Genomic DNA, 72,089 nt, shown 5'->3' with positions numbered 1-72,089 from the left:
TGCTTACTTACAAGCCCAATGTAATATCCATGTACGCTGGGTGTGAGTGTGTGTGGACGTGTTGTGTGTGTGTGCATGTGTTGTAGGGATGCAAATTTCGGTAATTTTTTATGCCGACTAACTGACCCTCGTTAACTGGTCAACAAACGGTTGCATTTTTTCTAAACAGTAAAATGACTTAACCAACAGAAAATACTATCAGAGATCTGTATATAGTGACGTGAAGCTTATGTTTCGGCCGGTATATAGTGACGAGATGCTTATGTGTCCACCCTAACAATGGGAGTCGTCACAAGGCGGGAAGGCAGGCGAAAGCTTAGTCCCAAAATAAGGCCATAGAAACACATTGGACTTATTTTGGACAGATTTTGGCGAGAGTGAAACCTTTCCTTCTAAATGCGTAGCCGGCCGCGACCGGCAGACCATGGGGCGGCGCACAATTGGCCCAGCGTCGTCCAGGGTAGGGGAGGGAATGGCCGGCAGGGATGTAGCTCAGTTGGTAGAGCATGGCGTTTGCAACGCCAGGGTTGTGGGTTCGATTCCCACGGGGGCCAGTATGAGAAAAAAAATTATGTATGCACTCACTAACTGTAAGTCGCTCTGGATAAGAGCGTCTGCTAAATGACTAAAATGTAAATGTATACAGAAGAAAACCCTATTTGGTAAAAGACCAAGTCCATATTATGGCAAGAAAAGTTCACATGAGCAAAGAGAAATGACAGTCCATCATTACTTTAGGACATGGAGGTAAGTCAATACAGAACATTTCAAGAACTTTGAAAGTTTCTTCAAGCGCAGTCGCAAATAATCTTTTGAGGATCTGAGGAACCATAGATTTGGCATGGGTCCTCAGATCCTCAAAAAATTCTACAGCTGCACCATCGAGAGCATCCTGACTGGTTGCATCACCGCCTGGTATGGCAACTGCTTGGCCTCCGACCGCAAGGCACTACAGAGGGTAGTGCGTACGGCCCAGTACATCACTGGGGCCAAGCTTCCTGCCATCCAGGACCTCTATACCAGGCGGTGTCAGAGGAAGGCCCTCAAAATTGTCAAAGACTCCAGCCACCCTAGTCATAGACTGTTCTCTCTGCTACCGCACGGCAAGCGGTACCGGAGTGCCAAGTCTAGGTCCAAAAGACTTCTCAACAGCTTCTACCCCCAAGCCATAAGACTCCTGAAGAGCTAATCATGGCTACCCGGACTATTTGCACTGCCCCCCCACCCCATCCTTTTACGCTGCTGCTACTCTGTTAATTATTTATGCATAGTCACTTTAACTCTACCTACATGTACATATTACTTCAACTACCTCAACTAGCCGGTGCCCCCACACATTGACTCTGCACCGGTACCCCCCTGTATATAGCCTCCCTACTGTTATTTTATTTTACTTCTGCTCTTTTTTTCTCAACACTTTTTTTGTTGTTGTTTTATTTTAACTTTTTTTGTTAAAAATAAATGCACTGTTGGTTAAGGGCTGTAAGTAAGCATTTCACTGTAATGTCTGCACCTGTTGTACTCAGCGCATGTGGCCAATACAATTTGATTTGATTTGATTTGAAAAAACATCAAGCGCTATGATGAAACTGGCTCTCATGATGACCGACACAGGAATGGAAGACCCAGAGTTACCTCTGCTGCAGAGGATAAGTTCATTAGAGTTACCAGCCTCAGAATTTGCAGCCCAAATAAATGCTTCACAGAGTTCAAGTAACAGACACATCTCAACATCAACTGTTCAGAGGAGACTGTGTGAATCAGGCCTTCATGGTCGAATTGCTGCAAAGAAACCACTACTAAAGGATACCAATAACAAGAAGAGACTTGTTTGGGCCAAGAAACACGAGCAATGGTCATTAGACCGGTGGAAATGTGTCCTTTGGTCTGGAGTCCAAATTTGAGATTTTTGGTTCCAACTGCCGTGGCTTTGTGAGATGCGGGTAGCTTAACTGCCGTGGCTTAGGGGCAGCAGGTAGCTTATTGGTTAAGAGCGTTGTGCCAGTAACCGAAAGGTCGCTGGTTCTAATCCCCGAGCTGACTAGGTGAAAAATCTGTCGATGTGCCCTTGAGCAAGGCACTTAACCCTAATTGCTCCTGTAAGTCGCTCTGGATAAGAGCGTCTGCTAAATGACTAAAACGTAATGCGGTGTGGATTAATGGATGATCTCCGCATATGCAGTTCCCACTGTAAAGCATGGAGGAGGAGGTGTTATGGTGTGGGGGTGCTTTGCTGGTGACACTGTCTGTGGTTTATTTAGAATTCAAGGCACATTTAACCAGCATGGCTACCACAGCATTCTGCAGCGATACGCCATCCCATCTGGTTTGGGCTTAGTGGGACTATCATTTGTTTTTCAACAGGACAATGACTCAACACACCTCCAGGCTGTGTAAGGGCTATTTTACCAAGAAGGAGAGTGATGGAGTGCTGCATCAGATGACCTGGCCTCCACAATCCCCTGACCTCATCCCAATTGAGATGGTTTGGGATGAGTCGAACCGCAGGGTGAAGGAAAAGCAGCCAACAAGTGCTCAGCTTATGTGGGAACTCCTTCAAGACTGTTGGAAAAGCATTCCAGGTGAAGCTGGTTGAGAGAATGCCAAGAGTGTGCAAAACTGTCATTAAGGCAAAGGGTGGCTATTTGAAAAATATAAAATATAAAATATTTTGATTTGTTTAACACTTTTTTGGTTACTACATGATTCCATATGTGTTATGTCATAGTTGTCACGGTTTCGGCCAAGGCTGCTCCTCCTCCTTGTTCGGGCAGGTTTCGGCGGTCGTCGTCCCCGGAGTACTAGCTGCCACCGATCTATGTTTCATGTCCGTTTGGTTTTGTCTTGATGTTGTACACCTGTGTCTAGTTAGTCCTCATTAGTGTCCTATTTAGTTCTCGTTGTGTGTGTATGGTGTTGTGTGTGATTGCTCTTCTGTTTGGTGTTCTGAGCTACGTACTTCCCTCCGTTGTTTGGAGAGGTTTTCGCACATGTTAGTGCGCCTTTTGTTTGACGCCTGTGTGCGCCTTTACCTCCGAGCCGAGCCCTATGGAGCTCGGGGGTGCCGGCGCTAGAGAAAGGAGGAGGAGGAGCCCGAGGGGGCCTGTCCCCTGCACCAAGTGCGGTCGTGGAGGGCACACTGCGGCCAGGTGCTGGGGAGGGGTCCCCGAGGGAGGAGACAACAGGCCACGCACTGGGGAGCCTTCCCAGGTGAGTAGACGCCCCACTTACCCAGAGCTCTCTGTTGCGCACTTTTGTATACCTGTTTGTTTTCCACAGGTTGCCCCTCATTCCCAGCATAAGGCGCTAGTAGATTCAGGCGCAGCTGGGAATTTTGTTGATCGGAAGTTTTGTTTAGATTTAGGGATCCCTCTCCTGCCTGTTGAAAAGCCTTTTCCCGTTCATGCTTTAGATAGCCGCCCGTTGGGGTCGGGGTTGATTAGGGAAGTCACAGCGCCACTTAGGATGTGTGCGCAGGGGGGTCATGAGGAAACTATACAGTTGTATCTGATCGACTCTCCTGCGTACCCGGTGGTGCTGGGAATTCCCTGGTTAAGCACCCATAACCCTGCTATTTCGTGGCAACAGAGGGCTCTCAATGGGTGGTCTGCTCAGTGTGAGGGGCGATGTCTGGGTGTTTCCGTAGGGGCGACTTCGGTGGAAAGTCCAAACCAAGTGCCCGCACTGCACATTCCGCCTGAATATGGGGATTTAGCTCTCGTGTTTAGTAAAGCTAGGGTGATGCAGTTGCCTCCTCATAGACAGGGGGATTGTGCGATTGATCTCCAGTCAGGAGCAGCGCTCCCACGGAGCCACGTGTATCCTTTGTCTCAAGAGGAGAGAAAAGCTATGGAAACTTACATAGCCGAATCTTTGAGACAGGGATACATGCGGCCCTCCACTTCTCCCGCCTCCTCGAGCTTCTTTTTTGTGAAGAAAAAAGATGGAGGGTTGCGCCCGTGCATCGATTACCGTGGTCTCAATCAGATTACTGTGAAATACAGTTATCCACTCCCTCTGATTGCGACCATGACGGAGTCATTGCATGGAGCGCGGTTTTTCACAAAACTGGATCACAGGAGCGCGTATAACTTATAATAATAATATAATAATACGCCATTTAGCAGACGCTTTTATCCAAAGCGACTTACAGTCATGCGTGCATACATTTTTGTGTATGGGTGGTCCCGGGGATCGAACCCACTACCTTGGCGTTACAAGCGCCGTGCTCTACCAGATGAGCTACAGCTACAGAGGAGCACTTGGTGCGCATTAGGGAGGGCGACGAATGGAAAACAGCGTTTAGTACCACGTCAGGTCATTTCGAGTATCTCGTCATGCCATATGGGTTGATGAATGCTCCATCAGTCTTCCAATCCTTCGTAGATGAGATTTTCCGGGATATGCAGGGGCAAGGGGTGGTCGTGTACATTGATGACATTCTAGTGTACTCGTCTACCCGAGCCGAGCATATAGCCCTGGTGCGTCGTGTATTGAGGAGGCTGTTGGAGCACGACCTATATGTCAAGGCAGAGAAATGTCTGTTTTTCCAGGAGTCGGTCTCCTTTTTGGGTTATCGGTTGTCCGCGTCAGGGGTGAGAATGGAGGTGGATCGTGTGTCAGCTGTGCGTAATTGGCAAACCCCAACCACTGTCAAAGAGGTGCAGCAGTTCTTGGGCTTTGCGAATTACTACCGGAGGTTTATCCGGGGTTTTGGACAGGTGGCAGCTCCCATCACGTCCCTTCTGAAAGGTGGTCCGGTGCGCCTGCAGTGGTCAGCTGATGCGGACAGGGCCTTTAGGAGACTGAAGGACCTGTTTACGTCGGCTCCGGTGCTGGCGCATCCGGACCCCGCATTACCCTTTCAGGTCGAGGTGGACGCGTCTGAGGCCGGTATAGGGGCTGTACTCTCTCAACGGTCCGGCACGCCACCTAAACTCCGCCCCTGTGCTCTTTACTCTAAAAAGCTCAGCCCGGCGGAGCGAAATTATGACGTCGGGGACAGGGAGCTGTTAGCTGTAGTTCAGGCCCTTAAGGTGTGGAGGCATTGGCTTGAGGGGGCTCAACACCCTTTCCTCATTTTGACTGACCATCGGAACCTGGAGTACATCCGGGCAGCGAGGAGACTGAACCCTCGCCAGGCTCGATGGAGTATGTTTCTCGCCAGGTTCGTATTTAAAATCACGTACATCCCTGGGTCCCAGAATGGTAAGGCAGATGCGCTGTCCCGGCGGTATGACACGGAGGAGAGGTCCGTTGAGCCTACTCCCATACTACCGGAGTCTTGTCTTGTGGCACCGGTGGTGTGGGAGGTCGATGCTGAAATCGAGCGAGTGTTGCGTACCGACCCCAGCCCTCCACAGTGTCCTGTGGGTCGGAAGTACGTTCCGCTCGAGATTCGGGATCGACTCATTTACTGGGCTCACACGTCACCCTCCTCTGGACATCCGGGTATTGGCCGGACAGTGCATTGTCTTAGCACTAAATACTGGTGGCCCACGTTAGCCAGGGATGTGAGGGTTTATGTCTCCTCCTGCTCGGTGTGCGCCCAGTGTAAGGCGCCCAGACACCTGCCCAGGGGTAAGTTACAACCCCTGCCCGTTCCACAACGACCATGGTCCCACCTCTCGGTGGATTTTGTGACAGACCTTCCCCTCTCTCAGGGGAATACCACCATCCTGGTCGTTGTGGACCGGTTCTCTAAGGCCTGTCGTCTTCTCCCTATGTCGGGTCTTCCTACTGCCCTACAAACCGCAGAGGCACTATTTACCCACGTCTTCCGGCATTACGGGGTACCCGAGGATATAGTGTCTGATCGAGGCCCCCAGTTCACCTCCCGAGTATGGAGAGCGTTCATGGAGCGTTTGGGGGTCTCGGTGAGCCTTACCTCAGGGTACCACCCGGAGAGTAACGGGCAGGTAGAACGAGTCAACCAGGATGTGGGTAGGTTTCTGAGGTCGTATTGCCAGGACCGGCCTGAGGAGTGGGCTCGGTACATTCCCTGGGCCGAGATGGCCCAGAACTCTCTCCGCCACTCCTCCACCAACCTAACCCCCTTCCAATGTGTGTTAGGTTAACAGCCGGTTCTGGCACCTTGGCAGCAGAGCCAGATCGAGGCCCCTGCGGTGGATGATTGGATGAGGCGCTCGGAGGAGACGTGGAACGCTGCACACGTCCACCTGCAGCGGGCCATCCGTCGTCACAAGGCGAGCGCCGATCTCCACCGCAGTGAGGGGCCGGTGTACGCACCCGGAGATCGAGTCTGGCTCTCTACCAGAAACCTACCCCTCCGCCTGCCCTGCCGGAAGCTGGGTCGGCGGTTTGTGGGGCCTTTTAAAGTCCTGAGAAGATTGAACGAGGTGGGTTATAGGTTACATCTGCCTGTTGAATATAAGAATATTAACCCCTCATTCCATGTGTCTCTTCTCAGGTCGGTGGTAGCTGGTCCACTCCAGGAAGGTGAGATAGGAGAGACTCCTCCGCCACCACTGGACATCGAGGGGGCTCCGGCGTACACCGTTCGGTCCATCTTGGACTCAAGACGCCGGATGGGGGGTCTCCAGTATCTCGTGGAGTGGGAGGGGTACGGCCCGGAGGAGCGGTGCTGGGTGCCGCGGAGGGACATCCTAGACCCATCTCTCCTGTCGGAGTTCCACCGGGACCATCCCGCGCGCCCTGCTCCGCGCCCTCCTGGTCGTCCCCGAGGCCGGGGTCGGCGCACGGCTGGAGCCGCGCGTCAAGGGGGGGGTACTGTCACGGTTTCGGCCGAGGCTGCTCCTCCTCCTTGTTCGGGCAGGTTTCGGCGGTCGTCGTCCCCGGAGTACTAGCTGCCACCGATCTATGTTTCATGTTCGTTTGGTTTTGTCTTGATGTTGTACACCTGTGTCTAGTTAGTCCTCATTAGTGTCCTATTTAGTTCTCGTTGTGTGTGTATGGTGTTGTGTGTGATTGCTCTTCTGTTTGGTGTTCTGAGCTACGTACTTCCCTCCGTTGTTTGGAGAGGTTTTTGCACATGTTAGTGCGCCTTTTGTTTGACGCCTGTGTGCGCCTTTATTTCGCCTCCGGGCTTATTGTGCTCGTGTACTACGTGAATAATTCACTAAAGTCTTTTGGACTTAGCTTCTGCGTCCTGCGCTTGATTCCTGCACCACACCCACCTTCAGCACCCCTGACAATAGTTTTGATGTCTTAACTATTATTCTACAATGTAGAAAATAGTAAAAATAAAGAAAAACCATTGAATGAGTAGGTTTGTCCAAACATATTAACCCCTCCTACAGAATATGCTTTGGCAAGATTTTGAGTGATTAAATAAATATGAAAATATTATATAAACAACTATTTTGAGTGGCAAAGACTTCATTGGTCATACATAACTCATCAATTCACCAAACATCTATATTATTCTATGTTTCATTATTCCTCGTAGATACTACTGGTTATAATTGCAGACAGAGCCCAGAGAATGGGATGGTGCAATATTGAATTAGTTATATTTTGATGCATGGGGATGTCCACGTCACCCAGAGATATGCCCATGCTGTAGAGATACACCTAGCGGACTGAAACTTAACTGTTGTAGGCATAATACAGCTAGTGCTATCTAGACTTGCGCTGGCAAACAAATCCATTACATTAGCTACCTAAATGCGAAGTAAACTCAACTGAGGAGTAATAGAGAATGGAGACTTTTAACATGAAAACATGCAGGATACCTCTTTCTGGTTTCCCTGACCGTTTTTTAAAATACTATGTTATGCTTGTTAGCGTAGCACTCATGACAGGCCGATTGGTGTATGTTTTTTTTGTTGGTGATACCTGAAAGGTATTATTGTACGTCAGAATTGCAACACAAGATTTGTTCAAGCCTAAAATGTTGGTCCGTAATCGTAACATGGTGTTTGTATGTTCACAGATGAAATGTCACGTGTACGTTTCATGTTTCATGCATCTGTTCTTACGATCATAACAATTTACGTATGGATTGTCTTACGATCCTAACGGTATGTACGTTCAACCTTTTGACAGGTATCTCCCTCCATACTATAGCCTATGCATCGAATGGCGAATGGGAGGTGCGCTTTACGAGTTGAGATGAACATGGGTGTCACATTATCAAATAAACTGACTTGACAAGGTGTTAGGCAAGCAAAGAGAGCAATCGCTAATGGTATATCTAACCACCCTGATACGAAAAGTCTGCCATAGCAGCACAGAGGTGTGAGCTAGGCTATCCAGCCACATTGCACACATTTACATAAGGCACTTCATAGCTTTTTCTTTCAAGCCTTCCCTCCAAAGCTCTCTACATTAGCAGGAAAGGAAGGATAACAACAGGGAGAAATGATGCCTTTGTAAATATTTGCAGCATACATAAATCAGAGAAGGCTTACAGCATCATTAGCCAGGCCAAAGAGCAGGAGAGAGAGGCAGCACACTGCTCCAGTCCTTATTTGAACACAACTAGCAACAAAAACAGCACTAAAGCCACACTGGCTCATTATCTAATGCAGGGACACTGAGCTCTTTGCAAACACTTCTTAGAATGTGTGGTTTTGACCAATTAGTCTGATAATAGTGTCATAGTCAGTGGTGTTTTCAGTGGGTCTTTTCAACTAGGAGTGAATGTTGTGTTGTTGTGTGTGGTTTTATCCTTGAATGTGTGTTTCTCCAGAATTTTGGCAGTCCTCTGTACAATGGCACACCATTTCACACAGTGAATAACATTGAATTGTTAGACACTGAAAACAAAAGACGATTCAAATCATGCAACAGCAATAAAACATTTAAGATGTATGTTTTCTGTAAATTAAGTTTCATATTACAAGAAGAACTACATTTAGTTATGTGAAAAGCAAGCAAGCCACAACCTAACAATGTCAGAATATTATATCCTTATAATATTATATCCATCCTGCAAGTGACACATAATTGAGAGAGTGTGGTTATTGTTTTTCCATATGGAAAATGACAATAACATTACTTGCATTGTTATTGGATCCAATTAACCACTGATCAACCTCCCACACATTCACAAACAAACAGTACCCATAGACACGCCTGTGATGTCGCTGATGCAGAAATACTGTAGTCGAAGAAGGGAGGGGAAGTTAACTTGAAAGAGCTCAAACCTTCTAGGGAATCAGGTCAGATCTTCACCTCCTCCTCCTCCTCCTCCTCCTCCTCCTCCTCAGGTTCCTCTGTGAGGAAGGCCCAGTCACCCTGGGGTAGGGAACTCTTTAGAGCAGCGATAGGGCACTCCAAGGGGGCGATGGGACACTCCAAGGGAATGACAGGGGCAGTACACTCAGCCCCAAAGAGAGCGCTGGCCTCTTGCTCAAGTCCAAGCTGTGAGACGATGCCTGCCATTCTAATGGAGGGGGGTTGCATGAAGGCCTCAGACTGGGAGATTTGGGTCTCTTTCTCCACCACTGTGGAATACACTGTGGAGGTTACTGTGGAGGTGACTACCTGGGAAGTCACCTCCAGTGGCATCTCAGATTTGAAGGTTGCCATTGCTGGTATTTATTGAGTGATGTGCTCCACCACCGTCTGCTGATGGTACTCTGTGAGGTCTGTAAAGTCCTCTGTGACTGGGGGTGGAGGGGTGGGAAGGTCTGGCTCAGGGGACTCATCTTTGGGCAATGTGATGGAGGCCTCAACCTCCTTTATGGCTTCTGTGGTTGTAACTTGTTCACTCTCAGCTTCAATGGTTTCTGTGATTGTAACTGGTTCACTCTCGGCTTCAACGGCAACTGCAGCTGTGATAGGTCTAGGCTCAGAGGCCTCAGAGTCAGAAGAAGCCTCATACGAAAAGGCCTCAGGCTTCTCATGAGTGGATGGTTCATCCACAACTTCTTTGGGCTCTTCAAGTATTTTAATATCAGCATCATATTCTTCTGCAGGAACTTCAGGGACATCCTTGACAAGCGCCGCCTCCGTGGCAGCAGCTTCCTCAACAACCACCACCTCAGTGGCAGTCAACTTCTCAACAACATCTTCCACCTCTTCGGCAGACGCTTCATCAGACTCTTCATCAGACACTTCAGCTTCAGCGGATGGTTTGAGCTCTTCTTCCAACTCTTCAACAGTTGCGGCGGTCTCAAGGACCTCCTCCTTAATGGCCTCAACCACTTCAACCACCTCAGGCTTTGCTGGGGCCTCTTCAGTCACTTCCTTTATCTCCTCCACAGCTGGCTTTGGCTCCTCCTGTTCCCACACATCTGGGATTACCTCCTCCTCTTCTGGCTCGGCCTCTTCAACAGGCATGGGGGCCTCAACTGCCACCTCCTTTACCACTTCCTCCACTTCTGGGGCTGGGGCTAGTTTCACTGTAGGGATGAAGGCTGGCTCAATAGAAGTAGGGACTGGGACCACAGGCACAAATGGTTTCACATCTCTAGCTGGGGCAGGGGATCTGACGACCCTAGCCTCCGGGGGAAGATAAGCGGGGCCACGTGGAGCAAAGCCTCTCCTCTCGTCAGGCACACGCTGTTCCTCTCTGTGGAAACCTTGGCCTCTTCTGAAGAAGGTCTGGGTTTCAGCTCCAGGCTCCTCTCCGGCTCCGCAGCCCTGGTAGGAGCCCCTGAACCTCATGGCGGGCCGCTCACCTGAGGCCTCCTCCTCGCCATGGGGTACCCTCTTGTGGCGGTAGCCCTGGCGGTCCATCATGCCCTCCTGGCTCTCCTGTCTGACCCTAGGTTTGGGGACATAGGAGGTGGGGCTCTTCACAGTCTGGACCCCTCCATGGGCGGACCGGCGCATCACGTCAACGGTTGATGCGGTGCGACGCATGCGCTGCAGGGAGGAGGGCATGATCTCAGGTGGCAGACGCAGGTAGTCGCGCAGGTACACAATGCCCTCGTTGGTGAGGTACCAGTAGGAATGCTTCCATGCAAAGGTCTCCCGCACAAAGCCTTTGGACTTAAGGGACCCCATGGCTCTGATCACTTTCAGGTTGGCCACCCCCTGGATCTCTGGGTGCATGCACTGGGGACGCTTGTCCTTCTTGGCCACCATGACTCCACCCCGAAAGAGGAGCTCATAAATGGTCCTCAGATCCACCAGAGGCATTACCATGCCAGCCACCATTTTCACTTTTGGGGTTTTCTTTTAGTGCCTAGCTAAATGTAAAAAATCTATATGCAGAGCAAACAAAATGGGGGGGGGGGGGGGGGTCTTCCAGTCTTGCTGCTGTCCTTGTGTATTTCCTTCTTTCTTCTGTTGTGTTGTAAATCTATATATTTCCAGAACACACCAAATAGTCCCACAAAACACAGGCAATGTTCCTTCTGAATCAGTTTTCCTTGGAAGTAAGTAGGCACTGATCTAGCGAAGTGCCTGAGTCAGTGTGGTGCAAAAAGCAATCCCACAACCCCTCCTACCTTGTCTGGCTGGGGTGAGTAGAGAAGAAAGGGGGAGAAGCGAAGGGGGTGTGCGCACACGCAGAATGCAGGGAGAAAAGGAAGGAAGCTAAGCAGGCGAGCTAGCTAGCAAGAGAGCCAGGAGTGACACACCTCTGCAGCACCATAGCACATGTGTTTGTTCACTGTGTGCCTAAAGGGGACACCCCAACCAGAGCTCTAGTAGTCCCCCTTAGGCTGCTGGAAGCAGAGAACGAGGCAGAGTGAGCTGGGCTCCAACGCATGAACAAAAGTACACATAGGAGACACCCTGTCCTGTACAGCCTGCAACAGCCAGACATTCTCTCATCCTAGTGCAAACTTCTACAGACAATCCAGAGCATATCTCTTGCACTCAGTGACATTTAGGTTTAGCTTTACTTTACACTCCCACCCCTGTAAGTAATACCCAAGTCAAACCCCTATCATTGGGGCATATGGGGTGTTACACCATGTTACTCCTGTTGTCACTTATATTTCTGAAGCTTATTCACACTCACATTTGAACATCCAAAGACACGAGGGGGGGGAACTACTGTTTAAAGAGCTAGAGAGATAAAAACATATACTGTCCAAACTCCAGTAAGTGTTTCACAAAACTGATCAAACATATTGCACATACATGGAGCATGTGTCTGCGTGTGTACATGTGAGTCCAATAGGAGAACAGTATGACTTTCAGACCACTTTAAGAAGGAGGAATTCTTATTGGGTCTTTGCTCCAGCAGTCTCTTATGAATTTTCAACACTGCATTCCTAGAAAAACTGCTACCTCTTTAAAACTCCTTAATCTTTAACTTATTTATCTTGTGTATAAAACACCCTGATTGCAATTAGTGGTTAGTTTCTCATTACTAGCCTAACTGCCGTTTTTAGAATGTTTTTGTCAGCCATTATCGTAGTCTCTCTATAAGGTAAAATATGATTAAAACCCTTAGACTACTAGTGATGTAACATTAGGAAACTGTGCTGTGCTAACTGTGCTGTGCTAACTGTGCTGTACTAACTGTGCTGTGCTCGTAGAAATAGAGTGAATATAACTCATTCTAGTTCTGTAGCTTTGCTGCACACTAACTTGATGAAATAGTACAACTAGTGAAATCAAACTGCTTACAAAGTACAAACCTTGTATAAACTGCTGTACTGAACAAGAAGACCCTGACTTTCCCCATTTGAGCATTTGAGTCAGCAGCCAGGACATGCAATTGAATATTACATGTCAACTTGAACATGTATTTGTCTATGCATGTGCACATGTGCAGTGCACTTTGTGGTTGCAGGGTATGTGTGAGAGCTGGAGAGTGTCTGAGAGTTGCTCGTTAAACCGGTCGGAATGGGGCCTAAGAATGTGACACATGCTTGCGATAACAAATTAAATGGACTAAGTCAGTGTTCCAAATGGCACCCTATTCCCTACATACTGCACTTCTTTGGACTGACTAGAGCTGGGCAATATGGAAAAAAATCCATCTTGTGATAAATTGCCTGAATTGATGCGATAATGATAAATAGAATGATAAGTTTATAACATTCATGTGCACCATCCATTTTATTTTCAGAATTTAAACTACTACTAGTTTGATGGTTGTAGCAATCAATGGTCCCATTAACGTCCCATTAACCCATATTAGCAAACTTATTTCATTTCAATATTCACATTTCTCTAGTATAGGCTACTTATCGCAATATCAGCAAAATGCTGATTGGTGTCGATATTTTCAGTTTATCCATTTTTACTATACATACCACAGTACCTACATTTTAGTCATTTAGCAGACGCTCTTATCCAGAGCCACTTACAGTTAAGTGAGTGCGTACATTTTCATACTAGCCCCCTGTGGGAAACGAACCCGCAACCCTGGCGTTGCAAGCGCCATGCTCTACCAACTGAGCTACAGGGGACTACACCTTCAACAATGCATTGTCTCGCACAACACACCAATCCCAGGACTATGTCATAGTGGCTGCATCCCAAATGGCACCTACATAGGGCACTACTTTTGACCAGAGCCCTGTCAAAAGCTGGTCAAAAACAGTGCACTACTTAGGGAATAGGGTGCCATTTCGGGCCCACGTAGCCCAGTGACGCACATTCCTGTTGTTAATGAACAACCACCAGGGACAGCGCTGCTGGCCAGAGGGAGGATTTCACGCACTGATTGTAAACATGGAGACTTACAACCTATCGCAGTGGATCTCTTCATCGTGTTCATGATGCCTGGCTACTGCCAGAATGGCATGCAGGAGAGCTGTTAGAACGATCAACGAACCATCGTCTGCCAAGGTTTTCCTCTCTCAGGACGGGATGGAGACAGAGAGACATGACACCCTATTCAGCCTAGACCTGGACTTGCACACAGCTTCAGTAAGCATGCATTGGTCAGGTGTACTTAATTTGATCACTTTTCATCAAAATGGTAGAACATACTGCATAGCCCTACAGCAGGCACTAGACCAATGCGCTTTGAAAAAGCATCTGAGAATAGACGAAGAGCTATGACTTTCTTCTTTGCGGTCCACTAATACTTTCGCTAAAATGTAGGCCTGGTTTATATGTCACCATGTCGCAGCTGTCGAGGAAACAGCAGGGAGTGCAAATCCTGGTCATAGGGGCCATTGTACTGTATGATGGCACACAAAGGCCTAATGGATCCCCCGAGCAATGCCTGGGCACACCCTTTCAGTCCTGTTGCAACAGTAGTCAGAATAGCCATGTCAGCGGGGATGAGGGGCACTTGGCAGTCGTACTCACGTAGGAGTACGGATGAAGTCGGATGAAGTCCACTGACTAACCCGTGCTGCTACTCTGAAAGTGATACACACAAAATGCATGTGAATTCCTTGAGGTCGCCATTGCTAGGCGGTTATGTGAAGTATATGACGACTTACCGTGAGTGCCACAAGGAAGATGAACAAAAAAATAACGTAACCAAAACTTAACCAGAAATGGACCAACAGCATCAAGGAAAGGTCACATAACATACCTCTGTAAGTTTCCATAAGTTACCCATTGAGGAAAGGTCACAGAGACCTTATGGTGGCAAAGATCTGCACTCTCACCCAGTGTGCCATCACTCAAACAGTAACCACATGTAGTCACAGTTCATATAGATCTATATAACATTTGAAATAGGCCTACATCCTAAAAAAATTCACGAATTCTGAACCAATTCAGAGCCCGTATTCAAAAAGCGCCTCAGAGTTGGAGTGCTGATCTAGGATCAGGTATCCCCTTGTTTATGTAATATTACTCATTATGATCTAAAAGGCACTCAGACGTTGTATGAGTACGAGTCCCATACACTGGTGAGTCATAAGTAAAGCTGGCACTGTGGATACCCCCGCTGAAGGAAAAGCTAAACAATGCAGAGGAAACACGTTTGGAGAGGAGAGCGTTCAGCAGCCCAAACATGGTCTAATGAATCACAATAGGACTGAAATAAACCACAGCCTAATGCTTATTGACACATCTTGTGAAGAAAACAATACTGTTGTTGGCAACAGGTGAATATTTGGAGGTGGACCAATTGAATGCCCTCCTGCCCTAATAGTTCAAAGCTTTTTAAGGAAAATGAAATGTTGCATGCTTTTATTTGTTCATTCAAACAAGCTCATTTGAATGAGGATGCATCATTTGTTGCCCCAGAGTAAAAATGCAAAATGCTGACAAAGCAGCAATGTTTCTCTATAGCTACGTTAAGAAAAAGAAAGGTGGTAGAAACCCACTCTGGACTCTACCCACACACTCACACATACTACACTGACACTCCAACACACACACACACACACACACAAACACACACATACATACACACACACACACTCGTCACATACGCTGCTGCTGCTACTCTGTTTATTATCTATCCTGATTGCCTATTCACTTTTACCCCTATCTACACTGAACAAAAATATAAACACAACCTGTAAAGTGTTGGTCCCATGTTTCGTGAGCTGAAATAAAAGATCCCAGATATGTTCCATACACACAAAAAGCTTATTTCTCTCAAATTGTGTGCACACATTTGTTTACATCCCTGTTAGTGAGCGTTTCTCCTTTGCCAAGATAATCCATTCACCTGACAGGTGTGGCATATCAAGAAGCTGATTAAACAGCATGATCATTACACAGCTGCACCTTGTGCTGGGGACAATATAAGCCCACACTAAAATGTGCAGTTTTGTCACACAACACAATGCCACAGATGTCTCCAGTGGAGGGAGTGCGCAATTGGCATGCTGACTAGAGGACCTGTTGCCAGAGAATTCAATGTTCATTCTCTATCATAAGCCGCCTCCAACGTCATTTTAGAGAATTTGGCAGTACAGTGGGGGGAAAAAAGTATTTAGTCAGCTACCAATTGTGCAAGTTCTCCCACTTAAAAAGATGAGAGAGGCCTGTAATTTTCATCATAGCTACACGTCAACTATGACAGACAAATTGAGGGAAAAAAATCCAGAAAATCACATTGTAGGATTTGCAATGAATTTATTTGCAAATTATGGTGGAAAATAAGTATTTGGTCACCTACAAACAAGCAAGATTTCTGGCTCTCACAGACCTGTAACTTCTTCTTTAAGAGGCTCCTCTGTCCTCCACTCGTTACCTGTACTAATGGCACCTGTTTGAACTTGTTATCAGTATAAAAGACACCTGTCCACAACCTCAAACAGTCACACTCCAAACTCCACTATGGCCAAGACCAAAGAGCTGTCAAAGGACACCAGAAACAAAATTGTAGACCTGCACCAGGCTGGGAAGACTGAATCTGCAATAGGTAAGCAGCTTGGTTTGAAGAAATCAACTGTGGGAGCAATTATTAGGAAATGGAAGACATACAAGACCAATGATAATCTCCCTCGATCTGGGGCTCCACGCAAGATCTCACCCCATGGGGTCAAAATGATCACAAGAACGGTGAACAAAAATCCCAGAACCACACAGGGGGACCTAGTGAATGACCTGCAGAGAGCTGGGACCAAAGTAACAAAGCCTACCATCAGTAACACACTACGCCGCCAGGGACTCAAATCCTGCAGTGCCAGACGTGTCCCCCTGCTTAAGCCAGTACATGTCCAGGCCCATCTGAAGTTTGCTAGAGTGCATTTTGATGATCCAGAAGAGGATTGGGAGAATGTCATATGGTCAGATGAAACCAAAATATAACTTTTTGGTAAAAACTCAACTAGTCGTGTTTGGAGGACAAAGAATGCTGAGTTGCATCCAAAGAACACCATACCTACTGTGAAGCATGGGGGTGGAAACATCATGCTTTGGGGCTGTTTTTCTGCAAAGGGACCAGGACGACTGATCCGTGTAAAGGAAAGAATGAATGGGGCCATGTATCGTGAGATTTTGAGTGAAAACCTCCTTCCATCAGCAAGGGCATTGAAGATGAAACGTGGCTGGGTCTTTCAGCATGACAATGATCCCAAACACACCGCCCGGGCAACGAAGGAGTGGCTTCGTAAGAAGCATTTCAAGGTCCTGGAGTGGCCTAGCCAGTCTCCAGATCTCAACCCCATAGAAAATCTTTGGAGGGAGTTGAAAGTCCGTGTTGCCCAGCGACAGCCCCAAAACATCACTGCTCTAGAGGAGATCTGCATGGAGGAATGGGCCAAAATACCAGCAACATTGTGTGAAAACCTTGTGAAGACTTACAGAAAACGTTTGACCTGTGTCATTGCCAACAAAGGGTATATAACAAAGTATTGAGAAACTTTTGTTATTGACCAAATACTTATTTTCCACCATAATTTGCAAATAAATTCATTAAAAATCCTACAATGTGATTTTCTGGATTTATTTTCTCATTTTGTCTGTCATAGTTGACGTGTACCTATGATGAAAATTACAGGCCTCTCTCATCTTTTTAAGTGGGAGAACTTGCACAATTGGTGGCTGACTAAATACTTTTTTTTATTGGCAATCTATTTGAATTAGCTCTTCAATTCAAATCATAACAGTTCAAATATTATACATTATCATATTTGACAATTGGTTATAACCATTATAAAAATCCAATCATGGCTTTATTAATCAGAATAAGATCTGTGCCTTTAATAAAATGCTTAGATGTTTCTTTGCTGCAAGACTGTATTTCTGACATATTTCATGACATCCAAATGCAATCATATACTGAACTAAAATATACACGCAACATGTAAAGTGTTGGTCCCATGTTTCATAAGTAAAAGATCCCAGAAATTGTCCATATGCACAAAAAGCATATTTCTCTTAAATGTTAAGCACACATTTGTTTACATCCCTGTTAGTGAGCATTTCTCCTTTGCCAAGATAATCCATCCAACTGACAGGTGTGGCATGTCAAGAAGCTGATTAAACAGCATGATCATTACACAGGTGCATCTTGTACTGGGAACAATAAAAGGCCACTCTAAAATGTGCAGTTTTGTCAAACAACACAATGCCACAGATGTCTCAAGTTTTGAGGGAACGTGCAATTGGCATGCTGACTGCAGGGATATCCACCAGAGCTGTTGCCAGATAATTCAATGATCATTTCTCTACCATAAGCCGCCTCTAACGTCGTTTTAGAGAATTTGGCAGTACGTCCAACTGGCTTCACAACCGCAGACCATGTGTCACTACGCCAGCCCAGGACCTCCACATCCGGCTTCTTCACCTGCGGGATCATCTGAGACCAGCCACCCAGACAGCTGATGAAACTGAGGAGTATTTCTGTCTGTAATAAAGCCCTTTTGAAAGGAAAAACTCATTCTGATTGGCTGGGCCTGGCTCCCCAGTGGGTGCGCCCCTACCCAGTCATGTGAAATCCGTAGATTAGGGCCTAATACATTTATTTCAATTGACTGATTTCCTTATATGAACTGTAACTCAGTAAAATCGTTGAAATTGTTGCAAGTTGCACTTATATTTTTGATCAGTATATCTATGTGGAATCTCAATCACTTTAGAGGGTCTAACCAAACTACCGCCTGGCAGGCATGTGCTTCCGTGTATGATGCTTGTTATTACTGAACCGAAACAAAAAAAGTGTGAATAAAGTCAATACAATTTGCCTCACTTTTTGAATGAAGTTACTCGGTATATAAATATCACATCATCACATAATTTACTGGCGACACTAAATCTGTTTAAAAGAGGTTCAGAGATCGGAGCTTCTCTCCCTGTCAAGCATATTCCGCATGATACCATAATGTGCAGTGCATGCGCGCATGCAAATTCTACAGCGCGGATGGCTTGACAGTTAGCAGGATATATTGACCACAGTTACATGGCCCACTGTCGGACCACACTGTGACCCATATCCATGGGATTGATGCCAGGCCTTATCCCAGTGCCTTCAGAAAGTATTCATACCTCTTGACTTATTCCACATTTTGTTGTGTTACAGCCTGAATTCAAAATTGATTAAATAATTTTTTTTTTTCTCTCATACATCTATACACAATACCCAATAATGACAAAGTGAAAACATGTTTTTAGAATAGTTATTTTTTTTTTGAAAATTAAATAAAGAAATATCTAATTTACTTAACCCTCCCATTGTCCTTGGGTCAAAATGACCTGCCACTGTGTTGAACCAACTTGTATTTTATTTTTATATTTTTTGGATCATTTGTGAGAAGGAGACAGTGAGACATTCTGCACAGTGGCAGGTCATTTTGACCCAAGGACAACGGGAGGGTTAAGTATTCACAGCCCTAGAAGCACCTTTAGCAGCGATTACAACTGTGAGTCTTTCTGGGTAAGTCTCTAAGAGCTTTCCACACATGTATTTTGCAACATTTATGCCATTATTATTTTCAAAATTCTTCAAGCTCTGTCAAATGGGTTGTTGATCATTGCTAGACAACAATTTTCAGGTCTTGCCATAGATTTTCAAGTAAATTTAAGTCAAAACTGTAACTCGGCTTCTCAGGAACATTCACTGTCTTCTTGGTAAGCATCTCCAGTGTATATTTGGCCTTGTGTTTTAGGTTATTGTCCTGCTGAAAGGTGAATTCATCTCCCAGTGTCTGGTGGAAAGCAGGTTTTTTCCTCTAAGATTACGTTTCTTTTTTATTCTGAAAAACTCCTTAACACTAGAACCGCCTTAGGCCAACGGCCACTGACGTTTGATTGTGTAAATAAAAAAAATCTGCCCCCCAAAAAGCTCCTTCCCTGACTTTTCCTAAATATTTGTATTTTACACTGCTCTATGTCACAATTATGAAATCACAAACTGAAAAGTATTTTGAGCCTTTTTACCTGTTTTTTTCACATCTATTTCCAACTTAACCCGCCAAGACAATGTGCTGTAGGTGTGGCGGGTGATTTGAACGGAGTCAGGCGCAGAAGGGTAAATCACAGAATTAGCGCCTGGCTAGGACGATGGTACCCAGCCAGGCGCTAATGCGTCTCTCTCCTCACTGAATGAATGACAAATGGATGAATGGGCGATAATTGTGCACTGTGTAGGTAATATGGTATCATTTGGGATGTAGTCCAAGACCTCAAATCAAATCAATCAAAATCAAATCAAATTGTATTTTTCACATGCGCCGAATACAACAGTGAATTGAAATAGTCTGGGTAGCAATTTGATTAGACGTTCAAGTCTTATGGCTTGGGGGTAGAAGCTGTTTAGAAGCCTCTTGGACTTAGACTTGGCGCTCCGGTATCGCTTGCCGTGCGGTAGCAGAGAGAACAGTCTATGACTAGGGTGCCTGGAGTCTTTGACAATTTTTAAGTCCTTCCTCTGACACCGCCTGGTATAGAGGTCCTGGATGGCAGGAAGCTTGGCCACAGTGATGCACTTGGCCATACGCACTACCCTCTGTAGTGCCTTGCGGTCGGAGGCTGAGCAGTTGCCATACCAGGCAGTGATGCAACCAGTCAGGATGATCTCGATGGTACAGCTGTAGAACCTTTTGAGAATCTGAGGACCCATGCCAAATATTTTCAGTCTCCTTAGGGGGAATAGGTTTTGCCGTGCCCTCCTCACGACTGTCTTGGTGTGCTTGGACCATGTTAGTTTGTTGGTGATGTGGACACCAAGGAAGTTGAAGCTCTCAACCTGCTCCACTACAGCCCCGTCGATGAGAATGGGGGCATGCTCGGTCCTCTTCTTTTTCCTGTAGTCCACAATCATCTCCTTTGTCTTGATCACGTTGAGGGAGAGGTTGTTGTCCTGGCACCACATGGCCAGGTCTCTGACCTTCTCCCTATAAGCTGTCTAGTCGTTGTCGGTGATCAGGCCTACCTCTGTTGTGTCATCGGCAAACTTAATGATGGTTTTGGAGTCGTGCTTGGCCATGCAGTAATGAGTGAACAGGGAGTACAGGAGGGGACTGAGCATGCACCCCTGAGGGGCCCCTGTTTTCAGGATCAGCGTGGCAGATGTGTTGTTACCTACCCTTACCACCTGGGGGCGGCCCGTCAGGAAGTCCAGGATCCAGTTGCAGAGGGAGGTGTTTAGTCCCAGGGTCCTTAGCTTACTGATGAGCTTTGAGGGCACTAAGGTGTTGAATGCTGAGCTGTAGTCAATGAATAGCATTCTCACATAAGTGTTCCTTTTGTCCTGGTGTGAATGGGCAGTGTGGAGTGCAATAGAGATTGGATCATCTATGGATCTGTTGGGGCGGTATGCAAATTGGAGTGGGTAATCCGTCTGGCCCTGCGGCCTTGTGAATATTGACCTGTTTAAAGGTCTTACTCACATCGGCTACGGAGAGCGTGATCACACAGTCGTCCGGAACAGCTGATGCTCTCACGCATGTTTCAGTGTTACTTGTCTCGAAGCGAGCATTTAGCTCGTCTGGTAGGCTCGTGTCACTGGGCAGCTCGCGGCTGTGCCCTGCCACATCCGACGAGTGTCGGAGCCGGTGTAGTACGATTCGATCTTAGTCCTGTGTTGACGCTTTGCGTGTTTGATGGTTTGTCGGAGGGCATAGCAGGATTTCTTATAAGCTTCCAGGTTAGAGTCCCGTTCCTTGAAAGCGGCAGCTCTACCCTTTAGCTCAGTGCGGATGTTGCCTGTAATCCATGGCTTCTGGTTGGGGTATGTACGTACAGCCACTGTGGGGATGACGTCATCGATGCACTTATTGATGAAGCCAGTGACTGATGTGGTGTAGAGCGACTTACAAATTGGTGCATTCAACTTATGATAGCCAGTGGGACAACCACTTTTTTAAAATTATATATATTTGTATATTTTTATTTTATTATATATATATATATATAATTTTTATGGGGGGGGGGGGGGGGTAGAAGGATTACTTTATACTATTCCAGGCATTCCTTAAACAGGTAGTATCTGCGTCATCTAACCACTTTTTTATTGACCGAGTCACTGGTACTTCCTGCTTTAGTTTTAGCTTGTAAGCAGGAATCAGAAGGATAGAATTATGGTCAGATTTGCCAAATGGAGGGTTTTGAGAGAGCTTTGTACGCGTCTCTGTGTGTGGAGTAAAGGTGGTCAATAGTTTTTTTCCCTCTGGTTGCACATTTAACATGCAGGTAGAAATAAGGTAAAACGGATTTAAGTTTCCCTGCATTAAAGTCCCCGGCAACTAAATTATGTACAAAATAAATTACAAACAATGCAAAAAAACTAACAAAATAGCACGGCGCCATTACACAATAGAGCTCTCTGCTGGTGACACACAACGTCTAAACATCATTTTAATTACAAGATCAATTATGAAAGGACTTCTATCTATAAATCATTTGAATGTGGATAGCTGAGCAAACGTGGTTAGGCCAGATGCTTTTCTCCTTGTGCATGTGAAATGTGAAAATACCACTAATCATTGATTAGGGTTGCCTCCCAAATGATACCCTATTCCCTATTTAGTGCACTACTTTTGACCAGGGCCCATAGGGCTCTGGTTGAGAAGTGGACTATATCTGTAATAGGCTGCCATTTGTAATTATAATGTACCCTAGGACCTTTATACTTGTTTGGAGCTTTGTTGTGTTGTGTTGTGTGTGCTTTGGGTCCTGTCCCCACTAGTGTGCTGTAGAGGGCAGTGTGAGTTGACATGTAGGCTACTGGTACATCACACTACTGATGGTTTGGTCCACCCCACTCTACAGACTTGTGATTGGTGGAAGAGCAGTAGAGGAGCTCTTTAGGAGTTGGAGGAGACCGTGGAGAAGAATGGCTCTTTTCCTCTTAGGGCTAACCACATCCAGTCCGGTAGCTAGCATGTACGTCTCAAACGACAACATCCATCTGTCCCATGGGATTGTTGGTTCGTGAGGCAAGAACTGCTCCGGTAGAGGTAGGGATATTGTAGAAATACTTTCAGCCATCCTCATTCACCAAATGTTATGTTAAAAATAAGTTTAAAAAATAACACTTGTTCTGAGTTGAAGTTGACGTTTATCTCAACGAGTAGCATCTCAAAATGCAACGGAAATAGAACCACTAAATCACTTTAAAAAAACATAGAAACAAAATAGATTGTCCAATTGATGATACGAATCATGGATGCTGTGATGCGTGTGATTGAAGGAGTCAGCCGCATGAGAGTAATACGCATTCCAAAGAGTTTATTCCGAAAAACTCCTGACCCAGAGTAGGCTATAATCAACAAAACAATTTTTGTTCATTTCTCTTAGTCTTCATGTTTTTCAACTGAAGTTAACAAGAGAAGTGACATTTTAGGAATGGCACTGGCTGGCGCCTAGCTCTTTATGTGTGTCTGTGCTGATTCTCAGGGACTGGTTTCCCCCCTAGGCTAGGCCTGTTCTGGCTGTTGACTGTAGATGGCATGTACTGTAGTTCCTGGCACAACTACTCTGGAAATCCCAGATTATCTGTCAGGTACTATTATCTCCTTCAGTAGGCCCTTTGCCTCTCTCACCCAACTGGTTGCTCCTCATTTACCCAACAGCTCAGCACTATGCCAACTTTGAGACACTTTTTCAAATCCAAGCTGTGTTCCAAGTGCCTGTGGTTCTCTCAGAGCCCCACAGAAAAGTGCAGTCAATCTTTGCCTAATAGACACTTGCGGTTGACAAGGTATATCATCATCCGTGAGATATTGTATCGGCATTTCCAAATTAACTCCACGGGGTTTACATATAAAAATTGTCAATGCATTCTCTTTATCATTGTGCAATAGGCTACTTCCTTGTGTGAAGGTGGGCCTTTATCTTCACCATGGTAGGACTTGTTTGTGCATGCATGCTTGAGAGACTAGGAATGCATCCAAAGTGGCATCCTTTTCTCTACATTTTGCTTTACTTTTTACCAGGGCCCATAGGGCTCTGGTCAAAAGTAGTGCACTACAGTGGGGGAAAAAAGTATTTAGTCAGCCACCAATTGTGCAAGTTCTCCCACTTAAAAAGATGAGAGAGGCCTGTAATTTTCATCATAGGTACACGTCAACTATGACAGACAAAATTAGAAAAAAAAATCCAGAAAATCACATTGTATGATTTTATATGAATTTATTTGCAAATTATGGTGGAAAATAAGTATTTGGTCAATAACAAAAGTTTCTCAATACTTTGTTATATACCCTTTGTTGGCAATGACACAGGTCAAACGTTTTCTGTAAGTCTTCACAAGTTTTTCACACACTGTTGCTGGTATTTTGGCCCATTCCTCCATGCAGATCTCCTCTAGAGCAATGATGTTTTGGGGCTGTCGCTGGGCAACACGGACTTTCAACTCCCTCCAAAGATTTTCTATGGGGTTGAGATCTGGAGACTGGCTAGGCCACTCCAGGACCTTGAAATGCTTCTTACGAAGCCTGTTACGAACCCCGTGGCTCTAAACATCTAGGGTGGATGGACATGAGACCCGTAACATAAATTCATGTAAATTATAAGTGTGGCAGGGAACAGTGAGAACCAAAAATGACACAACAACCATGAACTACCGTCAAACACAAAGTGTTTATTTCTGAACACACGGTAAGGGTTTGGGAAAAAGGGCTGAGCAGGACCCAAGAAATGAAACAATAGTGTAAAACCCCCTAAACTGATCTTGCCTGCCTCAAGAACCGCTAGGCTACTGCTACCATACAAAAATACAGTGGGTGGTCCGCTCAGGTCTAACTAGTGTTTATAGACAGATTTCTTCCTACGGGTAATGTACGCCCAAGGGCAACTAGCTTAAACTCCCCTTTTCCCAGAAACACACAAAGCTACCAAACAGGGTAATCAGCAATTAAATAAGTACACACCACACAGGACACAACAGTATCCACACTCAGGTAAAGAAATAGTTTCTAATAAAGTTACCAACAGGGTAACCAACAACTTAGTGAGTACACAACACACAGGACACAACAGTGTCCATACTCACATATGGAAAAAATCTCTCTCTTTCTCAACAAACACAAGACTGGTTTTTATACAATGGGCTGTGTGATTGAACAAACGAGTAACAGGTGGTGCTATTCACAGGAATGTTCACTGATTGGTCCAATCAGCAGACACCTCAACGACCACCAATCAGGAACATACAGGACACCTGTGATTAGGGCAGAAGGAGAGAAACACACAAAAACACAGGATACCTGTATCCGTAACACTCCCACCCTTAAAAGAGCAAACCAAAATGGTTTGCGACACACGTACTATCACAACACCCAAAATTCAATAATCATCCTGCCAGGATAACAAAAAAAAACCTAGATCATCAAACACGAGACAAAGCATCTGCCATCACATTATCTAACCCCTTTTTGTGGCGGATCTCCAAATTATAATTTTGCACGACAAGTGCCCAACGCATAAGGCGTTGGTTCTGGTTGTACATCCGGTGGAGAAAAACTAAGGGGTTATGGTCAGTATACACTACCACTGGTAATGCACTGGAACCAACATAAACTTCAAAGTACTGCAGAGCTAACAACAAAGCTAGAGCTTCTTGTTCAATGGTGGAATAGTTTGTCTGACATTTGCTAAATTTCCGTGAAAAATAACAGACAGGATGGTCCACTCCACTCTGGTCTTGCTGCAGTAGAACAGCACCAGCACCTCTGGCACTTGCATCTACCTCCAGTTTAAACGGCCGCTCAAAATCTGGCGCAGCAAGAACAGGAGTACTACACAAGAGTGCTTTAGCAGTGTTGAAAGCAGTACAACAATCTTCAGACCATACAAATTTTCTCGCCGGACTGAGCAAATCCGTTAATGGAGCAACTACCGCAGAGAAATTTTTACAGAAACTACGGTAGTAGCCAACCATCCCTAAAAAACGGCGTAGCTCTCTTCTGGTGGTAGGTGCGGGAAATGCGTTTATAGCTGAGACCTTGGCATCTAGAGGGCGCACCTGACCATGGCCGACCTGTTTACCAAGATAAGTAACAGTGGCCTTCCCAAACTCGCACTTTGCTAAGTTCAGGGTTAGAGAAGCGTTTGCTAGACGTTCACACACTACCCTTAGAGTGTTAACATGATCAGACCACTCAGTTGAATAAATTACCAGATCATCAAGGTAAGCACTACAATTAGGAACTCCAGCCAATACTGTGTTAACCAGGCGTTGGAAAGTGGCTGGTGCGTTCCGCATCCCAAATGCCATGACAGCATATTGTAGGAAGTGATCTGGGGTCACAAATGCAGAGATGTCGGAGGCACGTGGGGTTAACGGCACCTGCCAGTAACCTTTTAGAAGATCTAATTTGGTTACATAAGTAGCAGCACCAACAGTATCAATACAGTCATCCAGTCTGGGTAACGGGAACGAGTCGGGCACTGTGACCGCATTGACTTTCCGATAGTCCGTACATAATCTGGATGTCCCATCAGGTTTAGGAACCAGAATGCACGGAGAACTCCAAGGACTTGAACTTGGCATAGCCAGGTTATTCTCCAGCAAATAACCGACCTCACCCCTCATTATCTTTCTCTTAGCGACGTTGACACGATAAGGATGTTGCTTGATAGGTGCAGCGTTTCCAACATTAATGTCATGTTCTAACACATTTGTACATGTAGGAACATCATTAAAAAGACATGGAAAGCTGTGTAATAGTCTCACAATATCATCTGACTGTCTGTCCGTTAAATGAATCAGGCTTGACGGGAGAGACAGCAGCATCTCTGAATTGGGCAATCTAGCACACTGCTGCTGAGTATTGCGCAACTCCAAACCATCTCCGTCCACATCATTAACATGACCTCCCACTACAGCCGTAGCAGCACCAGAGACAGCCGACTCGGCCAGTTTCTCTGGACTGTCTACCTGAGTGACGGGTCTGTTGTGGTATGTCTTCAACATGTTAACGTGGCACACACGAGATTGGCGTTTTCTATCAGGAGTCTGTATCACATAGTCAGTTTCAGTTAGTTTCTTTTCAATGACATAAGGACCAGAGAAACGTGCTGACAATAACGCTCCTGGCACAGGCAACAACACAAGAACTCGGTCACCTGGCTGCAGTGAACGAGAAACAGCCTGTGTGTCATAGTGTCGTTTCATCCGTTTCTGTGAGGAAGACAGCGCTTCCTTTGCTAGAGCACAGGCAGCATGTAGGCGCTCACGAAAGCGACTAACGTAGTCCAACACATTTTCTTTCACACACAACTCTTGTGACAAAAACTGATCCTTAAGGACTTTCATAGGTCCTCTCATGGTGTGTCCAAACACCAGTTCAGCTGGGCTGAACCCTAGGGATTCCTGTACTGTCTCACGGACAGCAAACAACACTAGAGGAACTCCCTCATCCCAATCTTTCTCAGATTCCAAGCAATATTTACGGAGCATAGACTTCAGGGTCTGATGCCAACGTTCAAGCGCACCCTGAGACTCTGGGTGATATGCGCTTGACACACGGTGTATAACTGACAAGGATTTTAACACTTGTTTGAAAAGTTTAGAAAGGAAATTCGTACCCTGATCAGTTTGTATCACCTTAGGTAATCCAAAAGTTGAGAAGAATTTGATCAACGCTTTACTCACCACCGGAGCAGTAATCCTTCGCAGAGGAATGGCCTCTGGGTACCTGGTGGCCACACACATAATTGTCAACATAAACTGGTTACCAGATTTTGTTTTTGGTAATGGTCCAACACAATCAACCATCACATGTTCGAATGGTTCACCTATGGCCGGTATGGGACAAAGAGGCGCGGGGGAAATAACCTGGTTCGGTTTCCCAACTACTTGACAGGTGTGGCAAGTCCGACAGAACTGAGCCACATCTTGTTTTAAGCCAGGCCAAAAGAAATGTCGCAAAACACGATCATAAGTCTTGGTGACTCCCAGATGTCCGGACCACTGGTGATCATGAGCGAGGGATAAAACATTTGGTCGAAAGGCTGTAGGAATCACTATTTGGTAAACAGCATTCCAATCTCCGCCAGCGTCAACATGGGATGTCCATTTACGCATGAGGAGATTACCATCAATGAAGTATGCCATGTTTTTCTTCTTTAGCTCGTCCTCTGAGACAACACTAGAAAAACATTTAGCCAGGCTAATGTCAACCTGTTGGTTAGCGATCAGCTGCTCACGAGTAACTGGTAACTGTATTGCCTCAGCAACAAGTTCCACATCCTTCTTCCTTTCTCTTGGCTGTTGGTCAGACTGCACCAGCTTACCAGAGGTAGCACCCGAACTATCCTCTGGGTCACACTCTCTGAATAGAATCGTGTCTGACAAATCTACCACTTCACCCACTTGTCGTGCTTGAGCACGTGTGACAGCACAAGCGGGGAACACATCTGGATAACCCTGTGCCAGCTCCTCGGAGAGAGACTGGTCACTTTTATCCAATACCTCCAATATGGGTATTACCTTTCCTCCGGCAATATCGTTGCCCATTATAAATGTCACACCTTTTACTGGCAACATAGGACGTACGCCAACTCTGAACAATCCACTGACTAACTCAGAGTGTACGTTCACAAAGTGCAATGGCACTGGGACGAAACCCATTTCAATTCCTTGTACTAACACACTGGAACCACAATATGTATTACTGGACAAGGGCAACACATCAGCGAGTATGAACGACTGCGCCGCACCAGTATCTCTGAGGATTCTAACTGGACGCTGAGACGCTTCGTCATCTGATATAGAAACAAACCCCTCAAAAATGAACGGTTCATAACTGTGATCTGGGACAGGGCCTTTCAAACCACATTCACTATGAGGCCTCTGTCTTGATTCCGGCCTTACAACCGTACGAATCAGCCCAACACCCGTTGGTGGCCTGGTGTGCTGAGGCATCCCCGGTTTGCGTTTAAGCAAAAAGCAATCATTAACCATATGTCCCACCTTATGACAATAGAAACAGTGACGCACATCTTTTGGGCGCGCTGGTGTACTGCTGGTCGACTAGGACTAAAAGTTAGCAACTCCGCAGCCCTGCTCTCCGTACGAGCCGAAAACACGCTCTTATGCGTCAACACAAACTCGTCTGCCAATACAGACGCTTCCGACAGTGAGGATACTTTCTGTTCGTTCAGATAAACTACAATGCGTTCGGGTAAGCAATTTTTAAACTCTTCTAACAAGATTAACTCCCGTAGAGAGTTAAAATCAGTTACCTTACTAGCACTGTGCCATTTGTCAAACAGATTTCCTTTGTCTCTAGCAAACTCCACATAAGTCTGAGTAGGAGACTTTTTATGAGACCTAAATCTCTGTCGATATGCCTCAGGAACAAGCTCATAGGCACGAAGAACAGTAGCTTTGACCACTTCATAATTCAAACTGTCTTCAAGAGGTAGCGCTGCCAGAACCTCTTGGGCTTTACCTGTTAGTTTACACTGAAGTAATAGGCACCATACCTCTTCGGGCCATTTCAATGCTACCGCTATCCGTTCAAACACACCGAAATAGGAATCAACCTCTGACTCCCTGAACACAGGTACCAAGGTGATCTGCCTACTAATATCAAACGTAGCAGCCGACACAGCTGGTGAGGATGGCTCACTAGCAGGCATAGTATTAGCAGAGACTAACCTCGCTGTTTCTGCCTCTAGTTCCATTTTACGCACCTCCAGTTCCATCTTACGCATCTCCATTTCCATCTTACGCGTCTCCAGTTCTGCCTCTAGCTTACGCGTCTCCTGTTCTGCCTCTAGCTTACGCGTCTCCTGTTCTGCCTCTAGCTTACACGTCTCCTGTTCTGCCTCTAGCTTACGCGTCTCCTGTTCTGCCTCTAGCTTACACGTCTCCTGTTCTGCCTCTAGCTTACGCATCTCCAGCTTGTCTTGCCTGATTTGTGCCCGCTCTTCCGCCTCCATTTGGAGCCGTGTCGAGCGGACATCGATCCTGGCATCACTGTCAGTCAGTGGGGAGAGTGGGTCATAACGGGGCAATGTGGCTGGAGCCTTAGCCTCCTCCTCAGACACTGATGGGCTTACAGGAACAGCCACCACCTCCCCTACAGGAGCAGCAGACTCAGGCGGCGGTAACTCAAGCACTCGCTCGTTCAACAACATCGCTAGCACTACTTCCCTAACTTCTGCTTTCACTAAACCCCTCGGTATGGGTAAAGAAAAGTGGTCAGCCAAAGCCTGTAGATCCACTCTACGGCAATTCTCAAAAAAACCCCACGTAGGGTTTTCCAAAAATGCCTCTAACTCAAAAGTAGCCATCCTACTAGCAACACGAGCCGTCGACTACTGAACACACAAAAAAAACAGGTAGTACAGCTGCCAAGCTCAACACTGAACCAGACACTTACTAATTTGCATGAGTAGCATGGGATAGATCCCGGACGAGCGCCCACTTTATGTTACGAACCCCGTGGCTCTAAACATCTAGGGTGGATGGACATGAGACCCGTAACATAAATTCATGTAAATTATAAGTGTGGCAGGGAACAGTGAGAACCAAAAATGACACAACAACCATGAACTACCGTCAAACACAAAGTGTTTATTTCTGAACACACGGTAAGGGTTTGGGAAAAAGGGCTGAGCAGGACCCAAGAAATGAAACAATAGTGTAAAACCCCCTAAACTGATCTTGCCTGCCTCAAGAACCGCTAGGCTACTGCTACCATACAAAAATACAGTGGGTGGTCCGCTCAGGTCTAACTAGTGTTTATAGACAGATTTCTTCCTACGGGTAATGTACGCCCAAGGGCAACTAGCTTAAACTCCCCTTTTCCCAGAAACACACAAAGCTACCAAACAGGGTAATCAGCAATTAAATAAGTACACACCACACAGGACACAACAGTATCCACACTCAGGTAAAGAAATAGTTTCTAATAAAGTTACCAACAGGGTAACCAACAACTTAGTGAGTACACAACACACAGGACACAACAGTGTCCATACTCACATATGAAAAAAATCTCTCTCTTTCTCAACAAACACAAGACTGGTTTTTATACAATGGGCTGTGTGATTGAACAAACGAGTAACAGGTGGTGCTATTCACAGGAATGTTCACTGATTGGTCCAATCAGCAGACACCTCAACGACCACCAATCAGGAACATACAGGACACCTGTGATTAGGGCAGAAGGAGAGAAACACACAAAAACACAGGATACCTGTATCCGTAACAAAGCCACTCCTTCGTTGCCCAGGCGGTGTGTTTGGGATCATTGTCATGCTGAAAGACCCAGCCACGTTTAATCTTCAATGCCCTTGCTGATGGAAGGAGGTTTTCACTCAAAATCTCACGATACATGGCCCCATTCATTCTTTCCTTTACACGGATCAGTCGTCCTGGTCCCTTTGCAGAAAAACAAACCCAAAGCATTATGTTTCCACCCCCATGCTTCACAGTAGATATGGTGTTCTTTGGATGCAACTCAGCATTCTTTGTCCTCCAAACACGACGAGTTGAGTTTTTACCAAAAAGTTATATTTTGGTTTCATCTGACCATATTAAATTCTCCCAATCCTCTTCTGGATCATCCAAATGCACTCTAGCAAACTTCAGACGGGCCTGGACATGTACTGGCTTAAGCAGGGGGACACGTTTGGCACTGCAGGATTCGAGTCCATGGCAAAGTAGTGTGTTACTGATGATAGGCTTTGTTACTTTGGTCCCAGCTCTCTGCAGGTCATTCACTAGGTCCCCCCGTGTGGTTCTGGGATTTTTGCTCACCGTTCTTGTGATCATTTTGACCCCACGGGGTGAGATCTTGCGTGGAGCCCCAGATCGAGGGAGATTATCAGTGGTCTTGTATGTCTTCCATTTCCTAATAATTGCTCCCACAGTTGATTTCTTCAAACCAAGCTGCTTACCTATTGCAGATTCAGTCTTCCCAGTCTGGTGCAGGTCTACAATTTTGTTTCTGGTGTCCTTTGACAGCTCTTTGGTCTTGGCCATAGTGGAGTGTGACAGGTGTCTTTTATACTGATAACAAGTTCAAACAGGGGCCATTAATACAGGTAATGAGTGGAGGACAGAGGAGCCTCTTAAAGAAGAAGTTATAGGTCTGTGAGAGCCTGAAATCTTGCTTGTTTGTAGGTGACCAAATACTTATTTTCCACCATAATTTGCAAATAAATTCATTAAAAATCCTACAATGTGATTTTCTGGAAAAAAAATTCTCAATTTGTCTGTCATAGTTGACGTGTACCTATGATGAAAATTACAGGCCTCTCTCATCTTTTTAAGTGGGAGAACTTGTACAATTGGTGGCTGACTAAATACTTTTTTCCCCCACTGTACGTGAGAATGCTATTCATTGACTACAGCTCAGCATTCAGCACCATAGTGCCCTCAAAGCTCATCACTAAGCTAAGGATCATGGGACTAAACACCTCCCTCTGCAACTGGATCCTGGACTTCCTGACGGGCCGCCCCCAGGTGGTAAGGGTAGGTAACAACACATCTGCCACACTGATCCTCAACACGGGGGCCCCTCAGGGGTGCGTGCTCAGTCCCCTCCTCTACTCCCTGTTCACCCATGACTGCATGGCCAGGCACGACTCCAACACCATCATTAAGTTTGCCGACGACACAACAGTGGTAGGCCTGATCACCGACAACGATGAGACAGCCTATAGGGAGGAGGTCAGAGACCTGGCCGTGTGGTGCAGTGGTCTAAGGCACTGCATCGCAGTGCTAGCTGTGCCACTAGAGATCCTGGTTTGAATCCAGGCTCTGTCGTAGCCGGCCGCGAAGAGGAGACCCATGCGGCGGCGCGCAATTGGCCCAGCGTCGTCCAGGGTAGGGGAGGGAATGGCCGGCAGGGATGTAGCTCAGTTGATAGAGCATGGCGTTTGCAACGCCAGGGTTGTGGGTTCGTTTCCCACAGGGGGTATGAAAAAAAAATATGTATGCACTAACTAACTGTAAGTCGCTCTGGATAAGAGCGTCTGCTAAATGTAAATGTAAAAATGTAAAAATGTGGTGCCAGGATAACAACCTCTCCCTCAACGTGACCAAGACAAAGGAGATGATTATGGACTACAGGAAAAAAAAGAGGACTGAGCACGCCCCCATTCTCATCGACGGGGCTGTAGTGGAACAGGTTGAGAGCTTCAAGTTCCTTGGTGTCCACATCACCAACGAACTATCATGGTCCAAACACACCAAGACAGTCATGAAGAGGGCACGACAAAGCCTATTCCCCCTCCGGAGACTGAAAAGATTTAGCATGGGTCCTCAGATCCTCAAAAGATTCTACAGCTACACCATCGAGAGCATCATGACTGGATGCATCACCGCCTGGTATGGCAACTGCTTGGCCTCCGACCGCAAGGCACTACAGAGGGTAGTGCGTACGGCCCAGTACATCACTGGGGCCAAGCTTCCTGCCATCCAGGACCTCTATACCAGGCAGTGTCAGAGGAAGGCCCTCAAAATTGTCAAAGACTCCAGCCACCCTAGTCATAGACTGTTCTCTCTGCTACTGCACGGCAAGCGGTACCGGAGTGCCAAGTCTAGGTCCAAAAGACTTCTCAACAGCTTCTACCCCCAAGCCATAAGACTCCTGAACAGCTAATCATGGCTACCCGGACTATTTGCACTGCCCCCCCACCCCATCTTTTTACGCTGCTGCTACTCTGTTAAATATTTATGCATAGTCACTTTAACTCTACCCACATGTACATATTACTTCAACTACCTCAACTAGCCGGTGCCTCCGCACATTGACTCTGCACCGGTACCCCCCTGTATATATAGCCTCCCTACTGTTTTATTTTACACTTTTTTGTTATTGTTTTGTTTTACTTTTTTATTAAAAATAAATGCACTGTTGGTTAAGGGCTGTAAGTAAGCATTTCACTGTAATGTCTGCACCTGTTGTATTCGGCGCATGTGGCCAATAACATTTTATTTTATTTTATTTTATTTGGTCAAAATATATCTTTATTAAAGACTATCAGAAAGAATGTTGGTACTCGTTTTTTTTTAATCCAAAGCCACGAATGACTCACTCAGCTGTATGCTGACAAATATAGCTTTATGCTGCGAAATAGCCTACAAAATAGGCCATGCCTAAACAAATGTATTAAATTGCCTAAATAAACTAGTACATTTAATAAATAAATGAAGTAGCTCAGGTCTTGACAATAGGGGCAACCTTTTCCCCCTCCCTATCCTCGCTGGACTCTCTTTCATTCCGTTTCTTCTTCACATCAGCAAAGAAGGACTCTGTGTTTCAGAAACTCACTTTATATAGAGGGGCTATCACTCTGTCACACTGTGGTAAATAAAGCCAGTTTGTTATTTATAATTATTTATTTCTGTTTTTAGAGGGAGAGAATCCAAAATCCCACTGTGCCTATTTTTCGAAAATCGTCAGTCCACATGTCAAGTGTAATTGCGCCATTGTATTTACCCAAGTTCTCTCTCAACTCCGGGACCCCCGTCAGCTATTTTTTTGTTGTTGCCTGATGCAGGACTCTAGTGCCAGAGAAGAGAGACTCGCGGACTGAAACATTCACACCTCAAAAAGATAGTCAATTTGTGCCACAGTTTAGACAACCGATAGAGCAGCATTCTAACTCCCCCTTGTGATAGTGTGGTGCAATGACAGAATTACGCAGTTTACCACAATCTGCCACCAAACGGTCGTGGTATAAGCTCAAAACTTTTAAATGAGGAACCACTGTAGTGGTGGCTGCATCATGTTATGGGTATGCTTGTATATGTTAAGGACTGGTTAACACTAGGCCCTTCAGCCTATAAGTACCCACTGGATAATGTTGCTGTGCATTGCCTTTAGCATATGCATCAGATGCATATCAACCCGCAAGGTGCGCAAACATAAGCATAAACTATTGTAAAGGATTAATTGCATGAATAAATATTCATGGAAATATATCAATAAAAATAGATAGAGTCAAGGATAGATAGAGTCAAGGATATGTTTTGTATAATTCTACTTAGGCCTATAGCCTCTTTTCGTTTCCCTTACAATAAAAACATTACAATGTAATCCATTTGATCAACTTTTTTGTAGATTTGATTAGTAATAGAGTTAGGGTAATTAATAAAGTCCAGTTACAGCTTATTTTGACAAAGTTGAAATTAAAAAGATAATAATAATATAACCAGCCAGGTCCACAGATAAAATGATTTGCCGTATTCCCAAACAAAAGCACCAGTGCATGAACAATTGTAAATAATCAATTGCATAAATAAATATTAGTGGAAATATATTCATGACAACATATAAAAACAATAATTTGTTGATTGTATCGGACACTATTGTGCCCTTATATGTGTGCCTTTAAGCATGAATCAATCTCGTCTTCTCTTTATGCTTCGGGCCCACAATCAGCACACAGAGTCGGGGCTTTGTGTGAGCAAGCCCCACAAACAAATCGGTTGCACTGCATACAAGATTCATGGGCCTTGTTTCGTGTGCACCTGCCACAGGTGTGAAGCTGTTGCGTGGCATGGTCTCTCTGAAAAAGTGCACCCCAAACCTATCAGACCTAAATGACTCCGCATCCATGCTCTTTCTGCCATATGCCCCGCGGACATACAAGAGTGCAATAAATGCTTTGAGTTCATCCATAGACATGTCCCACGTACTGTTTCCTTTTCTGTGCGCATGAGCAACAGTATAATCTCTTATGTGCTGCAACATCTGCATGTCACATAAACTCGACACTCTTTTCTACCCAAACAGTGCCATCCCTCCCAGACTCCTGTCTCTCCGTATCAGTTGGCTCTGTTCAGTTTTTTCTGCAGCGAGGCTCAGGCATCGGATGCCGAGGCTCGAAGTCAACGTCAGAATGAGATGAAGACACTTGATCAGCAATGTCGATTTCAAGCTCAATATCTGATCCTCCATCTGAGTACAACTCTTTTAAATTCTGCAGCATTTGCAATGCTGTCAGTGTGTCCATTCATTTGGTTCGGCGTGCCATTGTGAACTACACACAGTGTATGTTGTACTCAGTGTCTGATTTGACTCTCCGAGGGGAAATTATATACCACTTCCAGCCTTTCATTACACTGCCATTAACGCACACAATTCTTCATCATTACACTATTGTTCTAAATTCAATCATCCTCTTCTCCCTCCTCATCATTCAGTTCATTGAAGTCACATGCACCATTATCATTTTATATCTGGTTTCTATCACCCATTCATCCATTGATGACAGAATAGCATATTTTAATTTAAAGTTTATTATGTTACTAGTTTTTGCTTAGTAGCCAGAGTAACACTGCCGTGCGAGTGGTCTTGTGCTAAATGCATGGACAGCACAGATATTCTTGGAAAAAGTGACATTTGGAAATAGAGCTGCACCTCTTGAATTTTGAGAGTTATTTGACAAAGGTAAGTGTCATCGAAACTGCAGAATATACTCTTTCTGATACTATATATACATCTAAATGTTTTACCTGCATGTGACGCTGAATGAGGATTTGATAAAGTGATGCTCCTTTCCCTGCATCTGTCAATTACAAGATGCGTCCATCTCTTCATGTACAATTTGACAACTGATAGGCCTAATATTGTCACTCATCAGATTATTGTCAATTTAATATTTTCTATAGGCTAACTCTTATCATGTGTGAAATTAGTTTAATTTGACATTTACATTTTAGTCATTTAGCAGACGCTCTTATCCAGAGCGACTTACAGTTAGTGAGTGCATACATTTCCATATTGGCCCCCCCGTGGGAGTTTCGGTATAGTGTAGGTGTAGTTTCGATCTGCCGGCTGTGCAGGCTGACTGGCATCGTTTGTTTCCCGCTCTTCAACTTGGATATAGTCAAGGATATGTTTTGTATTATTCGAAAGTATTGTACTATGGAATAGGGTGCCATTTGGGACTAAACACTGTGAATACGAAACAGGCCCTTGTATCCACTGGGAGCGGTATATCAGACTTAGGCACCAGAGTGCAGGAGAAGCATTACACCTTCTCTAACAGCTTTTTACTATTTATTGCATGGCTGGAGGACTCCAATGCATCTGATACCAATCAAACTACCAATCAAATGTACAGAACCACTTCTTCGCAAGCCTTTCGTAACCTTAAAGATTGAAGCAGAAGCAATGAAAAGTCATAGTTTTGCAAAGTCAAAACTTAAACGATGAATCATAAAAACATTCTGGAATGGTCTTAAATGGATATGCCTTTTCAGATAAGGATTAAGATTTAAAATATACAGTAGAATTGCAGTTAAATCTGACGAGCTGAAAATGCAACTTAATTTTCAACTCGAGAAGAAAGTGAACCCATCCAAAATGTTTGAGCAAACTCAACACTGATGCTGGAGGCTTCTCTGTCAGAGCGTACTGTAGACCAAGCCAGATAATCAATCTCCATCTGCTACCCATTGCCTCTCCCATGGATCCAATTTAAAAGGGAATAGAGCAACAAAGGCCTTTTGTATTCATATACCAACTGATGCCCAGATGTAGCAAACAGAATCAATCTCAACCCCTGTCAAATATCTACTAGGTTCATATCACCACTGTAGCCCGCACACAACCTGTATATACAGTGGAGGGGGAAATTATTTAGTCAGCCACCAATTGTGCAAGTTCTCCCACTTAAAAAGATGAGAGAGGCCTGTAATTTTCATCATAGGTACACGTCAACTATGACAGACAAAATGAGGAAAAAAAATCCAGAAAATCATATTGTAGGAATTTTAATGAATTTATTTGCAAATTATGGTGGAAAATAAGTATTTGGTCACCTACAAACAAGCACGATTTCTGGCTCTTACAGACCTGTAACTTCTTCTTTAAGAGGCTCCTCTGTCCTCCACTCATTACCTGTATTAATGGCACCTGTTTGAACTTGTTATCAGTATAAAAGACACCTGTCCACAACCTCAAAGTCACACACCAAACTCCACTATGGCCAAGACCAAAGAGCTGTCAAAGGACACCAGAAACAAAATTGTAGACCTGCACCAGGCTGGGAAGACTGAATCTGCAATAGGTAAGCAGCTTGGTTTGAAGAAATCAACTGTGGGAGCAATTATTAGGAAATGGAAGACATACAAGACCACTGATAATCTCCCTCGATCTGGGGCTCCACGCAAGATCTCACCCCATGGGGTCAAAATGATCACAAGAACGGTGAGCAAAATTCCCAGAACCACACGGGGGGACCTAGTGAATGACCTGCAGAGAGCTGGGACCAAAGTAACAAAGCCTACCATCAGTAACACACTATGCCGCCAGGGACTCAAATCCTGCAGTGCCAGACGTGTCCCCCTGCTTAAGCCAGTACATGTCCAGGCCCGTCTGAAGTTTGCTAGAGTGCATTTGGATGATCCAGAAGAGGATTGGGAGAATGTCATATGGTCAGATGAAACCAAAATATAACTTTTTGGTAAAAACTCAACTCGTCGTGTTTGGAGGACAAAGAATGCTGAGTTGCATCCAAAGAACACCATACCTACTGTGAAGCATGGGGGTGGAAACATCATGCTTTGGGGCTGTTTTTCTGCAAAGGGACCAGGACGACTGATCCGTGTAAAGGAAAGAATGAATGGGGCCATGTATCGTGAGATTTTGAGTGAAAATCTCCTTCCATCAGCAAGGGCATTGAAGATGAAACGTGGCTGGGTCTTTCAGCATGACAATGATCCCAAACACACCGCCCGGGCAACGAAGGAGTGGCTTCGTAAGAAGCATTTCAAGGTCCTGGAGTGGCCTAGCCAGTCTCCAGATCTCAACCCCATAGAAAATCTTTGGAGGGAGTTGAAAGTCCGTGTTGCCCAGCGACAGCCCCAAAACATCACTGCTCTAGAGGAGATCTGCATGGAGGAATGGGCCAAAATACCAGCAACAGTGTGTGAAAGTGTGAAGACTTACAGAAAACGTTTGACCTGTGTCATTGCCAACAAAGGGTAAATATCAAAGTATTGAGAAACTTTTGTTATTGACCAAATACTTATTTTCCACCATAATTTGCAAATAAATTCATTAAAAATCCTACAATGTGATTTTCTGGATTTTTTTTCCTCATTTTGTCTGTCATAGTTGACGTGTACCTATGATGAAAATTACAGACCTCTCTCATCTTTTTAAGTGGGAGAACTTGCACAATTGGTGGCTGACTAAATACTTTTCCCCCCCACTGTACATACAGATATACAGTCACTAACAAAGCTACATATACTTTAACACTAATTCATAGTCTACTGTATAAAAGTTTGTTCCAATTGGCTGTATTGAACAAGCTTGACATTCAAACCAAATACAACTTCAATGGAGGCGAAAGGATTGCCATGGAGCAGGTGACAGAGGCCAAGAAAATGGAGACTACACAAAGGTGTCTCTCTCAAAAGAGCACATCCAATACTGCTGGAAAATTAAATACTACTTAACTCCACTCTAAGTCAATTCTGGTATTTTTCTAGCATTCCAACACTCAGTTTAAAGAGAGCAATTTATGTCCAAGTCATTAAACCAAACTCAGCATGTTGACATTTGGAGACTGCTACGAGGGATGTTCTTACAAAAAACACATGACACATACAAGCACACGCAAGCACACACCAAGCCGTATGGCCCAAACAACCCTCACACATGCACACACCCACACAAGGCAGCACGACTATTGCTCACTTGTCAACTGACTGCTGCAAGTTTGCATTAGTGCATAATCATTTTGATATAAGAAACTTTGCAGGAAATGAAGAATGCGTGAAAAAAGCATGCGCAAATATGATGTATGTTTCACACCCAGTTCCCTCTGTTCTTTAGGACACTTAGAGGGAGCATGCATGTGCACGCCTTATGTCAAACCGAGTAAGGAATCCCTCTGATCTAAAGTACGGATCTTCCCCAAGGCAATTATTCTAGAATAATTCATCATCCTCAGGATGTCTACTCTGGGATTCTCAGACACAATGGTCCTTATGCTATATTTAAACATCCAATTATGATTAGAGACCTTTATAGTAATTCTGTAATACAACAGTAATTGTGATGTCATTTGCTCAGCTTTCCCATCTAAGAGAGTGTGGTGATATCATCATGTGTAGTCTAATCATATTGCCTGTTTAGACATTAATGAGCAGAGTACTTAGCAAACAGTTTGCCAAGACAATTCACTGAGTTTATCCTGCCATGAATGAGTCAGGATTGGAATCAGTGCGTTTAACCCTCGTGTTGTCCTCCCAAATGCCTTACGCCTTTTGTCCTCTGGGGTCAAAAATGACCCCGCCTGGTTTGACTGTTTATAAAGCATACAGTATACATTTTCAATCAATTCTGTGTTACATCTTTAGTCTTACTTCTGTTCAACCCATTACTAGAATTTTTTTCATTTGTTTTGGAATTTAGAGCCAATAGACCTTGTTTACATAAAAGTATACCCTGTTTTTAAGTAAAAATACAATGAAACTATGAATTATTTTGACCTATTATTATTTTGACTATTTGACTTATCACTGAGTGGTATTTGTAAAAGTTTAGTGAGGATGCTGTTTTTGAATCATTTCATTTTTATTAATGACAGCCCATAATCACACCTTTTGTCCTCTGGGGTCAAAAATGACCCCGCCTGGTTTGACTGTTTATAAAGCATACAGTATACATTTTCAATAAATTCTGTGTTACATCTTTAGTCTTACTTCTGTTCAACCCATTAATATAATTTTTTTCATTTGTTTTGGAATTTAGAGCCAATAGACCTTGTTTACATAAAAGTATACCCTGTTTTTAAGTAAAAATACAATGAAACTATGAATTATTTTGACCTATTATTATTTTGACTATTTGACTTATCACTGAGTGGTATTTGTAAAAGTTTAGTGAGGATGCTGTTTTTGAATCATTTTATTTTTATTAATGACAGCCCATAATCACACCTTTTGTCCTCTGGGGTCAAAAATGACCCCGCCTGGTTTGACTGTTTATAAAGCATACAGTTGACTTACAATCACTTCTCTGTTTCAACTTTTCAGTCAACTTTATTCCAACTTATTACCTGACATATAACACATGTTATAATTCATTTCCAAAACATTTTCAACTTCAAAACCTAACTTTTTAGTCTGAATGAGCCCTCAGTTGCATGCGAGGCAGGTAGTAATGGCGTGATCTTTGCAGATGTATGCATCACATTTTGGATGTTTTGAAATCACTTCGGCGAGGGCAGAATTTGCACCTACTCCTTTTGGGTAATGGGCGAGGAAGGGCTGGTCGGCATGAGGGAACTGGGAGAGGGGGAGCTGCTGCAGAGGTAGAGCTGGAGGAGACCTGCTGGATCTCCTTAACCAATTTGACAGCGGCTGACGTGCGGGGAATAACCTTGCGTCGCTTGATGTGAGGTATCACCAGTTGTCGCCCAAGCTCCTCCATGAAGAGCCTTCTCTTGTTGTACTTTCCCTGATTCCAGGCTGGCTTGATTTCAGACCATAGGACAAAAGAGTTGTATGCAGACACGTCGAGAATGTTGTAGAAGACAACGAGTGGCCAACGGGCTGTCATTCTTTTGCACGTGTACACACTGGTAACTTTGTCAAGGTTATCAACACCACCTTTGTTGTGATTGTAATCTTCAATGATTTTGGGCCTTTTGTCATCCTTGTTGCTCACAGCAGCATCCCGATGCAGAGTGCTCATCAGAAGAACATTTTTCTGTTTTTTGGGGTGATATGACACTAGAGCATGGGTCTCGGTGAAGGCAAACTTCGATGAGAACCGTGCCCGGTCCTTTTTTGACACCAGAGCAGGGGGAAGCTCAGGCTTATTCCTCCGTACTGTTCCCACCATGTACAGCTTTCTTTTCAGCAGCTGCAAGCCAAGAGCATGTGAAGTAAAAAAGTTGTCACAGGTGATTGTTTTCCCCCGGAGACCTTCTGTCATGTCAAGGACAACTCTCATGCCCTGATTTTTTTCTGACTGCGCACCAGCCGGTTTGCCAGTGTATACCTGCATGTTCCATGCATAGCTAGACCTGGCATCGCATGCTACCCATATTTTTATCCCATATTTCCCTGGTTTACTCGGGATGTACTGTTTGAATGGACAGCGACCTCTGAAGGGGACCAGGCGCTCATCCACAGTCACATCAGTACCTGGATCGTACATCAACGGCAGGAGAGACACCCACTTGTCCCATACATCTCGAATGGGAGCAAGTTTGTCTCGTGCACGGCTATTTTCTCTTGTGGCTTTATCATCAAATCTAATCACTCTTGAGATTTTATGAAACATCTTGAGTGTCATGGTAGCACGGAAAATTGTCCTACCAGACTCGGCATGCCATAAACTAGATGTAGCTTCCTTACTAGATCGGTACATGCCAGCAAGAATCAACACACCCACATATGCCTGCAAATCCATTTGATCCATCTTTCTCCACTTGTTGCCATAAACGTGTTGCCCCTCCTTGTTTGTCATGCTCAGCACTGCGTCTTCAATAGGCTTTGGCAGAAACAGGTCAAAAGTGGACTTTATGTCATCAATCCGAGACCTTGCATATGCAGTTGGACCATGGTGGCTTGTATCTCTCTCTGCTGTCAACATGCGTCGTCGGTCACTGGGAGGGATGGAAGACCAGATCAATGTTTCATCCTTTGACTGAAAATATTCTTCCATCTCAGCTGGGTCCTCTTCCTCAGATTCTATCTCATCTGTTGATTCTTCGTCTTCATCATAATAGATGATGTCCTCCACTTCTGACACTTCTTACATTTCAACTTCAGATTCTACCTCATCTGTTGATTCTTCATCATAATAGGTGCAGTGCTCCACTTCTGACACTTCTTCCATACCAGCTTCAGATTCTACGTCATCATCACGTTCATCCATTTCCTTATATTCATAATCATCTTCCATTTCTGCAGCAGGAGATGTGGGGGAATCTTCGGAGGAAGAAGTAGCATGCTGGCTGTATGTTGGATCTATCACCTCATCATTATGTTCCTCCTCTTCTGACCCTGAACCCTCTTCATCAGTTGATTCATCCTCATTATGTGCAGCATTGTCCTCCTGGTCATTATTTTTCTTTTATTTCAAAAATTATCTTGCAAGCCTCCTGTGCATTATAAAACTTCTGCCTCCTCATTGTGCTGCCTGTCTCTCTCAGACTAAAATGTGAAATGCCCAAACACCTGTGAGAAAATACTTTTTGTTGTTGTTGTTGTTGTCATAACCATTGCTTGACCCCACACATCAAAGAAACATGATCAAAGATGTTTTGCCAAGCAGTATGTAAACTTTGTGCTGCGGGGTCTTTTTGACCCCAGAGGACAACAGAAGTTATTACACCCATAATTCAATCAAATTACTTCAAATTTGTTTGAATCATAAAGAGCATAGTATTAAACAACTACCGTTATTTTTAGACCAATTGATGAATAAAAAACATATTTTGTCGGCAAAATATTTAATTTGGGGTCAGAATGACCCCAGGACAACAGGAGGGTTTTAACTATCAATTAAGTTAAATAATGTCTCAGTTTAACGAAATATACTTATTCAGGGGAGAAGCTCAGGTAAGGAATGGTAGATAATAAGAAAGAAAAACCTTGCATGGCATAGATTTGAAAAAATGATTAAATGAGTCTCCAGGAAGAATAGGTAACGAATATCAACATTCCTAGCATAACTTAATCGCTGAAAGTAAGATGAAGCGGCACCAGTAAGTTGTTTGCCAAAATGGCTGACTAGGCAGGCAGACAGACAGACAGAAAATGGCGGCTTGTAGCCAGACCTTCCCTATGCAACCCCAAGAAGTCCCACAGGGCACAACAGAGTAGCCCAGCACTGATGCCAACCAGTAGGAGATAAGTAGCTTTAGATTGTGTTATGAGTCTGTGTGATATTGCAAAGAGGCGTTTTACAAGATAATCAAAACAAAGCAACAGGAATTCATAGCAACGAGAGAGGGAGGAACTGAAGAGTGAGTGTGAGAAACAGAAAATACTGTATAATTCCTTCCTAACAGACACTGCTCACTCCAAGTCGGCATCAAACCCTCAGTAGGGTGTGATTGGTCAAGAAACCCCTGTTGTTGCCCTGGCAACATGACTCATCATAATCACCATCTGAAATATGAGTAAGTAAATGTTTTCTGTTGCCAGTAACAACCGCACGAAAAGGTGTGGTTGTTATTGGCAACAGAAAACATTGACACTGGACAATTACTCTTCCTGGAAGTGAGCGTGGCTAAATATTAATAACCATCTATGTACTTTTATTGGGATAGATCATATCATAAAAGCCTGAGGTTTGGTATATAGTCAGTGCCAACAGGATCTGGCACATACAGTCTGGTTTCATGATGGTTATGAAAATAAAAAGTATTTACTTTTGCAATGTGTGTCCACCCTGAGCTGTGGTCGGGAACATTTTCCTAAACGCTTTTGTCTGTTGCTTCCTCGTTACTGAAGTTGGCCCGACATTAGCTATGCCAGATTGTGACTAACAAGCCAGCATTGAAATGAACAAAATGCTTTAGTTTAGAGACAGCAAAGATCAACACCATGGTGGGTCCATCCATTCCATAATCAGCTGTCAAGGAAAATGTATGTGTGGTCTTACTACTGACCAGTGACTGAGCCATAGGGTAGTGACTGAGCCATAGGGTAGTGACTGAGCCATAGGGTACTGTGTACAGTAAGCATGCTCTACACCCCTCAAGTCTCTCTCTCTCTGCAACGTCTGCAAAAACCAAACCCAAATAAAAGACTGACCAAGAAGAATATGCCTTCTTCAAACAAGAAACACAAACATTTGAGAAAATCCTCTGGCCTTCCTGGTTTGCTGGCTTTGAAGTTGAGGTCTTTCCCCAGTGACACTAGCAGTGTTTGCTGTGTAAAGACCACACTATAGAGCTGGGGAGACAATAGGCTTGCTCCAGTCCAAAAGAGTTCAACCAATAGAAGCACACTTGAAGCAAGCCCCCGTAGCAGTACACATTCAATCATAATAACACTGCTCCTTGGCAAGAGTCCAACAAAGTCACTGTAACAGGGCGAGAAAACACAACAGTTCATTCATGAGACTGAAGAAACCCTTTGCATAAACAAATGACGGAGTACAGTAGTCAAGTTCAACTGGCTTCCACTGAGCTTTTGTTTGTTCACAGAGTTCAACTTGGGATGCCTTTTATCCATGACTGCTCTGGGGCCTTCAACACCCACCTCCTCTCTCTGATCTCAGAGCTGGGATTGCAGGGCCTAGTCACGGCACATTAAAGAAGACTGACATCATCACCGTCCGACAAACAAAGCACAAAGGACACACAAAGGACTTACGTTTTATCAACAGTGGCTGCTCCACTTAGTCTGTGTTCCAAATGGCACCCTAATCCCTACAGAGTGCACTGGGGGCCCTGGTCAAAAGGAATGCACTACATAGGGGATAGGGTGTCATTTGGGATGCACCCTCAGTATCTGGATGTTTTGGAGCAGCCACTGCCAAGTCTTGGTGGGAAACATGGTGGGACTATGGTGCTTGCGACAGATTAATATGCTGATAAAAAAGCATGAGCTGGTGCACACCCAGAGAAATGATTTAGTGTAGAGGTACTAAATAACGGTGAATAAGTTATAAAAATAAAGATAATCGCACACTCTATACTGTCTATAAACTCCCAGTAATTTATTGTGTAAACCACCAACGTTTCAGCGTCAATGTGCCTTCTTTAGTGTAATGTCATGGATGCTTGAACCAGGTTCTGTAGACAAACAGTGCAATTAGTGTAACCAATGACAATAGTGAGGGGTGTGTTCATGATTATTAGGTTGATGAGAATGAATTGAGTGAAACTGTTAAAAAACAATAGTTTACAGCATGTTGAATATATTAGGCTATTGTTATCATACGGCAACATAATTAGATATTGTACATAATATTAGCATCAACATACATTATTATTTTATTTTATTTAATATATATTTAATTGTTTCCAATTTCATTTCATTTTTGTTATATGTAATCTTTTGGTTCAACCATAATGCATAATAAGCATCATCAACAGGGGAAACATATTGGGTGTACGCTGATAAGTTGTAGAAAGAATACATTCATTTATCGGACTTGTTGAGAATTGTTCGTAAGAAGGGCCTGAGATCAAAGTCAATATTCAGGGGTCAATGTTTTTCGATAGGATATCCAGTAGACCTCCCTCTGTAGTAGTAGGATCTCGATGTTACCTCCTCTCCTTGGTAGAGCAACATGCTCAATGCCTGTGTATTTGAGGGAGGAGATGAGATGGTTAGCTTCAACAAAGTGGGCTGCTACTGGATAGCCAGTGTTCTTACACCTGATTGAGCTGCGGTGTTCAGCTATGCGTTGTTTTAATTGTCTTTTCGTTTGTCCTACGTAGGCTTTCGCACATGTACAAGTGATGAGATAGATTACTCTCTTTCTCTCTCATGAGATGATACCCCTAACAGGGATTTTTCTACCTGTATGTGGGAGTCTGAAAAATTATGTTTTTGTAGTACTATTGCACTGTGCGCATGAGCCACATTTGTAGTTCCCATTTGGAATGGGTGTCAAGAGTGTCTGAGTGGGCTCGGGGGGGAAGGTCAGATCTCACTAAGCTATCCCCAATATTGCGGCCATGATTATACACCACCAGTGGGGGTTCCTTGAAGAAGTGTGCAATTTTTTTGTCTGATTGCAGAATATGCTAGTGCTTTTTCATGATTGCTTTTATTTTCTTCGAACACTTGGTGTACGTTTGGTGTACTCTTCTTTGGCTTAGTTTTTAGCAATTCCTCTTGGTTTTTGGGATATTTTCATCATTGCAGCATCAAGGGTTTCGTCCTTGTAGTCTCTTATTTTGAATTTATCTGTCATTTTCTTTGCATTGCTGTCAAAATCTGTTGGCCACAGATGCGTTTAACCGTTTAATTTAGCGACTGTATACAAAGTTGGTATCTTAGGAAATTTCACACACTGTGACAGCTTTGCACTGTGGATGTGATATTTTGCTGGAATTCTAGGGTAGGGTTATAATTCAGTTTGTGATAGAAGTCACCTTTAGATAGTTGTCGGCGACATTCATTCACATAAGTCCTTCAGAGACATTTTCTCGTCTCTACTCAGGTTATCATAAGCTTTGTGTTTCTTTTTGTCTTTCAGTAGGACTGATGAAAATGCAAAATAAATAACTAAGTGACAGTTTTGCTGTCCCAAGACAACAGTCCGTGACTTACAACCCACCTCACCATAGCGATGAATATGTGATATGTGGATTCATGGATAGAGGGCCATTAACAGGGTCATATATTAAGCCTTTCCCTCCTTGTAAACACAGCTTTTGACAGTGTGAGAGCCCACTGCTTTCAAAAAAAAACATTCAGTCTGATCCCCGCCTACCAGAACACATGGACCCACAACCCGCCCCCTCCACGGTCTGAGCTGCATTTGCGGTCTGAATGCTCCTAGACTTGACACCCCTATGAGAGAAATACTGGATATCCTCAATGATCTGCCCTCCAGAACATAGGAGGGGAGTGGGAAGGGCCTCATTGGTAGATTGCCCTTTTTTGTTCTCTGTTAAAATCTTGGCAAAAAAATAGTCTCTGAGGGGGTTTATAATAATCAGCTTGAGCAACAGGTCTGATAATGGCACAGGATTTAAGGCTATATAACTCACAACTGACTAAAGTAAAAAACGAAAATGAAAAACAAATGTGAGTTACTGCAAATAAGTGGAGGCAGAAGCGAAAAGCAGCCTTACATAAGAGCAGAAGCGGTATCTAAAATATGCAGTAGACGTTGTCAAATTGTCACTTTGTCACATAGTGCACTTCTTTTGACCAGAGCCCTATGGTGTCAGACAGTGTTTAAAACTTATCCAGAAACAAGAGCTATTTGACCCAGTGACCACTTGAATGGCCCGTGAGTGGCTGCAGTGACTTTGAGTTATCCTGCCCCTTCACTCAGGCGTAACATCACAGTATGGAAATGACTGCTAGCTTCCATTCCTGGTGGGCAGGACCATTGAGACGCAGGGTAAATCTGATTGAGTTATGACTCAACGTGTCGTATTTGTGTATGACATGGTGACAGACAGCCCCCCGATCAATCATGGTACAATCAAGGCTCGCCAATCATTATTATTAGAGGTGACGTTCAAACAACATGGCAGTCATTTTTTGAAGGTGACGTTGATCCATAATGGCAGGCTGCGTCCTAAATGGCACCATATTCCCTAGCCATTTGGGACGCGGCCGTAAAGTATGCTGATAAAGAGGATGAAAGACACAGCATTGCTACAGGGTCTTGAGAAATCCAACTGTGTGCACATATCAACCAGTAGGCAATAGACATACAGTATACAGTGCGTGTAAGGATCTTGATAAAATGGGCGTAATCATTCAGTCTGACAAGACCACATAAAGATTCCCACCTCCCAACCTTTGGTGGGAAAAACATGACATATGTTCTTCATTTCTGTATTAGAGAGACAGGTTGATGTGGTAATCTTGCTCAAGGAACACTTCTGCCCTTCTGGCCCTGACAAAGACCCATTAAAAAAATGTTAAGGTTTTATTTTCACATACACCGGATAGGTGCAGTGAAATGTGTTGTTTAACAGGGTCAGTCATAGTAGTACGGTGGATCTGAAACGTAATTTTCTCATTAAACACTTTGGGAGCAGTGTATACGTTTTGTATGGATCTGCACATTTCACCCTTTTAAACACTGCTGCACTTTACCCTCTCTCTGCGCCCTTTCATTACCTGGCTCCAAGTTGACACTGCCACACCCACAGCCATACAACAGGACTGGAACAGCAACTTACCTGCAAAAGACAAGAAACAAGAACACACAGCCAAAATGAACACATTACAATATTGAAATAGAATAAAACCATATGCAGTTGTGTCTTTACGACCACAGCCCAAGGGCATAAAACAGCTAAGAACAAAACACCACCTCCCAAATGTTAAGTGTTATTGTGTAAGTTTTAACACATTAAATGATGCCAGGTTTATAGTGGGAAAAGTGTTTTCTAGGACATGAGACAGGAGGACACACATAAAATGTGCAAACTATTATTTATTTTTTGAAGTTAGGAAGGATAAAACAAGACAAATAAACCTCAGGAGGAAATTGCAGTGACTGTACCATGGAGAACCTGGACAGGAAATGGCGATCCACTTCATAACCCTTAATCTCTAAAAAATAATTTACAACCATAGTCTTAAAAAGAGGCCTCGGCAGTGCCTGGGTAGGTAGCACATGGTGAGCTGGGTAGCAAACCAGAACGGTCTGCAGTAGCTTTAGTAACATTGCCATCTTCTGGTTGGTTTAAGCTAACGTTTGCTGAGAGGCATGGTAGTCCATTACAGGCTGTCTTGTGAGCGCCGGGGTGATGTTTCCCCTTTGTACAAGTCTAGTATCAGCAAATGCAAAACTGACCCAAGATCATCATCTAGGGGCAACTTCACCATACTGACCCTTACTCCCTGACGAAATACAGTGTGAGGAATGCGATTACAGTGCCTTCAGAAAGTATTCATACCCCTTATTCCACATTTTGTTGTATTACAGGCTGAATTCTAAATAGATTAAATTGATTTTTTTTCTCTCACCCATCTACACATAATACCCCTTAATGACAAAGTGAAAACGTTATTTTTATGTTAATTTATTTGAAATGAAATACAGATATATATATATATATATATATATATATATATAAGTACTCACACCGCTGAGTCAATACATGTTAAAATCACCTTTGGCAAGCATACCCATAACATGATGCAGCCACCACCATGCTTGAAAATGTGAAGAGTGGTACTCAGTGATGTGTTGTGTTGGATTTTCCCCAAACATAACGCTTTGCATTCAGGACATAAAGTTATGCTAAACAGAAATATAAACGCAAATATAAAGTGTTGGTCCCATGTTTTGTGCACAAATTTGTTTACATCCCTGTTAGCGAGCATTTCTCCTTTGCCAAGATAATCCATCCACCTGAGAGGTGTGGCATATCAAAAAGCTGATTAAACAGCACAATCATTACACAGGTGCACCTTGTGCTGGGGACAATAAAAGGCCACTCTAAAATGTGCAGTTCTGTCACACAACACAATGCCACAGAGCATGCAATTGGCATGCTGACTGCAGGAATGTCCACCAGAGCTGTTGCCAGATAATTGAATGCTCATTTCTCTACCATAAGCCGAGTCCAACGTTGTTTTAGCGAAATGGGCAGTACGTCCAACTGGCCTCACATCCGCAGACCACGTGTAACCTCGCCAGCCCAGGACCTCCACATCCGTCTTCTTCACCTGCAGGATCGTCTGAGACCAGCCACCCGGAAAGCTGATGAAACTGTGGGTTTGCACAACTGAAGAATTTCTCGACAAACTGTCAGAAACCGTCTCAGGGAAGCGCATCTGCATGCTCATCGTCCTCACCAGGGTCTTGACCAGACTGCAGTTGGGCCGGCGTCGTACAACACCCTGTCGTCGGCCCCTGGACAACACCCTGTCGTTCTCCGCCAACATCAAGGCGGTGACCCGCTCCTGCAGGTTCATGCTCTACAACATCCGGAGAGTACGACCCTGCCTTACACAGGAAGCGGCACAGGTCCTAATCCAGGCACTTGTCATCTCCCGTCTGGACTACTGCAACTCGCTGTTGGCTGGCCTCCCTGCCTGTGCCATTAAACCCCTACAACTCCTCCAGAATGCCGCAGCCCGTCTGGTGTTCAACCTTCCCAAGTTCTCTCACGTCACCCCCCTCCTCCGCACACTCCACTGGCTTCCAGTTGAAGCTCGCATCCGCTACAAGACCATGGTGCTTGCCTATGGAGCAGTGAGGGGAACGGCACCTCTGTACCTTCGGGCTCTGATCAGTCCCTACACCCAAACGAGGGCATTGCGTTCATCCACCTCTGGCCTGCTGGCTCCCCTTCCTCTGCGGAAGCATAGTTCCCGCTCAGCCCAGTCAAAACTGTTCGCTGCTCTGGCACCCCAATGGTGGAACAAGCTCCCTCACGACGCCAGGACAGCGGAGTCACTCACCACCTTCCGGAGACATTTGAAACCCCACCTCTTTAAGGAATACCTGGGATAGGATAAAGCAATCCTTCTACCCCCCCCCCCCCCCAAAAAAAATTGTAAAGTGGTTATCCCACTGGCTATAGGGTGAACGCACCAATTTGTGAGTCGCTCTGGATAAGAGCGTCTGCTAAATGACGTAAATGTGCCCTTGAGCAAGGCACTTAACCCTAATTGCTCCTGTAAGTCGCTCTGGATAAGAGCGTCTGCTAAATGACTAAAATGTAAATGTAAATGTAAATGTCGTAACCGACTTCAGTGGGCAAATGCTCACCTTTGATGGCCATTGGCCTGCTGGAGAAGTGTGCTCTTCACGGATGAATGCCGGTTTCAACTGTACCGGGCAGATGGCAGACAGCGTGTAGGGTGTCGTGTGGGCGAGTGGTTTGCTGATGTCAACGTTGTGAACAGAGTCCCCTGATTGTGGCAGTGGGATTATGGTATGGGCAGGCATAAGCTACGGACAACAAACACAATTGCATTTTATCGATGGCAATTTGAATGCATAGAGATACCGTGACGAGATCCTGAGGCCCATTGTCGTGCCATTCAGCCGCCGCCATCACCTCATGTTTCAGCATGATAATGCACGGCCCCATGTCGCAAGGATCTGTACACAATTCCTGGAAGCTGAAAATGTCCCAGTTCTTGTATGGCCTGTAAACTCACTAGACATGTCACCCATTGAGCATGTTTGGGATGCTCTGGATCGACGCGTATGACAGCGTGTTACAGTTCCCGCCAATACCCAGCAACTTCGCACAGCCATTGAAGAGGAGTGGGACAACATTCCACAGGCCACAATCAACAGCCTGATCAATTCTATGCGAAGGAGATGTGTCGCGCTGCATGAGGCAAATTGTGGTCACAGCAGATACTGACTGGTTTTCTGATCCACTCCTCTACCAACAGATGCATATCTGTATTCCCAGTCATGTGAAATCCATAGCTTCATATCCTAAATAATTATTTCAATTGACTGATTTCCTTATATGAACTGTATTTCAGTCAAATCTTTGAAATTGTTGGCATGTTGTGTTTATATTTTTGTTCAGTGTAATTTTTTGCCACATTTAGTTACTTATTGCAAACAGGATGCATGTTTTGTAATATTTGTATTCTGTACAGGCTTCCTTCTTTTCACTCCGTCATTTAGGTTAGTATTGTGGAGTAACTACAATGTTGTTGATCGATTCTCAGTTTTATCCTATCACAGCCAAATTTGAGCGATCTAAATGTACACAATAGTTACCCAAAGGAAAATGGGGGAGGGTCATGCATTTTCAATTTCAGTCAGGGGGACGGTTTAGTATTTTTTAAATTTAGTCCAGGGGAGGGTAATGTAATTTGTAATCGATTAAATGTCATATTACTAAGGGTTTGAGAATTAGTTGCTTATTATAGTATCTCATGTGTGCCCGATGATGCCCCTCATCCCTGATTTTCTGCTGGGTGCGCAATATAAAGTGCACCTAGTGTGGTCTCAATAAAATAATCCATAGCCTATACTATAGGCTATAGGCCTAGGCTATACGAAGAGCATGCTCGGAGAAGAACAGGGCAAAGTTATATTTCTAAGAAAATATACTTCTTTCCTGAGTTTTTGCACTGCTGGGATGGTGTATATACTGTAAAACTAGGCTACACTGCATTACACACTGCAATGGATAGGCGTTCCCAATCATGAGCCCCGGCCTACCCTGCTCTTGCTGATGTAAACCCTTTTGTACTGCCTAACCATTGACTGTGCTGTGTACGGTGGCACTTCAGGAGGTGAGTTAATTTGTCCAAAAAATGCAATAGGCCTACTGATGTCCTGCTCAGTTTGAGAGGGAGAGAATGAAGATGAGAAGGAGGACCGGAGGTAAGCTTGCTACAGCTGTAATTGATTTTAATAAAAACAATATGTTTTGTTGCCCATAATGAAGCTTATTGACTTCACAATAAGCCATATTCGAGTAATTTACATAACGTACACTACTATGAAGCGGCAGCCGTGGAGATAGACAGCTCACTGGTGCTGAAAGTACACTAACTCGAGAAGGCCTAATTCATTTCAACAGTCTTCTTTTTAATTTGACTTCCGGCTACTAACAACAAGAGATCTTTGTGTTGGAGCCTTTTTCTTCCTATTCAAAAAATAAGCAGTAGGCCTACCTGTTTGACAGACTAAATTATAGTCTACTATCCATAGATTTTTACTCCTGAACTTATTTAGGCTTGCCATAACAAAGGGGTTGAATGCTTATTGACTCCAGAAATTTCAGATTTTCATTTTTTATTAATTTGTAAAATATTCTAAAAACATAATTCCACTTTGACATTATGGGGTATTGTGTGTAGGCCAGTGACACAAAATCTAAATGTAATCCATTTTAAATTCAGGCTGTAACACGACTAAATGTAGAAAAATTCAAGGGGTGTGAATACTTTCTGAAGGCACTGTACATCCCATCGGGTCACGGATTAGAGGAAGGAGTGGATGATTGCGGAGGATGTGTTGGATTACGCACGCAATTACCCCTGAATTACAGCAGACCTGGGTTTGATTCAATTAAGCAGTAATCACATCAGCTAACACAGCTGGGACAGAGCCCAGACCAACCCTTTAACCAATATGAGTGACAGGCAGCCTCACTGACAGGATTACTCTGATTGCCACTGACAACTATTGACACAAAACCGTCTGGAGATTCTCAAACACCTGTATGAGGAGTTTAGGATAATTATATTGATATTAGACAGTAAGAGGCGAAAGCCACAAATTGCTAGTGGTGCACAACTCCAGGATGTTTGGAGTCGACTCCGACTCCTGAGGTTGGAGTCGAAAGGAGTCTACTCTTGCTCGACTCCGACTCCTGTGGTTGGAGTCGACTCTTGCTTGACTCCCAAAACACGCTGAAACGGATGCGCACACACTTACACACCACCTCATTATTGCAGAGTCCTACTAGGAAGAATACATGTGCATTCTAGAGGACTGACATGAGCATGATGCTGCCCATTTGCTCATCAACTTAGCCTATAAAAGGTAATATTTTGTTTGAATGTAGAAGGTGATGGGCCTCCCGAGTGACAAGGTGTTTCCTCCGACACATTGTTGCGGCTGGCTTCCGGGTTAAGCGAGCAGTGTGTTAAGAAGCAGCGCGGCTTGGCGGGTCATGTTTCGGAGGACGCATGTGATGTGTAGGAAGTATAATATATCAGTGATATTCCAATTTAAGTGACTCTTATGACAGAAGCCTGGAGGATTTTATTGCAGGTGAGAAGATATTTCAACGTCATGTCTAGACAATAATAGGCTACACTGATAACTCGTGCTTGGCTGCCAAATGTATAGTTGTCCCCATAATATTTTAATTGATGAAGTGTGATCATAATCATTATTTTAGCGATCCATGGTAGTTCCTAATAACAATGCCCACCATCCTGCTGATTTGAGCTGCTGAACCATATTTGTACTTGAGAAAACCTACAGGAAGGCAGCTCTCCAGGAACAGGGTTGGAAAGCTCATACCTAGAACATCAACAGCCAGCCAGGGTTTCATTAAATAAGCTATAGGCACAATACTTTTTATTGTACATTTAGGCATAATTAAACAGTGCCCGACAGGCGGGGGTGAAGGACACTCTACCGGTGTGTACTAGCTATAGCTAGCTACCGTTGTCAACCCCACCTGTTCTTCTTCTTCTGTGGGGTTTATCGGCGATTGGCATCCAACGTTATGGTACATTACAGCCATCTAAATCAGAGCAAATCAAATTGTGTTTTTCATATGCGCCAAATACAAAACGTGTAGACCTTCCCGTTAAATGCTTACATTCAAGGCGTTAACCAACAATGCTGTTCAAGAAATAGAGTTAAGAAAATATTTACTAAATAAACAAAAGTTAAAAATTAAAGAAAAAGTAACACAATAAAATAACAATAATGAGGCTATATACAGGGGGTACCGGTACCGAGTCAATGTGTGGGTGTACAGGATAGTCGAGGTAATTTGTACATGTAGGTAGGGGTAAAGCGACTATGGATAGATAATAAACAGTGAGTAGAAGCTGTGTTAATGTAAATAGTCCGGGTAGCCATTTGATTAATTGTTTAGCAGTCTTATGGCTTGGGGTTAGAAGCGGTTAAGGAGCCTTTTGGACCTAGACTTGGCGCTCCGGTACTGCTTGCCGTGCGGTAGCAGAGAGAACAGTCAATGACTTGGGTGACTGGAGTCTTTGACAATTGTTTGGGCCTTCCTCTGACCCCACCTAGTATATAGGTCCTGGATGGCAGGAAGCTTGGCCGAAGTGATGTATTGGGCCGTAAGCACTACCCTCTGTATGGCCTTACGGTCAGATGCCGAGCAGTTGCCATACCAGGCAGTGATGCAACCAGTCAGGATGCTCTCGATGATGCAGCTGTATAACCTTTTGAGGATCTGGGGACCTTTGCCAAATCTTTTCAGTCTCCTGAAGGGGAAAAAGTGTTGTCGTGCCCTCTTACTTTTGAGTGCTGTGTTGGTGAAAGGTAGATCTAGAGCCGCATATTATTTTATTCTCGTGCCACATTTCTCTCCCCCTCTGATCTCTCCTTGTGTTTGCTGACTGACAGTATAGCTATAATACCATCCTTTACATTACGAATGTATGGAGGAAGCCCAAAACAAGTACTGCATAAACTAAAACTGGGCATGCTTCTCCTGGTGTGTCCATCTCCTCTGAATTGACGCTACTGATGTAGATACAGTTGAAGTCGGAAGTTTACATACACCTTAGCCAAATACATTTAAACTCAGTTATTCACAATTCCTGACATTTAATCCTAGAACACACTCCCTGTCTTAGGTCAGTTAGGATCACCACTTTATTTTAAGAATGTGAAATGTCAGAATAATAGTAGAGAGAATGATTTATTTCAGCTTTTATTTATTTCATCACATTCCCAGTGGGTCAGAAGTTTACACACACTCAATTAGTATTTGGTAGCATTGCCTTTAAATTGTTTAACTTGGGTCAAACGTTTCGGGTAGCCTTCCAAAAGCTTCCCACAATAAATTGGGTAAATTTTGGCCCATTCCTCCTGACAGAGCTGGTGTAACTGAGTCAGGTTTGTGCCTCCTTGCTCGCACATGCTTTTTCAGTTCTGCCCACATATTTTCTATAGGATTGAGGTCAGGGCTTTGTGATGGCCACTCCAATACCTTGACTTTGTTGTCCTTAAGCCATTTTGCCACAACTTTGGAAGTATGCTTGGGGTCATTGTCCATTTGGAAGACCCATTTGCAACCAAGCTTTAACTTCCTGACGGATGTCTTGAGATGTTGCTTCAATATATCCACATAATTTTCCTTCCTCATGATGCCATCTATTTTGTGAAGTGCACCAGTCCCTCCAGCAGCAAAGTACCCCCACAGCATGATGCTGCCACCCCCGTGCTTCACGGTTGGGATGGTGTTCTTCGGCTTGCAAGCAACCCCCTTTTTCCTCCAAACATAACAATTGTCATTATGGCCAAACCGTTCTATTTTTATTTCATCAGACCAGATGACATTTCTCCAAAAAGTACGATCTTTGTCCCCATGTGCAGTTGCAAACCGTAGTCTGGCTTTTTTATGGCGGTTTTGGAGCAGTGGCTTCTTCCTTGCTGAGCGGCCTTTCAGGTTATGTCGATATAGGACTCGTTATACTGTGGATATAGATACTTTTGTACCTGTTTCCTCCAGCATCTTCATAAGGTCCTTTGTTGTTGTTCTGGGATTGATTTGCACTTTTCGCACACCAAAGTACGTTCATCTCTAGGAGACAGAACGCGTTTCCTTCCTGAGCGGTATGACGGCTGCGTGGTCCCATGGTGTTTATACTTGCGTAATATTGTTTGTACAGATGAACGTAGTACCTTCAGGCATTTGGAAATTACTCCCAAGGATGAACCAGACTTGTGGAGGTCTACAATTGTTTTTCTGAGGTCTTGGCTGATTTCTTTTGATTTTCCCATGATGTCAAGCAAAGAGGCACTGAGTTTGAAGGTAGGCCTTGAAATACATCCACAGGTACACCTCAAATGGACTCAAATGATGTCAATTACCCTAAAAGAAGCTTCTAAAGCCATGACATCATTTTCTGGAATTTTCCAAACTGTTTAAAGGCACAGTCAACTTAGTGTATATAAACTTCTGACCCACTGGAATTGTGATACAGTGAATTATAAGTGAAATAATCTGTCTGTAAACAATTATTGGAATAATTACTTGTGTCATGCACAAAGTAGATGTCCTAACCGACTTTCCAAAACTATAGTTTGTTAACAAGAAATTTGTGGAGTGGTTGAAAAACGAGTTTTAATGACTCCAACCTAAGTGTATGTAAACTTCCGACTTCAACTGTATGTACGATGCTACATATAGTCCCATTAGTTCTAAGTCACACTCCTGATTACTTCTCCATGCCTGCTTCTAGTTCTGCCTGCTTTCTTCCCACTTTCTGACTCTTTTATCGTACAACACATCTCTGATGGCCGCTTTTCTCCTATCAGATCACCACCAAAGAGGTCAAATCGAAGCATGGCCCAACAATAAGGACTGATCTGGGGCCAGAGACCTTAAGGCCCAACCTGAGCGAGCCCAGTGATATCCTGCAGATGGACCAGATAGAGAAGGTGACTTGATTGCTGTTCTCGATCAGAAGAACACAGAGGAGCTACCTGTACTATCTGTATTCACCTGTATTTATTTTTTTTATCTGTATCCAGGATCCTGTGAATTAAAATAGAACACGTAGAGAGATTTGTTATTCTCGTCCATCTGCTGCGTTCCGTATGTCAAGAGGCTGATCTAGACTAAGTGTTCTACTGAACATGCCCCAGGAGCAATGTCTCCACAGAGACCCAGCGCACGCAGGCAGTAAGAACTGGGGACTAAAACTGTCCTCCAATGCTTTTAACCAGCGTCTCTCTGGAATCCTCTGTGCTTTAGTCTCTGTTTAATTGGCTCCTTACTAAGTTAGTCTATCTCTCTCGCTCTCTCTCTCTCTGCTGTGTTTCTTCTCTTGTAGCTGGCCAAAAACCTCCCTCCCAGGACCATCGGCTACCACTGGTCTCTGGCCTTCAGCACCAACAAACATAGCATGAGCATCAAGATCCTGTACCGGGCCATGCAGGGCCTGGACACACCCGTGCTCATGGTGATCAAGGACAGCGACGGACATGTGAGTGGTGTGGATAGAGACCAGTATACATACAGTTAGACCTAGGTCGAATACTATAAACTTGAGCTTGCGCTTGATTTAACTTGCCGTTTGCAATTGTAGGACTATTTCATTGGTTCCATTGTGCTGTTTGTGTACATTGTTGCTAGTATTTGAAATAATTTGAATTTCAACCAGATATACAGTGGGGGGGAAAAAAGTATTTAGTCAGCCACCAATTGTGCAAGTTCTCCCACTTAAAAAGATGAGAGAGGCCTGTAATTTTCAACATAGGTACACGTCAACTATGACAGACAAAATGAGAAAAAAAATCCAGAAAATAACATTGTAGGATTTGTAATGAATTTATTTGCAAATTATGGTGGAAAATAAGTATTTGGTCAATAACAAAAGTTTCTCAATACTTTGTTATATACCCTTTGTTGGCAATGACACAGGTCAAACGTTTTCTGTAAGTCTTCACAAGGTTTTCACACACTGTTGCTGGTATTTTGGCCCATTCCTCCATGCAGATGTCCTCTAGAGCAGTGATGTTTTGGGGCTGTCACTGGGCAACACGGACTTTCAACTCCCTCCAAAGATTTTCTATGAGGTTGAGATCTGGAGACTGGCTAGGCCACTCCAGGACCTTGAAATGCTTCTTACGAAGCCACTCCTTCGTTGCCCGGGCGGTGTGTTTGGGATCATTGTCATGCTGAAAGACCCAGCCATGTTTCATCTTCAATGCTCTTGCTGATGGAAGGAGGTTTTCACTCAAAATTTCACGATACATGGCCCCATTCATTCTTTCCTTTACACGGATCAGTCGTCCTGGTCCCTTTGCAGAAAAACAGCCCCAAAGCATGATATTTCCACCCCCATGCTTCACAGTAGGTATGGTGTTCTTTGGATGCAACTCAGCATTCTTTGTCCTCCAAACACGACGAGTTGAGTTTTTACCAAAACGTTATATTTTGGTTTCATCTGACCATATGACATTCTCCCAATCCTCTTCTGGATCATCAAAATGCACTCTAGCAAACTTCAGACGGGCCTGGACATGTACTGGCTTAAGCAGGGGGACACGTCTGGCACTGCAGGATTTGAGTCCCTGGCGGCGTAGTGTGTTACTGATGGTAGGCTTTGTTACTTTGGTCCCAGCTCTCTGCAGGTCATTCACTAGGTCCTCCAGTGTGATTCTGGGATTTTTGCTCACCGTTCTTGTGATCATTTTGACCCCACGGGGTGAGATCTTGCGTGGAGCCCCAGATCGAGGGAGATTATCAGTGGTCTTGTATGTCTTCCATTTCCTAATAATTGCTCCCACAGTTGATTTCTTCAAACCAAGCTGCTTACCTATTGCAGATTCAGTCTTCCCAGCCTGGTGCAGGTCTACAATTTTGTTTCTGGTGTCCTTTGACAGCTCTTTGGTCTTGGCCATAGTGGAGTTTGGAGTGTGACTGTTTGAGGTTGTGGACAGGTGTCTTTTATACTGATAACAAGTTCAAACAGGTGCCATTAATACAGGTAACAAGTGGAGGACAGAGGAGCCTCTTAAAGAAGAGTTACAGGTCTGTGAAAGCCAGAAATCTTGCTTGTTTGTAGGTGACCAAATACTTATTTTCCACCATAATTTGCAAATAAATTCATAAAAAATCCTACAATTTGATTTTCTGGATTTTTTTTCCTCAATTTGGCTGTCATAGTTGACGACTAAATACTTTTTTTCCCCACTGTACATACAGCACTTCTGTAGAAAAGATGTGTGTTCAGGTCTATTGTTGAGGATCACTGTAAGTTAACTATTGAGGACCGCTCATGCTCGGGTAATTCATCCCATTACCACTATTTTTCAGCGTTATCATTATACTGCTACAGATAACCATATTCCCAGGGGTATTGTCAGTAATAATCTTAAGACCATGAAGTTGAATTCTACTGTTAGCTCTGTTACTGTTAGCCCAATTGGGAAGCCAAAATGGTAAGCTCGTCCAGTGCTATTATTTCAAATTCCACAAATATGGATACCTCTGCTGTTTTCAAATCGTGTAGAGGGCTTGGGCTGTTACATATTAACGTACAAAGTTTGACAAGATGGCGCTGATAGACATGTCCACCTTGTTTCAGGCTCCTAAGCAACTTTGCAGTATTTGTTTTTTTTGTTGTTGTAATTTCTCAAGTTAATAGTCCAGAACGTTCTTTGCATTATTACATACAGCCGGCAATAACTTTTGGATATCAGAGAGGTGGTAACTCACCAGCATTTCCACCAGGAATAGAAATCTCTCCCTGAATTGGAGCCTTTGTTCGTACCAAGACATCGCCTGCGTAGTAGAGGTATTCAGTGTGGACTTTTAATCAGACTCAGGAGGCGTGCACACCATCCACCGCTTCTGAGTATATTACTCGCTAATGTTCAGTCCCTGGACAATAAAGTGGACGAGCTCAGGGCGAGGATCTCCTTCCAGAGAGACATCAGGGACTGTCACATACTCTGTTTCACGGAATCATGGCTCTCTCCAGATATACTGTCCCCGTCCATACAGCCAGATGGGGTTTCAATACATGATGCGGATAGGAATAAAGAACTCTCCGGGAAGAAAGGCGGGGTATGTTTCATGATTAACTACTCATGGTGTGATTGTGGTAACGTACAGGAACTCAAGTCTTTTTGTTCACCCGACATAGAATACCTCACAATCAATTCCCTAGAGAATTTTATTTGGTTATTGTCACAGCCGTGTATATTACCCCTCAAGCCGATACCACGACAGCTCTCAAGGAACTACACTGGACCTTGTACAAACTGGAAACTACATATCGTGAGGCTGCATGTATTATAGCTGGGGACTTTAATAAAGCAAATCTGAGGAAAACGCTACCAAAGTTCTATTAACACATTACTCTCCCTTCCTGGATGGCTACAAGGCCCTCCCCCGACCTCCCTTTGACAAATCAGATCACAACTCCATTTTGCTCCTCCCTTCCTTTCGGCAGAAACTCAAAGCTGGTCTGACCAATTGGAATCCATGCTTCAAGACTGTTTTGATCACGCGAACTGGGACATGTTCCGGGTTGCCTCTGAGAATAACATTGATGTATACACTGACACGGTGACAGAGATCATCAGGAAGTGTATAGGTGATGTTGTTCCCACTGTGATGATTAAAACCTATCCAAACCAAAAACGTGGATAGACGGCAGCATTCGCACAAAACTGAAAGTGTGAACCACCACATTTAACCACGGCAAGGTGACTGGGAAAATTATTGAATACAAACAGTCCAGTTATGCCCTCCGTAACGCAATCAATCAGGAAAAACATCAGTACAGAGACAAAGTGGAGTCGCAATTCAACGGCTCAGACACGAAACGTATGTGGCAGGGACTCAAGACAATCACGGATTATAAAGGGAAAATCAGCCATGTCGCAGACACGGACACCTTGCTTCCGGACAACCTAAACACCTTCTTCGCGCACTTTGAGGATAACACAGTGCCGCCGACACAGGTTGCTCCCGAGGACTGTGAGCGCTCGTTCTCCGTCGCCGACGTGAGTAAGACATTTAAGAGTGTTAACCCTCGCATGGCTGCCGGCCCAGACGGCATCCCTAGCCGCGTCCTCAGAGCATGCGCAGACCAGCTGTCTGGAGTTTTTACGGACATATCAAATCTCTCCCTATCCCAATCTGCTGTCGCTGCTTGCTTCAAGATGTCCACCATTGTTCTTGTACCAAAGAAAGCGAAGATAACAGAACTAAACTACTATCGCCCCGTAGCACTCAATTCTGTCATCATGAAGTGCTTTAAGAGGCTAGTTAAGGATCAAATCACCTCCACCTTACCTGACACCCTAGACCCACTGAAATGTGCATACCGCCCCAATATATCCACGGAGGATGCAATCGACATTGCATTGCACTCTGCCATATCCCATCTGGACAAGAGGAATACCTACAGTGGCTTGCGAAAGTATTCAACCCCCTTGGCATTTTTCCTATTTTGTTGCCTTACAAACTGGAATTAAAATTGATTTTTTGGGGGGTTTGTATCATTTGATTTACACAACATGCCTAACACTTTGAAGACGCAAAATATGTTTTCTTGTGAAACAAACAAGAAATAAGACAAAAAAAACAGAAAACTTGAGCGTGCATAACTATTCACCCCCCCCCCAAAGTCAGTACTTTGTAGAGCCAACTTTTTCAGCAATTACAGCTGCAAGTCTCTTGCGTATGTCTCTATAAGCTTGGCACATCTAGCCACTGGGATTTTTGCCCATTCTTCAAGGCAAAACCTCTCCAGCTCCTTCAAGTTGGATGGGTTCCGCTGGTGTACAGCAATCTTTAAGTCATACCACAGATTCTCAATTGGATTGAGGTCTGGGCTTTGACTAGGCCATTCCAAGACATTTAAATGTTTCCCCTTAAACCACTTGAGTGTTGCTTTAGCAGTATGCTTAGTGTCCTGCTGGAAGGTGAACCTCCGTCCCAGTCTCAAATATCTGGAAGACTGAAACAGGTTTCCCTCAAGCATTTCCCTGTATTTAGCGCCATCCATCATTCCTTCAATTCTGACCAGTTTCCCAGTCCCTGCCGATGAAAAACATCCCACAGCATTATGCTGCCACCACCATGCTTCACTGTGGGGATGGTGTTCTCGGGATGATGAGAGGTGTTGGGTTTGCGACAGACATAGTATTTTCTTTGATGGCCAAAAAGCTTAATTTTAGTCTCATCTGACTAGAGTACCTTCTTCCATATGTTTGGGGAGTCTCCCACATGGCTTTTGGCAAACACCAAACATGTTTGCAAATTTTTTCTTTAAGAAATTGCTTTTTTCTGGCCACTCTTCCGTAAAGCCCAGCTCTGTGGAGTGTACGGCTTAAAGTGGTCCTATGGACAGATACTCCAATCTCCGCTGTGGAGCTTTGCAGCTCCTTCAGGGTTATCTTTGGTCTCTTTGTTGCCTCTCTGATTAATGCCCTCCTTGCCTGGTCCGTGAGTTTTGGTGGGCGGCCCTCTCTTGGCAGGTTTGTTGTGGTGCCATATTCTTTCAATTTCTTAATAATGGATTTAATGGTGCTCCGTGGGATGTTCAAAGTTTTCGGATATTTTTTTTAACCCAACCCTGATCTGTACTTCTCCACAACTTTGTCCCTGACCTGTTTGGAGAGCTCCTTGGTCTTCATGGTGCAGCTTGCTAGGTGATGCCCCTTGCTTAGTGGTGTTGCAGACTCTGGGGCCTTTCAGAACTGCCTTCCTAATTGACCTGGCCCAGGTATCCTGGATGGATATAGATCTCATTCCGTCAGTAGAGGATGCCTGGTTGTTCTTTAAAAGTAATTTCCTCTCAATCTTAAATAAACATGCCCCATTCAAAAAATACAGAAGTAAGAACAGATATAGCCCCTGGTTCTCCTCAGACTTGACTGCCCTTGACCAGCACAAAAACATCCTGTGGCGTACTGCATTAGCATCAAATAGCCCCCGCGATATGCAACTTTTCAGGGAAGTTAGGAACCAATATACACAAGCAGTCAGGAAAGCAAAGGCTAACTTTTTCAAACAGAAATTTGCATCCTGTAGCACTAACTCCAAAAAGTTTTGGGACACTGTAAAGTCCATGGAGAATAAGAGCACTTCCTCCCAGCTGCCCACTGCACTGAGGCTAGGAAACACTATCACCACCGATAAATCTACAATAATCGAGAATTTCAACAAGCATTTTGCTACGGCTGGCCATGCTTTCCACCTGGCTACCACTACCCCGGCCACCAACTCTGCACCCTCCGCTGCAACTTGCCCATGCCCCCCCCCCCGCTTCTCCTTCACACAAATTCAGACAGCTGATGTTCTGAAAGAGCTGCAAAATCTGGACCCCTACAAATCAGCTGGGCTAGACAATCTGGACCCTTTCTTTCTAAAACTAGCTGCCGAAATTGTCGCAACCCCTATTACTAGCCTGTTCAACCTCTCTTTCGTAACGTCTGAGATCCCCAGAGATTGGAAAGCTGCCGCGGTCATCCCCCTCTTCAAAGGGGGTGACACTCTAGATCCAAACTGTTACAGACCTATATCCATCCTGCCCTGCCTTTCGAAAGTATTTGAAAGCCAAGTTAACAAACAGATCACCGACCATTTCGAATCCCACCGTACCTTCTCCACTATGCAATCCGGTTTCCGAGCTGGTCATGGGTGCACTTCAGCCACGCTCAAGGTCCTAAACGATATTATAACCGCGATCGATAATAGACAGTACTGTGCAGCCGTCTTCATCGACCTGGCCAAGGCTTTCGACTCTGTCAACCACCGCATTCTTATTGGCAGACTAAATAGCCTTGGTTTCTCAAATGACTGCCTCGCCTGCTTCACCAACTACTTCTCAGATAGAGTTCAATGTGTCAAATTGGAGGGCCTGTTGTCTGGAGCTATGGCAGTCTCTATGGGGGTGCCACAGGGTTCAATTCTTGGGCCGACTCTTTTCTCCGTGTATATCAATGATGTCGCTCTTGCTGCTGGTGACTCTCAGATCCACCTCTACGCAGACGACACCATTTTGTATACATCTGGCCCTTCATTGGACACTGTGTTAACAAACCTCCAAACGAGCTTCAATGCCATACAACACTCCTTCAGTAGCCTCCAACTGCTCTTAAACACTAGTAAAACTAAATGCATGCTCTTCAATCGAACGCTGCTGGCACCCGCCCACCTGACTAGAATCACCACTCTCGACGGGTCTGACCTAGAGTATGTGGACAACTACAAATACCTAGGTGTCTGGTTAGACTGTGAACTCTCCTTCCAGACTCACATTAAGAATCTCCAATCCAAAGTTAAATCTAGAATTGGCTTCCTATTTCGCAACAAAGCCTCCTTCACTCATGCTGCCAAACATGCCCTCGTAAAACTGACTATCCTACCGATCCTTGACTTTGGCGATGTCATTTACAAAATAGCCTCCAACACTCTACTCAGCAAATTGGATGTAGTCTATCACAGTGCCATCCGTTTTGTCTCCAAAGCCCCATACACTACCCACCACTGTGACCTGTACGCTCTTGTTGGCTGGTCCTCACTACATGTTCGTCGTCAAACCCACTGGCTCCAGGCCATCTATAAATCACTGCTAGGCAAATCCCCACCTTATCTTAGCTCATTGGTCACCATAGCAGCACCCACCCGTAGTCTGCGCTCCAGAAGGTATATCTCACTGGTCATTCCCAAAGCCAACACCTCCTTTGGCCGCCATTCCTTCCAGTTCTCTGCTGCCAATGACTGGAACGAATTGCAAAAATCTATGAAGCTGGAGACTCTTATCTCCCTCACTAACTTTAAGCATCAGTTGTCAGAGCACCTTACCGATCACTGCACCTGTACACAGCCCATCTGAAATTAGCCCACCCAACTACCTCATCCCTATATTGTTATTTATTTTGCTCTTTTGCACCCCAGTATCTCTATTTGCACATAATCTCTTGCACATCTAGCATTCCAGTGTTAATACTAATTGTCATTATTTTGCACTATAGCCTATTTATTGCCTTACCTCCATAACTTGCTACATTTGCACACACTGTATATATATTTTCTGTTGTATTTTTTTGTCTTTATGTTTTTTTACCCCATATGTAACTCTGTGTTGTTGTTTTTATCGCACTGCTTTGCTTTATCTTGGCCAGATCACAGTTGTAAATGAGAACATGTTCTTAACTGGCTTACCTGGTTAAATAAAGGTGGAAAAAAAAGTATATATATATATATATATATATATATACAGTGGGGAAAAAAGGATTTAGTCAGCCACCAATTGTGCAAGTTCTCCCACTTAAAAAGATGAGAGAGGCCTGTAATTTTCATCATAGGTACACGTCAACTATGACAGACAAAATGAGAATTTTTTTTCCAGAAAATCACATTGTAGGATTTGTTATGAATTTATTGGCATATGATGGTGGAAAATAAGTATTTGGTCAATAACAAAAGTTTCTCAATACTTTGTTATATACCCTTTGTTGGCAATGACACAGGTCAAACGTTTTCTGTAAGTCTTCACAAGGTTTTCACACACTGTAGCTGGTATTTTGGCCCATTCCTCCATGCAGATCTCCTCTAGAGCAGTGATGTTTTGGGGCTGTCGCTGGGCAACACAGACTTTCAACTCCCTACAAAGATTTTCTATGGGGTTGAGATCTGGAGACTGGCTAGGCCACTCCAGGACCTTGAAATGCTTCTTACGAAGCCACTCCTTCGTTGCCCGGGCGGTGTGTTTGGGATCATTGTCATGCTGAAAGACCCAGCCACGTTTCATCTTCAATGCCCTTGCTGATGGAAGGAGGGTTTCACTCAAAATCTCACAATACATGGCCCCATTCATTCTTTCCTTTACACGGATCAGTCGTCCTGGTCCCTTTGCAGAAAAACAGCCCCAAAGCATGATGTTTCCAACCCCATGCTTCACAGTAGGTATGGTGTTCTTTGGATGCAACTCAGCATTCTTTGTCCTCCAAACATGACGAGTTGAGTTTTTACCAAAAAGTTATATTTTGGTTTCATCTGACCATATGACATTCTCCCAATCCTCTTCTGGATCATCCAAATGCACTTCAGACGGGCCTGGACATGTACTGGCTTAAGCAGGGGGACACGTCTCGCACTGCAGGATTTGAGTCCCTGGCGGCGTAGTGTGTTACTGATGGTTGGCTTTGTTACTTTGGTCCCAGCTCTCTGCAGGTCATTCACTAGGTCCCCCCGTGTGGTTCTGGGATTTTTGCTCACCGTTCTTGTGATCATTTTGACCCCACGGGGTGAGATCTTGCGTGGAGCCCCAGATCGAGGGAGATTATCAGTGGTCTTGTATGTCTTCCATTTCCTAATAATTGCTCCCACAGTTGATTTCTTCAAACCAAGCTGCTTACCTATTGCAGATTCAGTCTTCCCAGCCTGGTGCAGGTCTACAATTTTGTTTTTGGTGTCCTTTGACAGCTCTTTGGTCTTTGCCATTGTGAAGTTTGGAGTGTGACTGTTTGAGGTTGTGGACAGGTGTATTTTATACTGATAACAAGTTCAAACAGGTGCCATTAATACAGGTAACGAGTGGAGGACAGAGGAGCCTCTGAAAGAAGAAGTTACAGGTCTGTGAGAGCCAGAAATCTTGCTTGTTTGTAGGTGACCAAATACTTATTTTCCACCATAATTTGCAAATAAATTCATAAAAAATCCTACAATGGGATTTTCTGGATTTTTTTTCCTCAATTTGTCTGTCATAGTTGACGTGTACCTATGATGAAAATTACAGGCCTCTCTCATCTTTTTAAGTGGGAGAACTTGCACAATTGGTGGCTGACTAAATACTTTTTTTCCCCACTGTATATATATATATATATACTGAGATAATATGATACTGATTGCACACAAGTGGACTTTATTTAACTAATTATGTGACTTCTGAAGGTAATTGGTTGCACCAGATCTTATTTAGGGGCTTCATAGCAAAGGGGGTGAATACATATGCACGCACACCACTTTTCCGTTATTAATTTTTTTGAATTTCTTTAAACAAGTAATTTTTTTCATTTCACTTCACCAATTTTGACTATTTTGTGTATGTCCATTACATCAAATCCAAATAAAAATCAATTTAAATTACAGGTTGTAATGCAACAAAATAGGAAAAACACCAAGGGGGATGAATACTTTTGCAAGGCACTGTATGTAAGAATGCTGTTCATTGGCTACAGCTCAGCCTTCAACACCATAGTACCCTCCAAGCTCATCATTAAGCTTGGGGCCATGGGTCTGAAACCCGCCCTGTGTAACTGGGTCCTGGACTTCCTGACGGGCCGCTCCCAGGTGGTTAAGGTAGGCAACAACACCTCCACTATGCTGACCCTCAACACAGGGGTCCCACAATGGTGCATGCTCAGCCCCCTCCTGTACTCCCTGTTTACCCATGACTGCGTGGCCATGCACGCCTCCAACTCAATCATCAAGTTTGCAGACGACACAACAGTGGTAGGCCTGATTACCAACAACGACGAGACAGCCTACAGGGAGGAAGTGAGGGCCCTGGCGGAGTGGTGCCAGGAAAATAACATCTACCTCAATGTCAATAAAACGAAGGAGCTGATCGTGGACTTTAGGAGACAGCAGAGGGAGCACTCCCCCATCCACATTGACCGTGCCTCAGCGTACACATCATGACAATCTGAAATGGTCCACTCACACAGAAAGTGTGGTGAAGAAGGCGTAACAGGACATCTTCAACCTCAGGAGGCTGAAGAAATTCAGCTTGGCCCCTAAGACCCTCACACACTTTTACAGATGCAACATTGAGAGCGTCCTGTCAGGCTGTATCACCGCCTGGTACGTCAACTGCACCGTCCACAACCGTAGGGCTCTCCAGAGGGTGGTGCGGTCAGTCCAACGCATCACCGGGAGCACACTGCCTGCCCTTCAGGACATCTACAGCACCCGGTGTCACAGGAAGGCCTATAAGATCATCAAGGACCTTAGTGACCAAAGCCACAGCCTGTTCGCCCCGCTATCATCCAGAAGGCGAGGTCAGTACAGGTGCATCAAAGCTGGGACCGAGAGACTGAAAAACAGCTTCTATCTCAAGACCATCAGACTATAAAATAACCATCACAAGCCAGCCTCCACCCATTACACTGCCCTGAGCTTAGTCACTGTCACTAAGGGATGAGTAGGGATGAGTAACCACCCGGTTACTCATCCCTACACCTTAGGGGCTGCTGCCCTATGTACATAGACATGGAACATTATTCACTTTAATGTTTACATACTGTTTTACCCATTTCATATGTGTATACCGTATTCTAGTCAAGTCCATCCTATTAAACTATTTCTGTACATATACTATTCTAGCCACATATTCTTCAGATATACCATATATTCTATCCACAAACTGTCCATAATGTCTATACATCCCCTCACATATACCGCATATACTAAGTGTATATATATATACAGTGGGGAGAACAAGTATTTGATACACTGCCGATTTTGCAGGTTTTCCTACTTACAAAGCATGTAGAGGTCTGTAATTTTTATCATAGGTACACTTCAACTGTGAGAGACGGAATCTAAAACAAAAATCCAGAAAATCACATTGTATGATTTTTAAGTAATTAATTTGCATTTTATTGCATGACATAAGTATTTGATCACCTACCAACCAGTAAGAATTCCGGCTCTCACAGACCTGTTAGTTTTTCTGTATAAATAACACATATTGAATCATGTAGTAACCCAAAAAGTGTTAAACAAATCAAAATAGATTTTATATTTGAGATTATTCAAATAGCCATCCTTTGCCTTGATGAAAGCTTTGAACACTCTTGGCATTCTCTCAACCAGCTTCATGAGGTAGTCACCTGGAATGCATTTCAATTAACAGGTGTGCCTTTTTTAAAGTTAATTTGTGGAATGTATTTCCTTAATGCGTTTGAGCCAATCAGTTGTGTTGTGACAAGGTATACAGAGACAGCCCTACTTGGTAAAAGGCCAAGTCCATATTATGTCAAGAACAGCTCAAATAAGCAAAGAGAAACAACAGTCCATCATTATATTACGACATGAAGGTCAGTCAATACGGAACATTTCAAGAACTTTGAAAGTTTCTTCATGTTCAGTCGCAAAAACCATCAAGTGTTATGATGAAACTGGCTCTCATGAGGACTGCCACAGGAAAGGAAGATCCAGAGTTACCTCTGCTGCAGAGGATAAGTTCATTAGAGTTACCAGCCTCAGAAATTGCAGCCCAAATAAATGATTCACAGAGTTCAAGTAACAGACACATCTCGACATAAACTGTTCAGAGGCGACTGTGTGAATCAGGCCTTCATGGTCGAATTGCTGCAAAGAAACCACTACTAAAGGACACCAATAAGAAGAAGAGACCTGCTTGGACCAAGAAACACGAGCAATGGACATTAGACCGGTGGAAATTTGCCCTTTGGTCTGGAGTCCAAATTTGAGATTTTTGGTTCAAACCGTCATGTCTTTGTGAGACTTGATGTGGGTGAACGGATGATCTCCGCATGTGTAGTTCCCACCGTAAAGAATGGAGGAGGAGGAGTATAGGTTGTGGGGGTGCTGTGCTGGTGACACTGTCTGTGATTTATTTAGAATTCAAGGCACACTTAACCAGCATGGCTACCACAGCAATACGCCATCCCATATAGTTTGGGCTTAGTACGAATATAGGACCCTGTCTTACAAAGATAATTCGTAAAAATCCTAATAATTTCACAGATCTTCATTGTAAAGTGTTTAAACACTGTTTCTCGTGCTTGTTCAATGAACTATAAAGAATTAATGAACATGCACCTGTGGAATGGTCGTTAAGACAGTAACAGCTTACAGACGGTAGGCAATTAAGGTCACAGTTATGAAAACTTAGGACACTAAAAAGGCCTTTCTACTGACTCTGAAAAACACCAAAAGAAAGATGCCCAGGGTCCCTGCTTATCTGCGTGAATGTGCCTTATGCATGCTGCAAGGAGGCATGAGGACTGCAGAAGTGGCCAGGGCAATAAATTGCAATGTCTGTACTATGAGACGCCTAAGACAGCGCTACAGGGAGACAGGATGGACAGCTGATCGTCCTCGCAGTGGCAGACCACATGTAACAACACCTTCACAGGATCGGTATATCCGAACATCACACCTCCGGGACAGGTACAGGATGGCAACAACAACTGCCCGAGTTACACCAGGAACGCACAATCTCTCCATCAGTGCTCAGACTGTCCGCAATAGGCTTAGAGAGGCTGGACTGAGGGCTTGTAGGCCTGTTGTAAGGCAGGTCCTCACCAGACATCACCGGCAACAACGTCACCTATGGACACAAACCCACCGTCGCTGGACCAGAGAGGACTGGCAAAAAGTGCTCTTCACTGATGAGTCGCGGTTTTGTCTCACCAGGGGTGATGGTCAGATTCGCGTTTATCGTTGAAGGAATACAGTGGGGGAAAAAAGTATTTAGTCAGCAACCAATTGTGCAAGTTCTCCCACTTAAAAAGATGAGAGAGGCCTGTAATTTTCATCATAGGTACACGTCAACTATGACAGACAAATTGAGAAAAACAAATACAGAAAATCACATTGTAGGATTTTTTATGAATTTATTTGCAAATTATGGTGGAAAATAAGTATTTGGTCACCTACAAACAAGCAAGATTTCTGGCTCTCACAGACCTGTAACTTTTTCTTTAAGAGGCTCCTCTGTCCTCCACTCGTTACCTGTATTAATGGCACCTGTTTGAACTTGTTATCAGTATAAAAGACACCTGTCCACAACCTCAAACAGTCACACTCCAAACTCCACTATGGCCAAGACCAAAGAGCTGTCAAAGGACACCAGAAACAAAATTGTAGACCTGCACCAGGCTGGGAAGACTGAATCTGCAATAGGTTAGCAGCTTGGTTTGAAGAAATCAACTGTGGGAGCAATTATTAGGAAATGGAAGACATACAAGACCACTGATAATCTCCCTCGATCTGGGGCTCCACGCAAGATCTCACCCCGTGGGGTCAAAATGATCACAAGAACGGTGAGCAAAAATCACAGAACCACACGGTGGGACCTAGTGAATGACCTGCAGAGAGCTGGGACCAAAGTAACAAAGCCTACCATCAGTAACACACTACGCCGCCAGGGACTCAAATCCTGCAGTGCCAGACGTGTCCCCCTGCTTAAGCCAGTACATGTCCAGGCCCATCTGAAGTTTGCTAGAGTGCATTTGGATGATCCAGAAGAGGATTGGGAGAATGTCATATGGTCAGATGAAACAAAAATATAACTTTTTGGTAAAAACTCAACTCGTCGTGTTTGGAGGACAAAGAATGCTGAGTTGCATCCAAAGAACACCATACCTACTGTGAAGCATGGGGGTGGAAACATCATGCTTTGGGGCTGTTTTTCTGCAAAGGGACCAGGACGACTGATCCGTGTAAAGGAAAGAATGAATGGGGCCATGTATCATGAGATTTTGAGTGAAAACCTCCTTCCATCAGCAAGGGCATTGAAGATGAAACGTGGCTGGGTCTTTCAGCATGACAATGATCCCAAACACACCGCCCGGGCAACGAAGGAGTGGCTTCGTAAGAAGCATTTCAAGATCCTGGAGTGGCCTAGCCAGTCTCCAGAT

The sequence above is a fragment of the Coregonus lavaretus genome (assembly GCF_964263955.1).
Source record: "Coregonus lavaretus genome assembly, chromosome: 40".
NCBI classification, from domain to species: domain Eukaryota; kingdom Metazoa; phylum Chordata; class Actinopteri; order Salmoniformes; family Salmonidae; genus Coregonus; species Coregonus lavaretus.
The sequence above is the reverse complement of the archived record's forward strand: the minus strand, read 5'-3'. Positions refer to the sequence as shown.